This window comes from Tenrec ecaudatus, chromosome 5, assembly GCF_050624435.1.
Source record: "Tenrec ecaudatus isolate mTenEca1 chromosome 5, mTenEca1.hap1, whole genome shotgun sequence".
In the NCBI taxonomy this organism is placed as follows: Eukaryota; Metazoa; Chordata; class Mammalia; order Afrosoricida; family Tenrecidae; genus Tenrec; species Tenrec ecaudatus.
Genome location: NC_134534.1, coordinates 44224439 through 44296527, shown reverse-complemented (window position 1 = coordinate 44296527; position 72089 = coordinate 44224439). Strand labels below are relative to the sequence as shown.

At 42.2% G+C, this 72089-nt stretch overlaps 1 protein-coding gene and 1 non-coding gene across 4 annotated transcripts; both read left to right on the top strand.

Moving 5' to 3' along the window:
* Positions 1–34876: 34876 nt before the first annotated feature.
* On the top strand, positions 34877–34984 carry LOC142449486 (U6 spliceosomal RNA). The gene has a single exon (XR_012784646.1). It is a non-coding gene; the product is annotated as a U6 spliceosomal RNA (small nuclear RNA).
* Positions 34985–41156: 6172 nt separating this feature from the next.
* On the top strand, positions 41157–49749 carry PDP1 (pyruvate dehydrogenase phosphatase catalytic subunit 1). Of its 3 annotated transcripts, XM_075549487.1 has the most exons (3): positions 41281–41296; positions 42064–42098; positions 45726–49749. In XM_075549487.1, the coding sequence occupies exons 2-3, from the start codon at positions 42068–42070 to the stop codon at positions 47384–47386; spliced, it is 1692 nt and encodes a 563-aa protein (XP_075405602.1). In that variant the 5' UTR covers positions 41281–41296; positions 42064–42067; the 3' UTR covers positions 47387–49749. The 3 variants fall into 3 exon arrangements, with proteins under 3 accessions (XP_075405603.1, XP_075405602.1, XP_075405601.1); XM_075549488.1 differs by lacking the exon at positions 42064–42098 and having other exon boundaries at positions 41157–41296; positions 45726–49748; XM_075549486.1 differs by lacking the exon at positions 41281–41296 and having other exon boundaries at positions 41946–42098.
* The last annotated feature ends 22340 nt before the right edge of the window (positions 49750–72089 follow it).

The following is a 72089-nucleotide window of genomic DNA, read 5'->3' as shown; positions in this document are numbered from 1 at the left end:
TCCACGCTGGAGACCACTGATAGAGGAGTCTGGCTGATACAGATGGCTTGTGCATTGGGCTTCTACTCTAAAGACCGGAGTATTCAGAGCTGCCTCAAAAGAAATTCCTGGGCATCTACTTCTTAAAAACAGCCACTGCAACATCTAAGCTCCGTTCTGTTCTGACCCCCATGGTATCACCATGAATTGGAATCAACTCCGCAGCAACTCAATCGAAGAGAAAGTATTTCCTGACACCTCCATCCTCCACCATCAGAAAGCACAAGTCCTCATCTCCCTTCTGCTAGGAGTCTTCTGTGACTACTTCTGCTGTAGTGCATAGTTTCACAATTATCCCTGTTAGTGTTCAGCTAGTAACCTGAGCACAAATTCTTAAAGACATAGCGATTATGCCATTCATTTTCCCACATCAAGAATGTAGCACAAATTTGCACCACCAAGACTGTTTAGCAAAGGAATCTTTAGCACACATAAATCCAATCTAAATAGAAGGCTCTCTCCATAGGGGGAAAAAATGGATCCCCTTATTTGCAAACTGGCATGCCACAAAATGCCCTGGAGGGAAGACCTAGGAAAGTAGAGAAAGAGTTGTGAGAATATTAACTTCAACAGGCACGCAGCAAGGACTTGCAGATTTACATGGAAATTGAAATAATTAGTAAAGTCCATTGTTCAGAAAAATGGTTTCAGCTGAAAAATTGGTTTGCAGTTTAAACACAGACCATGGCATTGATTTATGCTCATTCCGAATAGAAATGAAATTCTCAGATACAAAAGAAAATAAGAATCATCAAAAGACAGGGCAAGAGCCAGCAGCAAGTGAGAACATGTGTGTTCATTTCCCCAGCTCGGCTACTGGAGGCTCGTGAATCTGTGGTCTGAGTACTGAACACTAAGCCTGTCAGCAGTTCCCTGAAACCCGGACAACAACATGCCCTCATTTATTTCCCTGGCAAAATCTGGCCCCAGTTCAGCAAAGCAGTACAAATATGTTCCGTAAACATAGCCTTATGGATTTTCTCATTAGATTGATAATGTTTTGTAGGAGGGGTAATGTCACCCCAAACTGTACCTGTCCATTTCCCATAAAGCAAAGAACAGACAAAGTACAAGGAATTAAAATGACAATCCAGAGTCTCTTAAGCTATCAAATTCAGAGAATGTAAGCATATAGTAACGTTATGCTAGCTAGCTGCTGGTTAACTCCTTGGGCAGTAACAAAAGTGAAATTCCTTAGCGTTGGCTTTAGGTTCAAAGTTACACGTAGCTTTAGGAGTGATTAAGGAGAGTTGGGAGACTACAGAAATCTTTTGTGCATGAAATTCTGGCAGCCTTGGGATCAGGGAGGAAAACTGTAAATTCAATCACCACCTCTGGCTGGTATCCATTTCTCTAGTTTCAAAATGAAAATTGTGCATGTTTTAAGCCAATGGCTCCCTGGCTTAAAATGGTGGCACAATGGTTAAGTGCTTGGCTGCTAACCCAAAGGTCAAGGGTTCAAACCTGTTCAGCTGCTCTGTGGAAGAAAAGACCTAGTGACCTGCTCCTGTGAAGAGCACAGGCTAGGAAACCGCACAAGGCGGTGTTACCATGTCTTATACGGTCACGGTGAATCGGGCTCTCTTCGACAGTGCAGAACAACTGGACCTATCTGAGTGATTCCATGTTTTTGTAGACACCATAATGCAGGCTCAGCCCCAGAGCTTACTGAGGTCACCGGCCTCTAAGGAGCTCCCATAAGGAGTCACACTTTGTGGAACTCTTTCCCAAATCTAACCAGGTTGATTTGTGTGCCCAAAGCAATATGGCAGACGTGATGGTTTATCATTTCTGTGATTAGGTTATATAAGACATGGCAGCTACCATCTTGGTTTCTCCACTTCCCTCTCTTGCTCTCAGATCATTCACTTTGGGCAAAGTCAGCAACCATAAGCTAAGCAGTCCTACAGAGAGCTCTACCTGCTGAGGGGCTGCTGTCTCCTTCCAATAGTCCAAGTGTGTGAACTGGAAGAAGATTCTCCAGAGCCACAGCCTAACCTCAGATGCCTTGAGCTACAACCACCCAGTTGAGCTGTTTCCAAATTCCTGACCCTTAGAAACTGTGAAATAATAAATATTTGTTGTTTTAAGTTGTTAATTTGGGGGTGTGACTTTTACCCAATAATAGCTAAGACACCTACTGTTATTTTGGGCTTATTGGGCATTTCCATTGAGCCTCTGTCTTCTCATCTATATTGTTGGTGGTGTTTTAGGTGCTCTGGAGTTGTTTTTGATTCTTATTGACCTCATGTGAGTAGAATTTCTCTATAAGGTTTTCTGCTTCTTGATCCATGTACTCGTTCCAAATGAGCACAATGAAGTGTTTTAGAATTCCCATTATTCTCAAGGTCATCCACAGTTTATTATGGTCCACTCAGTCTAATGTCTTGGTATAGTCAACAAAACACAGGCAAACATCTTTCTAGTATTCTCTGTTTTGAGCTAAGATCCATCTGATATCAGCAGTGATATCCCTTGTGCCACGACCTCTTCTGAATCCAGGCTGAACTTCTGGCAGTTCCCTGTCAGTGTACTGCTGCAACCATGGTTGGATGATCACTGACATCATTCTGTAGTTTGAGGATTCTGTTGGGTCATTTTCCTTGGAATGGGCACAAATATGGATCTCTTCCAGGCTGTTGGCATAGGTGAGAAAGTGCTTCCAGTGCTTCTTCAGCTTTCTGAAACATTTCAATGACTATTCCATCAATTCCTGGAGTCTTGGTTTTTGGCTAGTGCATTCAGTGCAGTTTGAATTTTCTCCTTCAGCACCTTTGGTTCTTGCTCATCTGCTACCTCCTGAAATGGGGGATTGTCAACTAATTCTGGTACAATGGCTGTGTAGTCTTTCCATCTTCTTTTGATGCGTTCTGAGTCATTTAATATTGTGTCTATAGAATTTTCAAAATTATAATTTGAGGCTTAATATTTTCCATTTTATTGGGAGCTCTACAGATATTATAATAATCCATATATTATTAGCTCAATCACGATTTTACAACCGATGCCACCATCATTTTAAAAACATTTTCTTTCTTCTTACATTTTGGTATCAGTTCCCCTTTGTCCCTGCCCTCCCCCACACCACCCCCAAAAACCCTTGTTACTGTACAATATAATTATTATTATTCCTTTTTTCCCTGTATCTTACACTATGCAATGTATCTGTGCACCTGCCCCTTCCCACCCCACCCCTCTTTCTGTATCCTCAGGGAATCATTACTCTGACACAATTCCTGAAGGGTTTATCTGTCTTGGATTTCATGCATCAAATGATCTTAAATCTACACATGAACATACACAAGTCTAACAGGATTAATGAGGTAAACCTAAGACGATAATAATGGGGGGAAGAATTTTAAAGAACTAGAGGAAAGTTATGTGTTACAATAGTGCTATATTACACTGTGGATATATTATCCCTTCCGTGTAGCACTTCTGTGGGGACTGTCCCATTATCTTACAGGTGGCTTTGAGGTCTCCACTTTGTCTATGCTCCTTTATGTCGATTTGTTTTTGAAATTCTGATACCTAGTCCCATCGACATAAGGCTTAAATTTGTTCTCTTGATTTCTTTCAATTTCAGATATGCTCAGTGTGATTCTTCCCTTTTGTTTTTCTAATTCCAGGCCCTTTCACATTTCTTTATAATATTTGGTGTTGTCTTCTCAACCTGCCCTTTGAAATTCTCTATTCAGCTTTTGACTTCATCCTTTCTTCCATTTGCCTTAGCTACTCTATGATTAATAGCAAATTTCAGTCTTTTCTGAATCCACGTAGAGCTTTTCCTCCCTTCCCGTCTTTTGATGGCATCCTGCTGCTTTCTTCATGAATGAAGATCTTGATGTTCTCTCACAGCACATCAGGTCTTCTGTCATTTGCGTTCAGTCAAATCTGCTCTTGAGAAGTTCTCAAAATTCTAGTGGGGGTAGATTTAAGGCTGAATCTTGTGGACCTGCTTTAGTTTTCTCTAGCTTTGTTCTGAACTATGAGCAATTGATGGTCTCTTCCTCAGACAATGCCGGACTTGGTTTAGCTGCTGATCTTGACTTTCACCATCATGCTGTCTTCCCACAGATTCTGTCAACTTTATTTCTGTGTATTCCATCTGGGAAGTCCATGTGGATAGCCACCTTTTTTGTTGTAACAAAAGCTATTTTCTATGAACAGATCTTTGGTTTTGCAAAATTATTTTTTTAATCGTTTTATTAGGGACTCATACAACTCATCACAATCCATACATACATCAGTTATGTAAAGCACATTTGTACATTCATTGCCCTCATCATTCTCAAAACATTTGCTCTCCACCTAAGCCCCTGACATCAGCTCCTCATTTTTCCCCTCCCTCCCTGCTCTCCCCTCCATCACGAACTCTTGATCATTTATAAATTATTATTTGTCATATCTTGCACTGTCCGATGTCTCCCTTCACCCACTTCTCTGTTGTCCATCCCTCAGGGAGGAGGTCACATGTACATCCTTGTAATAGGTTCCCCCTTTTCAACCCACCCTCGCTCCATCCTCCCAGTATTACCACTCACACCACTGGTCCTGAAGGAATCATCCACCTTGGATTCCCTGTGTTTACTGTTCCTTTCTGTACCAGTGCACATCCTCTGGTCTAGCCAGATTTGTAAGGTAGAATTGGGATCATGATAATGGGGGGAGGAAGCCTTTAGGAACTAGAGGAAAGTTGTATGTTTCATCATTGCTACATCTCACCCTGATTGGTTCATCTCCTCCACAAGACCCTTCTGTAAGGGGACGTACAGTGACCTACAAATGGGCTTTGGGTCTCCACTCCACACTAGCCCCCCTCATTCACTATGATTTTTTGTTCTGATGATGCCTGATACCTGATCCCTTCAACACCTCATGATTGCACAGGCTGATGTGCTTCTCCCATGTGGACTTTTTTTGCTTCTGAGCTAGATGGCTGCTTGTTTACCTTCAAGCCTTTAAGACCCCATAGGCTATATCTTTTGATACCCAGGCACCATCAGCTTTCTTCGCCACATTTGCTTATGCACCCATTGTCTTCAGTGATTGTATCAGGGAGGTGAGCGAGCATGTAATGATATGATTGTTTGTTCTTTGATGCCTGACAACTGATCCCTTCGGCACCTTGTGATCACACAGGCTGGTGTGCTTCTCCCATGTGGGCTTTGTTGCTTCTGAGCTAGATGGCCGCTTGTTTACCTTCAAGCCTTTAAGACCCCAGACGCTGTATCTTTTGATAGCCAAGTGCCATCAGCTTTCTTTGCCACATTTGCTTATGCACCCATTTGTCTTCAGTGATTGTATCAGGGAGGTAAGCATACAATATGATTTTTTGTTCTTTGATGCTTATTCCCCTGCTTTGTCTTCAGTGGTTTTGTCGGGAAGGTGAGCATCATGGAATGCCAGTTTAATAGAACAAAGTATTCTTGCATTGAGGGAGTACTTGAGTGGAGGCCCAATGTCCATCTGCTACCTTAATATTAAACCTATAAATATATGCACATAGATCTATTTCCATATCCTCATATATAAATATATTTATATAAATACATACCTGTATTTAGACATCTATAAATGCCCTTTACCTCCTAGCTCTTTCCTCTATTTCCTTTTACTTTCCTCTTGTCCCACTCTCATGCTCAGCCTTCATTTGGGTAAAAGTAATTCTTCTCGGTTACATTACCCTTGGTCAAGCCCTACTAGTCCTGCTACACCTTCCTCACCACGGATTTGGATCACTTGTTGTTCCCTTGTCCCTGGGTTTGTTAACACCACTACCTTTCCATGCACCTCCCCCTCTCCCATGTCCCCCCGGAACTGTCAGTTCCCACTGTTTTCTCCTCCAGATTCTTCATCCATCCTATCTTATTTAGACACACCTGCAGGGATAATAACATGCACAAAAACAAGACAGAGCAAAACCAAGCAACAAAATAAAACAAAACAACACCAACAAGCCAATGACCAAATCCAAAACAAAACATAACAACAAGAAAGAAACGCTTGTAGTTAGTTCAAGGACGTTTGTTGGCCTTTAGGTGTGTTTTCCAGTGGAGTCTGTTGGGGCACCAAGCCCTGGCACCAATGTCTATTTTTGGTATTCTCTGGGGACTTCATTGTTCTGTTTCCCTTGCTGTTCTGTTCCACACCCTTAGTGTTTTGCCTTAGTGTGGTGGGATCAGATCGGGTGGAATTCCCACACAGTTTCTCTAGTGTTGTCCCCTGAGTCAGTGAGGGATGTCATGTCTCATAGTGGGGCCGGCCATATGGTCCTCTCTGTGGATTGGCTGCTCTGAGCCGGAATATAGTCCTCAAGGGTTGGTGGGCTAGGATGTGCTCTACTCTCTCTTCCTCCCCCTTCATTTGCTCCCGTGTGCTATGATCAGACATGTCCCTCTCCTGGAACTGCCTCTGAAAGAAATTCTTCTTGGGGGAGGGGCAGGTGTCCACGTAGTTGGGATTGGGGTCGGCTCCTTATTAATGCATCTTGAGTGCATGTTTGAACAATTTCTGACTGAAGTTATTGGTAGAATTCTTCAAATGTGCTCATTCGGAACTTGTACATGGATCAAGAGGCAGTTGTGTGAACAGAACAAAGGAATGCTGCAGGGTTTACAATCAGGAGAGGAGTGCGTCAGGGTTGTACCCTCTCACAATACTTGCTCAACCTATTTGCTGAGAAAATCATCAGAGAAGCTGGTTTCTATGAAGAAGGGTGCGGCATCAGTACTGGACAAAGGCTTATTAACAACCTGTGGTATGCACATGTCACAACCTTGCTTGTTAAAAGTGAGGAATACTTGAAGCACTTTCTGATGGAGATCAAGTATAGTAGCCTTCAGTAAGGATTAAGACTCAACGTGAGGAAGACCAAAATCCTCACACCTGGACCAATAGGTAACATCATGATCAATGGAGAAAAGGTTTAATTTGTCAAGGATTTTGTCTACTTGGAATCACAATCAATGCTCATGGAAGCAACAGTCAAAAGATCAAAGATGTACTGCATTAGGTAAATCTACATCACAAGACCTCTTTACAGTATTGAAGAACAAAAGTGTTATTTTGAGGTCTAAGGTGCCGCCTTACCCAAGTCTTGGTATTCTCCATTGGATCATAGGCATGTGAATTTGGACACTGAATAAGAAAGACTGTAGAAGAACAGATGTGTTTGAATTGTGGTGCTGGAGAAGAATATTCAGTGTTGAAGACTGCCAAAAGAACAAACCAATGTGTGTTGGAAGAAGTAAGGCCATAGTGCTCTGAGGCAAGGATGGTAAAATTTTAACTTACATGCTTTGGACATATTATCAGCAGAGACTAGTCCCTGGAGAAGGACATCATGTTTTGTAAAGTGGAGGGGTAGTATTTAAAAAAAAAGGTCTTCGTGGAGAAGGATTGACCCAGTGGCTGCACCAATGGGCTCGGGCATTGGAACAATTGTGAGGATGGTGTAGAACTGTGCAGTGTTCTGTTGTTCTGTTGTGTCATCTTGATGGCACCTAACAGTAACTGCACAGGGTTTTATAGGTTGAATTCTGTAGAGACTTTAGCCAGAAGTTCTGCTTTGTCTCATGAGGTCACTTTGAGTAAAAATCATTCAGAGGCACTCAACACTAATAGCAGCAGTCTTTATGGGAGATTTCCAGGATTTTCTCCCAAATAGTCACTGGGTGGATTCAAACTACCAGCCTTTTAGTTTGTAACCACATACTAAATACTCTTGTGCCACAAGCACTCTGTGGTAATTACATAATTTCATGTCAACGTGATAAATAAGTGTAGGGTGGAGACTAGCCTGTCAATCAGGTCCCAGCCTGGTGGTACCCCCTTGCATGGCCTTCTCATGAGGATTCTGGGAACTTCCTTTCTCACTGCCTTCATCTTCCTGTTGAAGAGCCACACTGGAGAGCTGGACAAGCCACAGGGAGACTTGCTGAGCCCTGTGAGAGCCTCTCTTTCTCTCTCTTTCTGCTTCACCTTCATGTGGTCGAGTCACTCGGAGAGCTGCCGGAGCCACACTGAGACCTGCAAGAGCCCTGGAGATACTTCCACCGCCACTGGATCCACAAGACTTTACACCCACTGGTTTGTGATCTTCCTGCATTACGTATCATTGCACATGCTATGTGAATCTGAAGAGGAATTTATGGACTAATATAGGACCTATTGGGCTCATATCGGATTTATGGACTTGATCTGGACTGGGCTGGGATATTTTCTTAATATACAATTGTTCTTTGATATAAAACTCATTCTTATACATATGTGTGTGTCCCTGGATTTGTTTCTGTAGCTAACCTGGCCTAACATAGGCTCCATCCTCATCATGTAAAAACACCAAAAACCTAACTCACTGCCATCTACTTGATTTCAACTCCTAATGACCTTTCAGGACAGAGTAGAACTCGCTATCTGATTTCTCAGCCTGTCAATCTTCATAGAAGCAGACTGCTAAATCTTTTTCCTGAGGAGCAGCTGGGGAGTTTGAACCCTGGGCCTTTCTGCTAGGAGCAAGTGCTTAATCACTGTGCCTTTGGGGTCCTCTCATTTACACACTGGAGAGTAACATAAAGAGAAAGCACTTTTCTTCCCTCCTTCGTTTCAGAATGAACGAATGACTATATGTTATAAACTATAACAAAGCATAAATTTAAAATGAGAGGGAGAACAGAAAAATAAAGCTGAGGGTATAAAATGGAAACAGGAAAGAAGCTGAAAATAAATGTATGCATTGTGTAACTGTGCCACACTCTGGTTCTGAAATGTTCAACAATCTTTCCCGTCTGACACGGAGATGCATGCCAGGTCATTATTCCACTCAGAGTTCAAAACATTTTTTAAATTACTTAAGAGACATAATTACTCTTGGTACTAACATGGATGGTAATTTTTTCTGGGTGCTGCTGTACAGCAGACTCTGTGTGGAGTACAAGCTAATGCTTCTGTACGCTGACATCATTTCACGAAATGGGATCATCCGAACCAAGTGTTTCATTTTGTGCAGGCACATAATGGCTTTCAGGAAAGCAATGCTTGCTAGTCCGACTGTGTCATGTAAGGTTTTACAACTATGTGTTGCTGCTCCCCTCGGAAAGACATTTGCCTTTCATGGGCTAGTACTCATGCGTTTCCATGCTCATAAATGTTGAAAATAGCCCACTGTCAGCTATGAACTTAATGGAAACAATTTTGGAAAGTCCCAAGTGTATTTTGCCCATGTTTCTTTCAGTCAGTAAGAAAAAGGCAAAACGCAGTGAATGACCATCTTCCTGATTGCCCACGTGTAAAGCACTGAGACTCTTTAGCCCTTTCCTCCTTCATTGCCACCATGTTCTGCCTTCTTCTCATATGTGTGGAAGTACAAAATGCATTGCCTATCCAATAAGCATGGGGGTAATAACAATGACCCAAGTTGTTCGCCAATGTATAATGAAAATGTAAAACTTTCTTTAGCATTCGCAAAGTTATGATTAGTTGAATATGAATTCTGACTCGTCTTTTAGAATGAAAAGCAGCTCATTCATTTATGTGTGAAACATTCTCAAAGCACTCAACTCTTGCAACCTGTCACTTTCTTTTTCCTTCCATGTGAACTGAGCTTCGGCATTCATTGTTGAGCACCTGTTGTGCGTAGTGGTCACTAGCCCTATAGCGTGGAGCGTGACGTTTTCATAACATTTAATTAAAATGTATATATATATATATATTGATAGCTGTGAAAGTAAAGAATAAAAACAAAAACTTTTTTCCCCTGAAATTAAAATTTCAGGTGTTATAGGGCTAGAGCACAGCACCGGGATGGTTCTACCACTTCCTCTTTAATGACTCTGGGGAAAATTTACTTCTTTGTGACTCAATCTCGCCCCCCCCCACTTTAAATGGTTATAATGAAAACAAACCAAATACCCAAAGCCCTTTTGATGTCAAGGAGATTCTGACTCACGTCCACCTGATGGAACAGAGTAGAATTGCCACCATCAGGTTTCCAAGGCTGAACTTTTCCTGAAACAGCTGTATTGGCATATAATTCACCTATCACACAATTCTATCGCTCAATCACATCAAGAAAGGTGGTACAGGAAGTGGGGGTGATCTGGCTGCAACATCTGTCACCCCATTGAATTGAATTGGGTTGAACTGGCCGATCTGACTGGGTAGGTGGGTGTCCCCTTCCCCCCTCACTGCTTCATGTGCATCGGTTGAATAGGACGACTTTTCCCAGAAGCAGGAGGACCATCCGTCAGTCAAGTTATACAGCTATGGCTTTTCCCCGCTAGACCCTCCAAACAAGCTGTCAAGAAGAGTTTAACAATCGTCACCACAGTCAGTTTTAGAACATTTTCTTCATTCTTGGATCACTGTTATTAGCTCCCTATTTTACCCCAACCTCCTCTGCCAGACCCCCAAGGAATGACTCATCCAGTTGCAGTCTTTATAGGCTTTTTTAAATACTGGATTTCATGTACAGAAAAACATTAAGAAGAAAAAAAGCTAACAACGATAACAAAATAAAATAGATAAACGTGCCAATTGACGAGAAAGCAGAAAATATTAAAAAGTTGAACAAGTATAAATGGATCATAAGGGAGATGGAATGATAGGGTGCTAAAGGTTAACCTAACCACATCTGCAACAATCCCCTTTCCAATGCATTCTGCATGTTAGCCAGGCTGTTCACATCCCTGGCTCACGGTCAGAGGGGCGTCACCAAGGGCTTACCCCACATGCATTTCCCTTTCACTCATTTAAGAAAATCATTTTTGGGGGGCTCTTATAACATTCTATACAGCAATTGTATCAAGCTTATTTGTACATATGTTGCCATCATCATTTTCTAAACATTTATTTTTTATTTGAGCCCTTGGCATCAATTCCTTTTATCCCTCTCCCCACCCCCATGCTCATGGCCCTCATGATAAATTATAAATTATTATTGCTTTCATATCTTACACGAACTGCTGTCTCCCTTCACCCACGTTTCTGTTGTTCATGCCTCTGGGTGGTGGGGGTGGGGATTATGCATTGATCATTGCAATAGGTTCCCCCTTCCTCCCCTCCTCCCCACACCTTCCCCCTGCCCTCTTGGCATTGCTACTCCCATTTCTGTTCCTGAGAGGTCACTCTTTCTTTTTTCTTCAAATGGGAACAGGTTTAAAAGAAGTCAAGCAGGAAATCATGATATTACATTTGACCTAACCATGTCTGCCATAATCGACTTTACAGTGCTCTCTGCCTGAGAACAGGGCTACTCATACCCCTCAACTATAAACTATAATCAGAGGAGATTCACCAGAAGCTTAATCCCTGTGTGAACCTGGTTAATGGACAATGGGCTTCCACTGTCATCTAGAGCCTTCTGCAAAGCAGGTGTTTATGATTGAAGCATTGATGCCATTCCCTTCTTTAAAGTTGGATTAAATTATTTACAATCCTTGGGTCACACAGACTGGTGTACTGCTTTCATGTGGACTTAGTTGATACCTCACTTAGATGGCTGCTCGTTTAAAAACAAGCCTTTAAGACCCCAGATGGCATTCTTTCTGATAGCCAGGCACCATCTAGTTTCTCCACCACAATTTGCTATAAGGGCTTCCCTCTCGGGGGAACCAGATTGCCATACCTTTCTTTCACAGCGTAGCAGCCGAGCGCTTCTCTGTGCACTGCTCCACGGGGCCATGATGCTAACACCCACCTCGCATGGGTGGTAAGAAGAGTCGATGAGAGAATGGCTTAGAACAGAGGCGCTACACTCTGTTTGGGTTTCCATTAAGGAATACCACAGCTTGAGTTTGCTAGGTAAAAGCACCAAACCATTCATGTGGAGAGAAGGCTCTATCTATGAGGGGTCTCCAAAAATTTCATGGAGAATTTTTTATTATCTTTCAGTTACATTTTCCATTTTTTGAAGCCCCCTCCTACAGAGAGATAAAGGAAAGAGAAGGGGTTTAATACTTGATTGCTGACGTAAAACCTAACAATTACAATTGTAGACATGATCAGCTTCAGCTTTAAGTCCTTTGAAATGCAAGGTCCAACACCTGCCGAGGAAAGGCGTTACCACGTAGGTGTGTGGCGCCAGCTGCATTGTATGTGATTGCATCCATTATACATGATTGTAGTCACGAACATATTTTTTTTTCCCCAGGAGTAAATCATTTATATCTTGACACATTCTTTTCTGGTTTATAACCTGACCTTTTATTTCCTGGCAATGCAGCTTGGCTCCACCATTCTTTTCCTTTTAAATTTGTTATTGTGAAATAGGTGAAGGGTTATAGAGCAGTTTTACATCAATGATTCATATACATTCTCATTCAACTTATCCATTGCAATCCCCTCAACATATCATTGCTTACCCTGTGTATCTCCCTGTGTTTCCATTTCTCCCTCCTTCCCAATTCTCTGAACCCTGTCCTTGGATACATGTTGTCCTTTGAATTTCAATGGTTAATTCTTCTAGCACGTCTGGTGAGTTTGGTTCTAGTTCTGAAGTAGTCTTGAGTGTCCCCCCCCCCCCTCTCTCCAACCAGGAAGCCTGGTCTCTGTTATGATTTTGAGTTCTGTCCACGTTTTCTCCTCCTCCACCAGGGACCTCCGAATGTGGTCCTTCTCAGAGCGATCCATCAGTAAACCACCTAGTTCTGATCTAAGGGTCATGGAGGCTGATGTCTGCATACTCCGTTAGTACCTTGGGCTAATTTTTTCATGTGCCTTTTATTTTCCATCGCTCTTCGTTTCTCTGAGCAGGAAGAAACCAATAGTTAGTTGTACCTTAGATGGCTGCTTACAAGTTTTTAATACTACAGTCACATGTACCAAATTAAGATATAGAACGTTGTCTTTGTGAACGGTTCTTCCAATTGCCCTTGGTGTCCCCTGAGACTATGATCTTAATCCCTCATGCCCAGCGGCTGATTCCCTCACAGTGTTGGTTTATTTCTGTCCAAGAAGTCTGCATACCTTTGCACCCTGTATGCTCCAGCACATTCATGGATATATTTGCAGCAAAAGTAACTATACTTATGCAACGATCTCTATTAAAACCTATGCATATTCATGGTATACTCCCACTTCCCCTCTTCCATCTGTTCAGCGGGGTCTGCCTAAGCATCTACTTTGTCGATCCCCACTGTTGCAAGATTTATATATAAGAATGCTGCCCCTGTTGCCTTTGAGGCTTGCTAACTTCTCAGGAGTTTCCCCTGCTGGCATCATTTTCCCCCTAAACTTAGGTGCTGCCTTCCCATTTACCCAAAGTATTCGTCTAACCTCTAGCCCATAGATTGCCAAACTTATTTGGCCTACTGCCCCATTTCAGAAATAAGTTTTTCAGTGTCTTGCTGACAATGAAAAACTTGTGTATGACAGTCCGTAACCCAGGATAAAGTGTTGGTAACTTCTTTTGAAGTCCACCTGGATCATTCCAGAGAGCTCCACTTTGGGAAACACTGCTTTAGTCTGTGACTTTTCCTCTTTCCCATCTCCCACCCTGGTAGAGATCAGAGCCGTCCTTTTAGTGTGAAAATCTGTTCCGGACACTTGGTCATGGTGGTCGCCGACAGTATTTGTCCTTCGGTGATTGGCTCATCTCACCCAGCACAGTAGCCTCTAGGTTCGTCCAGAGTGTGCGGTGTTTCACGGAGCCATCATAATCCCGTAATGCTGTGTAACATTCCATTGTGCGCACCTGACAGTTTATCTGTGCGTTCTTTCGCTGATGGGCTTTTAAGTTATTTCCATCTTTTGTTATTGTGAATAGTGCTGTGATGAATGTGGGTGTGCACACATCTATTTATGTTGTGGTCCTTATTTTTCTAAGACATCAGTTCCTAAACTTACTTAACCTACTACTCCTTTTCAGGAAAAAAAACCCAAAAACTATTCTGTGCCCTCAGGGGGCTGTATTGCCACTTTGGGAAACACTACTGTAGGGTATATAGTAAGGAGGGGGCTGGCTGGGTCCTATGGGGCGTCTATTCTCAATTTTTGAGGAAGAACCATACTGCTTCCCACAGTCCTTTAGTCATTTCACAGACCCACCAGCAGTGTACGAGGGTTCCAGTCTCTGCACTCTTGCCAGCATTTGCTAGTAGTCCCATACCAGCATCTTAAAAAAAATCTTTCTCTTAATGTTGGGGTAAAGTTATTTCCCATAGTTTTGATTTGCATCTCTTGAATGACTAATGATCTCAGGCATGCGCCATTCCCGGCCTGCTTTCCTCCTCTTGCTCTGCTCCTACTTCTGCACTCTCAGGCACTACTTGATATTCATGCTCGTTCTTTGGCCTCTGCCAACAGCATCACCAGCAGCAGCAGTGGCAATCGTAGTGACAAGGATGACTGAACGTGGGCTCCCGTAGGATTTTAATATGGCATTCATACAGCATTTTAATCACACACCATTCTATTTCCTATGTGTGGCTGTGTGACAAATACCTGTAATCTCAGTTCAGGAAGGAAGAGAATCATGATGAGGGGAGACTACATGCCTCCTATTAATATTGCATGTAATATAAGCACTTTTGTCAGAAACAGAGCAATCAGATTTTATTATGGCACAGGTATCTCCTTAGGCTGAAGTGAGAATGTCTAGGGCCATTCTATTTTCGAGAACTAATTCTTTCATTGTTACTATATTGGTAGTGATCTCTGGAAGCCCATAGGTACTGTCATTTAGAGCAATTTGTGCACATTTAGCTAATCCATTCATATCTTTGCATCCTGTCTGAGGTGCAAATGCTACAGCTAAATGATCAAGCAATTAAACACCTATTGAGACCAATCAGCTCTTAATACAGGTACATTAACTTGTAAAGGTAGTTCAGTTATAATATGTCCTTCAATTCAGCTCTGGCCCAGAGTGCATCTTCCAATTCAGGGCTCAAGGTTGGTTCCACGTGCCCAAAAGGTACCACAAGGGTCTACCCAATAGATACGCAAATGTCAGTTGGTGGCAAACCAATTAGTAGCTTGTAAGGTTATAACCAATGGTGGGATTCAATCAGTTAGCCAGGCCTGTTGGGTCTGGTGAACTGGTTGTTAAAATGACATTAATCATGGTTCTCTCTAAGGCCACCCAATGTAGAAATCGCAAATTTACATTCCTTATGGTTTAAAATGTTCATCTGTGCAACAGCGTATTCTAAGCACCTGGAATAATGTTCATTCTATCCATAGGTATAAAAACTTAGATGAAACTATGTTTGCAATATTTATCTCATCGTTTTATAAAACCTGTTATACTTTTGATGAAATAGTACATTTTCTCCTCTTGCATTTGTTACTTCAGCAAACAAACATGTAACATAAAGAGGTAAAGTGCCAAACAACCAGAGGGGGACAGGCTTGTCATTCAGGTTAGCTTTGTGTTACACCCCAAATTCCTGTGAAATGTCAGAAGTGAATTATGCAGTTCCTGGAAGTGTTCAAAGAACTAAAATATTGTCGGAATAATTGCTGTAAGTTCAGCGGAAACAGAAAGGGGCTTTTCAAAGATGAACATAGTATGTCTGGAGAAGAGAAGCCACCTGTTTCTAATATTTCAAACACAATGACTATTGTTTAATTGGCCTATTTATAAAATAATGGGATCCTACTCCTGCAGTGAAAAGATGGCTAAGGATAAATCACACAGCTGATGAGGCCTTGGAACTATTGCAAGTGGGGATGCAATCAAGAAGCATTTTGGAAATAGCTTAACAGTTTTACTATGTTTTGTCAAGTACTAATATTTTGCATGAATATTCAAAAACTCTTTCTGATAATATATTCTAGTTTTGTGGACCTCTTTTACTGGTCTTATTTAAGTGTTAATTGTATGATATATTAAACTACCTTTTGGTATGTCTTTTTTTATACTTAAAGTGGTCATCAGGGCAGTGACCCAGTGGTTAAATTATTAGCATCCCACCGCAGGTAAGCTGATGCACACCCAGAACCGGAAGCCATGCTGAGCTATTCATTAGATGGGATTAGATTGTTCCAGAAGAGAGGAACAACCCCACAACTTCCTCAATTGAGGAGTTAGCCGAGTGAATTCTTTCCACAGCTGTTGATATGTACCTACAATATCAATAAAAACGGTTTTGCTTTTTGTCTGTTCGTTATAGGCTTTATCTCAGAGGTGTTATTTTGTTGGGGTCATCCTCTTGAAGTTATGCGTGTTTTTCTGTATATGAAACCCAGGATTGGTGAACCTACAGGGACAGCAAGTCGAATAAGGGTTTGGGGCAGCGGGTGGGGAAGTACAGTGGGGGGGGGGCGTAAAAGGGAAGTGATGTCAGGGGATCCAGAAAGGAAAAGAACATTTGGATACTGACTGTGGTAGTAATTGTACAATCCTGCTTGATGTGATTGAACTATTGAATAATATGCTATGTCTTAACTGATACATACACCGATTAACATGAACTGTTAAATAATACGTATATGTAATTAGTAATACTAAACTGTGGAAGATTTTTTAAGTAGCTCTGCTTGGACAACCCTAGTTAGTAAAGTAAAGGTGTGCTGAGACTAAAGGCTAACTCAAGGCCTAGGTCTTTTTAAGGTTTGAAAAGAGGCCGTCTATCAATAATGCAGTAATGGTGATTTCCTATAATGAAGAGCCATTCCTCTGAGTTCTTGTATCCATAGACAAAGAACAACTCAATCAGATCCCTGTAGTGGAGAGGCCCACCAGGGAAAGGCAGACCAACTTGTGATTGGGAGGGTATCACCTATCCAACAATTACACCTCTTACGATATGGTCATAACCATCTGCTTGATCTGTTTTCCAGGAACTCTTTGAAGTCCTGTTGTGCAAATTAGAATATTGAGCCCTGTGATGGTTGGTAGAAGCCACGTAAGGAAGGATCTCGGGTCTCCTAGTAACTCATTCATTGAGGGAAGTGTGTGACCTCCAATGGTGTGGACCTCTGATTTAAAAGAATAAGAAAAATATCTTAAGCCCAGATAAAGGCAACATTTCACCAAGCTTTGGTATTGTCTTTATTCTTCTAGCAGTGCTCTCTACTAGACAAGAAGGTAAAAGGTACTAGTGATAGTGTAGCCTTTGATAAATGGGGAAAAGCTCACCAGTGTTCTTGGACGACTTGACCAGTGAAATGAGTTCTTCCGTCACTAGGAAGTGTTGTGGGTGGTCCCCAGGTGGGGAAGATGTTTTCCAGAAGTGTCTTTGCTACAAAGGCTACCATAGCACAATGGCAGGGGAAGGCTTCTGCCCACTGTTAAAATCTGCAAGTCATTACTCATACACATTTATGACGATTTGAGGGTGGAAGCTGAATAAAATCTAGCTGCCGTTCAAGCACAGGATGGAAAGTAAAGGTTGTCATCTAGGTGCAGGACCTTACGGTGTTTCCAGGACTGCACTGGGTAGGTCAATGCCTGCGGCATGATCAGCAGCCTCAGAACATTCCCCAGCAATATTTTTTTAAGTCTCAATCATTGTATCTCATTCTAGGCGAGGCTCTTCATGTGAGTCTTGCATCAGAGGAACATACAAGAAAGACAATTTTCTTATTAGACCCAGTTCACAATTTATCGGCAGGACTTTGGTAACATCCTGGTACTACTATTATTATTTTTTTTTTTAGTCTCAGCATTTTCAGGGGGAGAGCAATAGAGCATACACAAACATTAACTACTGAGTCTTCTTTTTTGGTGTGTGTGTAGCCTTTATGGGAGAAGCTAAAAATCCTCCCATAACATGTCAAAAATCATGTACAATTTTAAAACAATATTTACTGTTAATAAAAATATTAATAGATTTTTCTGAAACAAGTCTACAAACACCAGTGAGGGCAATTAATTGGGCTGAAATGGATGCAGCGAGAGGCTGATTTTCAAGGGCTTAAAAAGAAATGGTCAGTATATTCAGCTTGATAGCAAAGATTGGTAGGATTTGATTTTAAATAGGAATTGTCCATAAGTAAAACTCAATCGGGATTAGTTGAAAGGGCCTCTTTAAAAGTCTTTCTGGTGGTGGGGTGAAGGGGTGATGAGGTCAAGGGGTCCATATAGAAAAACAATGTGAACTGATTGTGGTAGCAAATGTACAATTCTGCTGGATGTGATTACAATATGGGAATGATTTAATATATGTATTAATCCCAATGGATAATAATAAAATAGTCTTTCTGGGGACTTGAAAGTTTCTCAGTCAAATCTAGACAATGGTGTGTATGTAGTTGTTCTCATTCGGGAGAAGAGTAGCTGGATTTAACCAGGCTCAGAAAGTGGTCTAATGTTAGATGTACCCAGGATGCACTTCATAGGAAGTTGCCTTGCTGGCAAAAAGAGAACTAAGTAAGGCAGACAAAGTGTAGGGCACTAAGTCGATGTCAGCTCATAGCTACCTGACAGTTCAGGGTAGAACTGCCCATGCTTCCAAGGCTGTAACTCTTTATGGGAGTGAAAGCATTGTCTTTCCCCCATGAAGCAGCCGGAGGGTTCGAATTGCTGACCTTCCAGGTAGCAGCCCAACACGTAAGCACTACACCACTAGGGCTCTTTTATATAGGTCACATGGACATTTAAAATTTTCCCACCATCACATTGTGGTTTCCGCTTGGTTGGCAATAGCAACCACCACCTCCAGACTGGGAGTTTATTCCTGGGCTACTGGGTCAAGCTTCAGGCTACACTCACCTATGGTCTTTGTCTCCTCTGTGCTTTGGGGTTGGTGTTTCAGGTACTTTACGTACAAATGGGGGGGGGATGTGGTAATTAGGAAAACTTAGAGCAGATATGTTCGGTAAAGTCCCCTTTCGTGGAACTATGGTTTCTCAGCCTCCTGCACAATTCAAGTGAATTCAACTCAGAGGGTTATAAATAATCCTACAGACCTAACTCAGAGATATTGTGGATTTTGTTCTAGAGCATTGCAATAAAGAAAGTCACATGTTTGTGGGGTTTTTTTTGCTTTCTCGGTGCATATAAAAGTACTACTTACAGTATATTATAGTCTATTAAGCATGCATTTATGAAAAATAAAACAGAATATTGTGAGAATTATAAAAATGTGACAAAGAATTATCAAATGTGATAAATAAACACATGCTGTTGGACGAAAGGGCTTTCTACTCCTGTAAACAGTTATAGTCTTGGAACCCCACAAGGGCAATTCTACTCTGTCTGATACAGTCACGATGTGCTGACATTGAGTGGATGGCAGTGAGTTTTTGAGAGTTAGAAAAATGGTGACAATAAACTTACTCAACACAGAGATACTACTAGCCTTCAATTTGCAAGAAATATATCTATGTGAAGATCAATAAAATAATCACAATAAAATGAGGTTTATCTGTAAAAATATTAAAGTTTGCACCAACAAAGAAAAATTGTGAATCCAGGTCCAATAATAGCTGAAAAGTTCTATCAAACCCCATAGCTGTTTCTGTTTTAGGTATAAGAAAGACAGGAATAGTTTCTTTCCATGTAGAATCAATAGAAATGCCTTCTGTAGAAGTTATGTGTCCCAACTATTTAAGAGAAAGCCGAATTAATTCTAATTTTTCTTTTGGAATCATGTCCATCACCAGCTAGATGTTTTAATAAAGCTACACTCTATTCAAAACAGGTTTGCTGGGAGGTTGAGCAAACTAGCAAATCATTACTATATTACAGCAATGTAGACTTGCTTGCCAACCATAAGGCTTCAAAGCAGCATGCAGAATTTGACAAAAAAGTTAGGTGGGACAATCAGTAAATCTATGAGGCATTACAATCCAAGTTAATTGTTGATTTTTCCAGGGAAAGGCCTACAAATAAGGATTTTCAAAATGTACAGGAATACTAAGCAACAACAACAAACAACCACTACAAAGTTCCACAGTCACAAAATGAGTTGCATCTGAAGGTATATTGTGGGGAAAAAAACATGAGAATTAAAGGGACTTCTGGGAATCTGGGAATAACACATCTTAATCAAATCTTCAGGTTCTATTATTATTATTATTTTAAATACTAGAACAAGAGTATCACAAGGGCTAGGCTAGAAATAACTAAACCTTTAGGGAAAAAGTATTTCAGTCTGTGTGATCATGAGGTGTCAATGGGAAGAGGTATCAGAAGTTCAAGGACAAGACATCAAATCTATGTGAAGGGGTGTGGACATAGCAGAGACCCCAAACCCACCTGTAAGATAATGGATACTGGGGGATGGACAACAGAAAAGTGGGTAAAGGGAGACATCAAACAGGGAAAGATATGACAAAATAATAACTTATATGTTATCCAGTGTTCATGAGGGAGGGGGAAGTGGGGAGAGAGGGGAAAAATGTGGAACTGATGCCAGAGGTTTAGGTGGAGAGCAAATGTTTTAAGAATGATGAGGGCAATGAATGTGCAAATGTGCTTTACACAATTGATGTATGTATGGATTGTGATAAGAGTTGTATCAGGCCCTAATAAAAGGATAAAAAAAAGAAAAGAAAAATCCAGGGTACAGTATAGCACTAATGAACTACATAACTATCATCTGGTTCTTTAATATTTTCTCCTTTTCTTAACCATTGAAAAACATGATGTTTATGATCCTCTCTTACTATTGTTTTTAATTTGTTTTACCTCATTAATCATGTTAGATTTGTATATATTCATTTGTATATTTAAGATCTTTTGATACATGAAAAGCCAAGATAGATAACTCTTCAGAAACAGTAACAGGAGTAAGGGTTCCATGGGGGTACGGGAAGAGAAGTGAGGTGGAAGGGGGAAATAGGTAGTTGATAGCATTGATGACTGTATAACCCTACTTGATGGAATTGAACAATAGAATGGTATGTGAATAGATATATTGGATTGTGTAAGATATGGCACACACACAAATTAATATAGGGGGAAAAAATTAAGGGTTCCAGGGGGATAGGGTGGGGAAGGGAGAGGATAATGGGGAGCTAATATCAAGGAGTTCAAGAAGAAAGAAAACTGATTTTGAAACTGATTGAGATAGCAATTGTACAATACTACTTGATATTATTGAACTATGGAATGTTATGTCTTTAAGAGTGCCCAATAAAATGTTTAAAAGTTTAAAAAAAGAAAGATAGAAAATGTTATATGATGGAAGCTAGTTCATCTCTAGTTTCTCATTTGAGGGAACACTGGGGAATTTTTGCTAGAGGATTATAGAAATTGATTTGAATTTTAATGAGCTACATTGACAAAATCAACCTACATTTTTAGATCTGGTGGTCCATAACATTTGGGGAGCTAAGGAAAAGATATCAGAAGGGAGAAGTCTAGACTGTGTTAAATTTTGGAGAGGTATGGGAAGTACTTGCATAGAGCAAATGGCTTCTTCTTCCTGAATATTGTCTCATTTAGAGCCTATCTGTTGATTTATGGACATCAGTCAGATTAGATAATTTCTGGCTTTTTCATTAATTATAATCAGTATTTCATTTGGATAGAAATATCTGCCCACAAGACTGACAGGGGTATCTGAACTGAGCCCAAAAGGGTGTAATTTTTGAATAGAACAAATTTTTAAAAATCATTTTATTAGGGGCTCATACAACTCTTATCACAATCCATCCATACATTAATAGTATAAAGCACATTTGCATATTCGTTGCCTTCATCATTCTCAAAACATTTGCTCTCCACTTAAACCCCTGACATCAGCTCCTCATTCCCCCCTCTGCCCCCTCACTCATGAACCCTTGATAATTTATAAATTATTATTTTGTCATATCTTGCCCTGTTTGATGTCTCCCTTCACCCACTTTTCTGTTGTCCATCCCCCAGAGAGGAGGTCACATGTACATCCTTGTAATAGGTTCCCCCTTTTCAACCCACCCTCCCTCCACTCTCCCAGTATTACCACTCACAACACTGGTCCTGAAGGGATCATCCACCCTGGATTCCCTGTATTTCCAGTTCCTATCTGTACCAGTGTACATCCTTTGGTCTAGCTAGATTTGTAAGGTAGAATTGGGATCATGATACTGGGGGAGGAGGAAGCATTTAGGAACTAGAGGAAAGTTGTATGTCTCATCATTGTTACATCACACCTGGTTGGCTCGTATCCTTCACGAGACCCTTCTGTAAGGGGATGTCAAGTGGTCTCCATCCACTCTGCACTCTCCCCCTCATTCACCATGACATGATTTTTTGTTCTGATGATGCCTGATACCTGATCCCTTCAACACCTCATGATTGCACAGGCTGATGTGCTTCTTCCATGTGAGCTTTGTTGCTTCTGAGCTAGAAGGCCACTTGTTTACCTTCAAGCCTTTAAGACCCTAGATGCTATATCTTTTGATAGCTGGGCACCAACAGCTTTCTTTGCCACATTTGCTTAAGTACCCATTTGTCTTCAACGATCGTATCATGGAGGTGAGCACACAATGATATGGGGTTTTGTTTTTTTTTGTTCTTTGATGCTTGACAACTGATACCTTCAGCACCTCATGATCACACAGGCTGGTGTGCTTCTTCCTTGTGGGCTTTGTTGCTTCTGAATTAGATGGCCGCTTGTTTACCTTCAAGCCTTTAAGACCCCAGACACTATATCTTTTTTTTTTTTCAGACACTATATCTTTTGATAGCCGGGCACCATCAGCTTTCTTCGTCACATTTGCTTATTCACCTGCTTTGTCTTCCATGGTTGTGTCGGGAAGGTGAGCATCATAGAATGCCAATTTAATAGAAGAAAGTATTCTTGCATTGAGGGAGTACTTCAGTGGAGGCCAAATGTTCTTCTGCTACCTTAATACTAAACCTATAGATAAATGCACATAGATCTATTTCCCCTTCCTTATATATAAATATATTTGCATATGTACATGTCTTTATTTAGACCTCTGTAAATGCCCTTTGACTCCTAGCTCTTTCCTCTATTTCCTTTGACTTTCCTCTTGTCCCACTATCATGCTCAGTCTTCATTTGGGTTTCAGGAATTCCTCTTGGTTACATTACCTTTTATCACACTCTACCAGACTTCCTACACCCTCCTCACCACCGATTTGGATCACTTGTTGTTCCCTTGTCTCTGGGTTTGTTATCACCACTACCTTTCCCCACACCTCCCCCTCTCCCATGTCCCCACGGAACTGTCATCCCACTGTTTTCTCCTCCAGATTGTTCATCCAGACTATTTTATTTAGACAGACCTGGGGAGATAATAACATGCACAAAAACAAGACAAAGCAAAACCAAGCAACAATATACAACAAAACAACAACAAACCACTGACAACAAAACAAAATAAAGCACAACAATAAAGAATAGCTTTTAGTTAGGTCAAGGATTATATATTGGCCTTTAGGAGTGTTTTCTAGTCCAATCTGTTGGGGCATCACGACCTGGCCCCAAAGTCCACCTTCAGCATTCCCTGGACACCTCACTGCTCCATTCCCTTGCTATTCTGTTGCACCCCCTTAGTGTTTTGCCTTGGTGTGGTGGGATCAGATCAGGTTCAATTCCCACACTGTGTCTCTGGTGTTGTCCCCTGTAGGGCTATGGGTCAGTCAGGGGCATCATGTCTCATAGTGGGTCTGGCCATATGGTCCTCTCTGGATTGGCTGTTCTAATTGGGAACTTCGACCTCAAGGCCTGGTGGGCCATGATGTGCCCCACTCTCTCCTCCTCCCCCTTCATCTGCTCCCGTGTGCTCCGATCAGATATATTCCTCTCCTGGAGATGCAGGTTCATTGCTGTCCTCTGAAATAAATTTTTCTGGAGGGCAGGTGTCTACATAGTTGGGATTTGGGCCAGCCCCTCAGACCTCTCCCCTGGTTCCCTACTTGATGTTGGCATGTTGCATTCACATCTTGGAGCACTGGGTTAAAGTCTGGTCCCTCTTTCCCTGTGGAGATATGAACAATACCCTCCCCTTGGGTGGGTTAGTGCCCCAACAGAACAGATTAAGAATGAATCAACATTTGTTCTTATATAACTCCTACTTCTTTTGGGGTGTTAGTACTCGGGGGCAGGGGCATTTGTTAATAGGGTTATTAACAGAGTTATTTTAGTGTCGCTTAACATTTGGCAAGGCGCTCCATTAAGAAATAGTTTCTCCTTCTGTAATAAGGGTTATCCTGGGGGTTGGGGGGAATCCATTTTTTTTCCTACAGACTCCTTTATTCTGAATCAGAAGGTAAGATTTGTTTTAAAGGGTGAGCTATGCCAGTTTTGTTTAATTTTAAATTTATAGCATTCAAATTTTTTCCTAATGGTCAGGAGTTTTACAATAATGACAACTAGCTGCCATTGGAAGGCTTAGCATTTTTCTTTTGATTGAGAGGTGGTAGTTATTGTACCTGAAGGGTCATTAATTTGTTCGCTTTAGACATTCTTTTGGCTTCAGATGTCTGGAAATGTTTGTATGCTAAGTCTGTTAGCTTCCAATAGGAGTCACCTCTCAGCCTAATCACTGTCACTTTGTTAGGGCTGAAATCTCAGACTTATGACTAGATATGAAAACAAAACTGAAAGAGACACAGGCACTAGGCATAGATAAATTGGGTTCAGAAAACTTCTAGACCAGCTGAATTTGCTGATCTGAAACAGTTTAATCTTTACTAGAGCTTCTGCCCAAACCATCAAGGGAGCAATGGCCTTTGGAAAAGGCTCCAGCGATGTTTTACTCGTGGCCAAGACTCGTCCCGCAGCTTGGTGGGCATTTTACTGGTAGTTAAGACTAAACTGTCCTTCCATTCTGTCTGCTCCAGCCATAGTTGATCATCCCCTATGCCAGCGATCATGTGAAAGTCATGGATTCCAGACTGGCAGGCTTGGACAAAGATGGTAAATCAGAAAATTTGAGGAGAATCTTTCCCAATGCTATTTAATCCGGAATGTGTACTCAGGCAAACACGATACAATGAACATCTTCATCTCCACTGCTAGGGTAAATTGAAAGGGTAAGAGTTTGTTCAGGAGAGAGTTTATTTTTTGTTTTCTTAGGGGAAAGGGCAAGTTCAGATAAAGTGTTCTTAGAGGAGCTGCTATTGTTTTTGTTAAAAACAACTCACTGCCCTCAAGTGGATTCCAACTCATAGTGACTTTACAGGGCAGGGCAGAACTGTCGCTGTGTGTTTCCAAGACTGTTAATCGTCACGAAAGCAGGAAGTCTCATCTTTCTCTAGCAGCAGGGCTGGTGGTTTTGAACTGCTTGACCTTCTGGTTAGCAAGCCAACATGAAAACTACTGTGCCACCAGGACTCCAATCGTGGTTGTTAGGGGCCATCAAGTCTGCTTCCCCTCACGGTGACCATGTACCAGAGAACCAGAACACCACCCGGTCCTGCGGCAGCCTTCCTATTGCTGTGCGTGACCCGTTGTTGCAGCCGGTGTACTAATGCAGCTCCTTGGGGGCCTTCCTCTTTTCCTGACTGACCCACCTCCTTTACATGGTGCCCTTTTCCAGGGATTAGTCTCTCCGGATAACATGTCCAAAGTAGGTGAGTCAAATTCACTCCAAAGAAAGGAGTTCTTCGGGCAGCCCAGGGTACATTCAATATTCTTTGCCGGCACCATTTTAAAAGTAGTCTTTTTCATTTATTGTCCAGCTTTCCCATGCACATGAGGCAATTGAAAATACATGATTTAGGCAGGGTACGCTGTGGTCGTCAAGGTTACATCTTTGCTCTCTAATACTTTAAAAGGGTTTTTTGCCCCTCCAGATTGCTCAATGCAACATGCCATTTGATTTCTTAACAGCTGCCTCCAAGAAGTGCTGATTGTGGAAGCAAGTAAAATGCAACCCTTGACAACGTCTGCTTATCTCCATTGATCACAATGTTGTCTACGGGTCCAGTTGTGAGGCTATCTGCTTTCTTTACATTGCTTGAACTGCGATCCATACTGAAGACTTTATTGGTGAGTCTTCCAGTCCTCCTTAGCTTTTAGAAAACAAGGGTGTGTCATCTGCATATTGTTAACGAGACTTTCTCCAATCCTGACACTGTGTTCTCATTCGTGTAGTTCAGCTTCTCGGATTAAGTGTTCAGCACACAGATTGAATAAATGCGGTGAAGTGGTACTGTCTTGAAACATACTTTTCATGATTTCAAACCACACATAACCCCTTGTTTTGTTCCAAGGACTACTTCTTAGTCTCTGCACAGGTTCCACAGGTGCACCGTTAAATGCTGAGAATTCCCATCCTTCAGAATGTTATCCATCCTTAGTCGTGGTCCACACGGTGGAACGCCCTCGCACAGTCAATCAAGCACAAGTAGACATCGTTCTGGAATTCTCTGACTTCAGCCAAGATCCAGATGCACCCGATGTCAATAATGATATCCCTTGTCACATGTGCTCTTCTGAATTCAGCTTGACTTTTTGGCAGTGCCCCTAGATGTACTACTGTAACACTTTAAAAAATTATCTTCGACAACATCTTGCTTGAATGTAATATTAACAATATTGTTTGGTAATTTCTCCATTCTGTTGCATCACCTATCATTGCAATGGTCACACACATAAATCCCCTCCAGTCAATTGGCGATAAAATGGCCTGGCGGGATGCATATCTGACATCTGTCTTCGTTGCCCTGTGAGACAGGGATCAGGCAGGCCTATACTCCATCCTTCTTTACCTCTTACAGCCAACTGTTCCTCCTATACCACTACAGCTCTGCTAGGATTGCTGATTGTCCTGACGGCCACGCAGGACTCACAGCCAACATGCAAGACTAAGGAGGTTCATTAAGGGAGAGATTAAACACAAGTCAGCATCAGTAAACATTAAGGATAGTTATTGGTCCAACAACACCACCTCTCCTCAGCCAATGGCCAGTTTTCTCTCTCTATTACTCAGCCTCTCAGTTTCCACTATGGTCCCCGGGCTTCTGGTTCGTGGCCCAGGAAGCCTACCCATCTCTCTGCTTCCCAGTCCCATAGTCTTATTGCTACTCCTCTGTTCTGTCTCATGGTTTCCTTGCCTTGGTCTCTGGCCTCAGCCTGGTTCCTTTAGGCTGTCCCATCATCACCATGCCACAGTCTGGTGCCTCAGGTCTCGGCCTGTGCCACTTCAGATAGAGCTCAAACACGCTATTCTTCTGGTCGTCCGGGATTTCTCCCTGTGTCCGAGATAACTCTTACACACATTAGAATGACTTTGAGGTACGGCTTTTGCTTTTCAGTAGACCATAGTTCCAAGGAAACAAAGGATGTCATTTGGTTCACACCCTTCCTTTATTGACATGGAGGTTTAATCCTAACTGGACCTCAATCCTGCACTCCCTCCAACATGGGATTATAGCCACAGGCATAGCATCCAGAATTTGCAATACCTTGCATAAAGAGTTATGGTTAAAGGGCCATGTTAGTTGACTACATCTCAGGTGGCTAGGTAACTGTCTTCCAACAATAAACTTCATTCATTCTTGACATAGCCGAGTAAGTGCTTCTAGCTCTGCATCAGTTTGTTGAAATCTTACAATTGGTATTCCGTCGTCTCCTGAAGCTTGAACTTCGATGAAGCTTGAACTTCAACAAAGCTTGAACCTCTCCTTTCAGTACCATCGGTTCTTGGTCGTATACCACCTCTTGAAAAGTTGCTTGTCAATCAGTTTGGGTACAGTGACTCTGTGTACTCCTCTATGCTCTTTTGATGTTGTCCACATCGTTCAATATTTTGCTGCTAGATTTCCGAAATACTACAACGCAAGACTTGAATATTTTTCCTTCAGTTCTTTCAACTTGTGATATGCTGAGCATGCTCTTCCCTTTTGGCTTTCTAACACGGGGTCTTTGCACATTTCATCCACTTTGGACTTTTCTTTCTTTCCTGTCTTCTAAATGGCTGTTTGCTTTCTTCATGATTGTTGCTCTAGATTGCACCAGCTAACTCTTCTGTTATAAGGTCATTAGTGTTCAATATGTCAAATCTGTTCTTTAAAAAATTTTTTTTAATTAAAGATCATTTTATTGGGGGATCTTACAGCTCTTTGTTCTTAACATGGTCTCTAAATTTGTGTAGGTTATACTCAATGTTACTTTTAGACTCTTTGGATGTGTTTTAATTTTTTTAAACTTCAATCTGAACTTACATGTGGGCAATTGATGGTCTGTTCCACCATTGGACCTTAGACTTGTTCTGACAGATGATATTGTGCTGTTCCATAGTCTATCCCCAGAAATGTAGTTTATTTGATTCCTGTATATTCTATTTTCAGACTTCCCTGTGCATCATTTCCTTCATTTTGTTGACAAAAGGTATCTGCAATGAAGACGTTATTTGTCTTGCAAATTTTTTTCATGTGATCTCAAGCTTCGTTTTTGTCACTATTGCCGTCATTTCCAAGTGCTGATCCTTTTCTTTGTTTTAAATTTTGTGTTCTAATCACTAGGAATCACATACAAGTAGGGTAGATATTATCCTATTACATTAGCATTACATTTCAAGATCGGTATTTAATCGTTCTTTTTTATAATAAATGCCACACCATTTCTTGAATTTGCCTTGCCTGGCATAGCTAAGCATATGATTATCTGACTCAAAATGGTCGATACCAATCCATTTCAGCTCCCAATGCCTGAGATATTAATCCTTATGATTTGTTTCATTTTTGACAACTTTTGGTTTTCCTAGATTCATATTTCATACACTCCACATTTTGATTATTGATGGATGTTGCAAGTGTTCCTTTTTCTTCTAAACTTGTGCCCTATCAACACTGCTTTAGGAGGCAGCTACTTTTTGAAATACTCCCATTGCTTCCAAAATCCAAGCAACACGCAAGCCACTGTTACAGTACTCGAGGAGTAGGTGGGCAGAAACGGTATAAAGATGCAGCAACCAGCGGGGAAGCGCAAAGGCAGCAGTCACTGAAATTTGACATCAAATTCTTTATTTTGCTTAATTAAGAGAATGTCCAGCAGGGAAATAATTATACTGTCTTAATGACTTTTATAGGCATCACCATTCCAATCAAACAAAGCATCCCACTGGGGCCGCTTAATGTGGGAGCCTTGGTTTTAATTTACTTCATAGAAAGGTTAACTCAGACCTTCAAAGTGGTCACTGATTTTCCAAATGGTGTTTTTAAAAAAATCATTTTATTGGGGGCTCATAGAACTCTTATCACAATCCATCCATCCATCCATCCATCGTGTCAAGCACATCTGTACATTTGTTGCCCTCATCATTCTCAAAACATTTACTTTCTACTTGAGCCCTTGGTATCAGCTCCTCATATTTCCCCTCCTTCTCTGCTTCCCACTCCCTAATGAAGCATTGATAATTTATAAATTATTATTATTTTGTCATATCTTGAACTGTCTGAAGTCTCCCTTCACCCACTTTTCTGTTTTTCGTCCCCCAGGGAGGTGGCCACATGTAGATCCTTGTAATCGGTTCCCTCCAAACTGTTTAAAGCAAGGCTCTGCCAGACAGAGAAGAATATAATGTGGTTCATATAGGGAACAAGAGTCCCATAAGGTAATAAACAGGATTCCTAGAAGGCGACTCCATATCTTCTTTAGACACAGTATAAAAGTCTCCTTTGATAATGATAGTTACAACAAACTAATTTTCACTTACAAGAACCAAAACAAATGCACAATAAAACTTGCAGAGTTATGAACATGGGCAGTGGAGCTTAGATTTGAGAGTTAAAAATAAAAAACAACTTAAAGATTCCTGACAATTCATCTAAGTAGAGAGTTCAAATTGGCTTAGCATGCACTGTCATGTCCTTACTACCTTGGGGATCATGGAATGCAATGCACCTTTGAAGTCTCACTTCTGACACCAGCAATGTCAAAGGAGAAAATCTCCTACTCTGTTAGGAGTGAAAGTTAGTGAGGAGTGGGGAGGAAGCATTTAAGAACTAGAGGAAAATTGTATATTTCATTATTGCTACACTGCACTCTGGCTGGCTGTCTCCTCCCCGCAGTACTTCTGCAAGGGAATTTCCAGTTTCACACAGATGGGCCCTGGGTCCCCACTGCACACTCCCCTTCTTTCATAATGCTATGAATTTTTTGATTTTTGGTCTTTGATGTCTGATAGCTGGTCCCTTCAACACCATGTGATCTCACAGGTTGGTGTGCTTCTTCCATGTGTACTTTGTTGTTTCTCAGTTAGATGGCCCCTTGTTTATCTTCCAGCCTACAGGCCCCCAGATTCTGTATCTTTTGACAGCTGGGAATCATCAGCTTTGTTCGCAACTTTTGCTTATGCACCCACTTTGTCCTCAGCGATCGAGTTGGGACAGGCTGGTGTGCTTCTTCCATGTGGGTTTTGTTTTCTCTCAGCTAAATGTCTGCTTGTTTATTTTCAGGTCTTTAAGACTTCAGGTGCTATATCTTTTGGTAGCTGGGCACCATCAGCTTTCTTCACCACATTTGCTTGTGCACCCATTGTCTTCAGTGATCGTGCCAGGAAGGTGAGCATCTCAGACTGCTGAATTGTTAGAACAAAGTATTCTTGTGCTCAGGGAGTACTTGTGCAGGGGCCCACTGTCCATCTTTTTTCTTAATACTCAACCTATAAATATATGTACATAGATCTATTTCCCCATCATTGTATATAAATATATTTACATCTTTATAAGCCTGTACTTAAATCTCTATGACTACCCTTTACCTCCTACTTCTTTCCTCTATTTCTTTGTAATTTCCTCTTGTCCCACTATCATGTTCTGCCTTCATTTGGGTTTTAGGACTTCCTCTCGGTTACATTGCTCTTGATCCAGCTCTGCCAGACCTCCTACACCCTCCTTGACACTCATTTTGGATCACTTGTTGTTCCCTTGTCCCTGGGTTTGTTAACACCCTCTTACTGAAAGGAGTTTTTATTGAAGAATATTAGAGTTTAAGCTGGGCAGCACTAAGTAATCATTCAAAGAATACAGAGAGCACATAGAAAAGATAGTGGTTTAATGCACATAGAGTTCAAAGAAAAGGTAGTGGTTTACTGCTTGATTGTAGATAAGATCAGCTGCAGCTTAAAGTCCTCTGGAAGGTAGGGGCTGGTTATTTGGATAGAAAGGAGGGGAGTCATCTCTTCAGTCAGTGGTACTTGCTGGTTTCACTATACATGATTGTAGTAGGTTAGACATGATTGTAGTCATGAACACATGTTTGGGGAAACAAATTGTTTACATCTTAGCACATTCTCCCCACATGATTGATATTCTGACATTTCATTTCCTTGGAATTGATGCTGAGCTCAGCATTCACACATTTGACATGAATACATACATTCCAGGTTGAAATTTTACATGTACACACTCTAGCTTTTGCTATTTGTAAACAAAACAAAAAAAACCTTGTGTTTGTAATAGTGAATATGAGACACGGTCCCTTCCCCTGAAATGGCTATATGAAGGTGGATGTATAGCTCTTAAGTATACAAGTCAACTGTGCTCTTGAGTTCACGGCTTTGGAACTTGGTGGAAGTCTGCAAATTGGCAAGGCCTGCCTGCTTCTGAAGCACCCATGACCTAGCACTTCTTATGAAAATGGCTTTATAGTCTCCCTGTTGTCCCAGCTCCTCTGTAGCCCTTCTCCTCGATTTCACGTCTGTATTTTGCACACTTAATTTGCAGATTTATGCTAAATAAAAAACGAATGCTGACTCCCTCCCCTCTCATGAGCACCCTTCTCGATAGTTGAGGAAAGCCCATGAATAGGGATTTTTCAGGGTGTCTCAGACTCTGATCCATAGACCTGCAGTCTTCTTGCAAGAAGCACCAAAACCTTTCCTCAAAAAAATCTTCATATTCTTTGTCATGCTAAGTTGATGCACTGAAACTTCCTGCCTACTAGCTGGAAGACTTTTGTCCACTAATTTTGCATGAGAATGAAGCTTCATTTATTTGCCTTAACCATTTTGTTGTCCCATGAATTCCCAGGAAACTTTCTTTTCACTACCTGGCTGTGGTAAAATAGATGGAACAAAGCATTTCCATACATTTTTAACATGTACAGTTCAGTGACACTAACCTTCCTGTGTTATCTATCACCGCTCTCTGCAAAGTCTCTGTCAGTAACAGAAACTCAATGCCCTTCAGCAAGACGTCTCCTCCCCCTGCCCCTGGCCCCTGGGAACCACTAATAAGCTATGTCATCTATGCTCTTCTTCTTTCATGTAAGTAGAATCATACAGTATTTGTCCTTTTGTGACTGATTTATTTTACTCAGCCTAATGTGTTCAATGTTCAAGAACTAAGTATTTTAAAAGTATAAAACGAGACCAATATGAAAGCACCTGGCAGTCTTTGGCCCAAAGGAGACGTGGTACAATGCATAGTCTCTTTTTTCTTTTAAAAATGTTTTTCTGCTTTATTATGATAAAATATATCAGGACAACATTGTAGTAACTTTTAAGTGCACACCCAGGGTCGTAAATGACATTTACCGTGTTGGGCTCCCATACTTACTACTCATTTCCCAAAGTTGTATCTCACCTCAATCTGTATCTTTTCTTACAAGCCATTTCTTGATCTCTGTAGCTCTAAGTAACCCAATTTCAGAGAAGCAGTAGCAGAATTCCAAACCAAACCAACAGCACGGCCATCAATCGATTCCGACTCACAGCAATGCTGGGGGCCCACCGGAACTGTTCATGAGTTTCTGCGCCTGTAATGTTTTATGGCCCCAAAAGCCTCATCTTTCTCCCTCAGAGTGGCTGGAGGGTTGAAGAGCCGACTTCAGTCAGCAGTCCAGTGTCTACCAGACAGTGCCACACTAAGGTGGTGATGCAGTCTGTACAGGCACATCTCATTTTATTATGCTTTCTAGCTATTGTGTTAAAAAAGAAAAAAGCAAACAAATGGAAAGTTTGTGGCAACTTGTGTCTCTCAGAGCTCTTTTCCCAAGAGCATATGCCCCCTTTGGTAATTCTCACAGTCGTCCAAATGTTTTCATAACGCTATCAAACACTTAATAGACAACAGTATACTGTAAACGTGGTTATATGCACCAGGAGCCCCCTAAATAATGTGGCTTGCTCTATTGAGACATTAGCTGTTTTGTGGAACTGAACCCACACTCTCTGAGGTATGTCTGAATCCACTGCTTTGGTACTTGGTAATAAGAGATGTCCTACCCAATACCTGTAGCGAGGCAGGAACTAAGAGAAAAGCTAAGAGTCAGCCTCTCTGCCCTCTGATTGCTTTTGGCAAAGGCTATGGTGAGCCAGTAGCCATCACGCTATGCCACCCCAGACCCACATGCAGATCTACCTTATGCTTCCTGGCCGGCGCTATGGGACTCTGCTGAACTCTCTCCAGGGCATCCGATACCTGCAAAGATCGCATCACCTTCCCATGAGACCGCCAGGCCACCTGGTCACAAATTGCTCATGTTCTGGTTTATTCCAGGGCAAGAAAATGACGTCAGTGTTAGCAGTCACAAGGACTTGTCTTTGAGTTGGGGTATCAGTAAGAATTTGTATAGACAAAACAGAATTTTTTTGTACAGAGCTTTCTTTAGACTGTGTTAGTTTGGAGGCTCCTTCTTCTTGCTTTTTTGGACCCTCTCCACCAGAATCCCAGGTTGTTTTAGTGCCGCTTTCAACACTTCCCAATGTCTAAATGTCATCAGGTGTTCTGGTGGATAAGATAGTCTGTGGGGTCAGTGCAGCATGGCCAAGGACTAGCCCGGGCCCTGGCCAGATGGCCATGTGCTATCAAACAGCACTTCTGAAATCACCTTATTGGGTGGCCAAATGGAAGCCTGGGCTAGCTACAGGAAGAAAGCCAGGCCAGAGGAAAGTCTAAGGGACAGCCACCCGTGGCTGAGCAGGACTGTGATTTTATACTATCTGTATGACCGAATCTTAAAACTTTGCAACCAGAGATTAGAACTCATACCCTTAAATGACTGCTTATTTCCACCATATTGGGGAGCCTGAATTTTGATTCCAGAAATACCTTGGCTTGCCTTCAACATTTATGACAAATTTTGGACTATATTTAGTGGTGGCAAATATCAGCTATTTTAAGAAATAGCCAAGTCATTCAGAGCTAAGGAGAATAAGATGGGGAGTCAATGGCAGAAAATGAGGAGGGTGGATGTAAAGTGGAGTTTCCTCTGCAGCTCCAAAAGCCATTTGAGAAAGGAATTGTAAGCTTTCTAAACAGAAAACAGATAGGGTGGAAGACATGGGGAGTTTGGACTTCTCCACTGCTGAGGAGGTTGCAGAATGGCACAAACTCTATAGAAAAGGGTGTGGTGTTTTCTTTAAAAAGCTAGAAATAGAGATGCCACATGATCCAGCAATCCCGTCCCTGGGTGGAGATCTAATAACAATAGGCGAGCACACCTACGTTCAGGGAAGCATCATCCACAATAGCAAAAAGATAACAACCATCTAAGTGCCCATCAACGGATGAGTGGATAACAAGGCGGTGTGTACATACACCTATAAAGATTGGTGATGAGTCCCTGGAGCATCTTAAATGGATGGATCTGGAAGACAGTGTGCTGAATGACGTAATTCAAGCATCGATGGACAAATATTGCATGATGCCATTTTAAAAGGGTTTATATATACAGAAATCAGGAACCCTCCTGGTGTCGTGGGTTACATGTTGGGCTGCTAACCAGGAAGTTTGCCGTTCAAAACCATCAGGAATTCCATGGGGGAAAGATGAGGTTTTCTCCTTTCATAAAGAGTTGCAGTCTCTGAAACTAGCAGGGGCAGTTCTACCCTTTCCTTTATGGTCGCCATGAGTCAGAATTCACTCAATGGCAATGAGTTTGGTTTGGTAGCATGAAATCAACATTTGTTCATAGTTATTAGAGGTGGGAATTATCTTTAGAAAGTAGACTCAGTATTTGGGGGGATAAGGCAATATCAAGTGTGAATGAAGTATGTGTAATTTAACCAAGGTAAAGGATGACAATAAGAAATATGAACTGGTGCTCGCTTCGGCAGCACATGTACTAAAATTGGAACGATACAGAGAAGATTAGAATGGGCCCCTGCGCAAGGATGATACGCAAATTCGTGAAGCGTTCCATATTTAAAAAAAAAGAAGAAATATGAACTGGGCAGGGTGCAGTGTCGCAATGATGAAACATACACCTTTTCTCTAGTCCTTTAATGCTTCCCCCCACCCCCCACTACCATGATCCCAAATCTAACTTAAAAATCTGGCTAGACAAGAGAATGTACACTGGTACATATAGGAACTGGAAACACAGGGAATCCAGGACAGATGAACCCCTCAAGATGAGTGGTGATACCAGGAGGGTGGAGGGAAGGTGGATTAGAAAGGGGGAACCGATTACCAGAATCTACATATAAACTCCTTCCTGGGGATGGCCAACAGAAAAGTGGGTGAAGGGAGACGTCAGACAGTGTAAGACATGATAAAATAAAAATAATTTAAAAACAAGTTATTAAACAAAAACATCAAAATGTTAAGCTATGCTTGTTTATATATCCTCCATCTAAGTCTATACATTTCTAATGGCAGTATATCCATCTGTCTAATGCTTTCCCAAAGAATGTCAGTCTCTTCCAATTACATCACCATGTCAAAGCAGCAGTTTTGACATCTTCAAGTGATTCAAATCATGCTTCTTTTCAATGTTTGCTAAGGTCAGGGACCAAACATAGCTGAAGGGTAGATGGGTTCAGGTTTCTCAATGAAATTTTCATAGGAAAGCTCTTGCTAGCCTGGAAGAATAAGTAGGTCCATGGTTGTGATGGAAAGAAAAGTTCCTCTGTGAAACTTTCCTGGACTTTCTGTTGGTTTGTGCAATGTTCAACTTTCTCAAAACTTCTACAGAACAAGTTCTTGTAATTTCCCTGTGACTTTAGAGAAAATCTCTCAAGATGACCCCTTTGGGAAGTCCCCAAACACTTGCCATGCCTTCTGAGCTGACTGCTTGCCTTGAATTGAGCTGGGGTAGCAGATGCCCTCGGAGCCGGTTTTTATGGGATCTTTATGAAGGGACTTAATGACAGTAAGACTGGTGTTTTACCAAAAGAACTTCTTTAGCCACCCATTGACTGCAGAGGCATGCTTACACATGCTCTGTTTGGAATTAATCGGGGCATGGAAACATTGGAACTCTAGTAACAATACTTTGGACTGACCCCTGTGTACAATAAAGCCCAAAGGGGACATCGTCATGGTTACCTTCCAGACATAACGAAACATCTTTCGGGATTGGTTTCTGGGATTTGAAGGTTTAGGATCACAGACTTGTAGGATAATTCAGTCAATTGGTACCACATAATGTATAAAGTTTATGTTCTACATCTTAGTCTGGGAAGTAGTATCAGTGATCTGAGAAGCTTGGAAGCAGTCCTGGTTTGGGTCAGAACTGACTTGGCAGCACCTCTTGATGGCAGTGCGTTTTGGTTCACAATAACAACAATAACACTTGGTTAGACAAAGGAAAGAGGAAACAGCATATTCAAAGAAGAATCTAATCTACAAAACTAACTGCCTATATTAATCATAGCCTCGCCTATCTAGACACCAGAAGAACTAGGTGATGCCTGGCTACCATTAATAGGAGTTCTCATCAGATACACAATAGACAGTTCCACAGAGAGCGAATTGGAGAGCAAAACTCTGATTCTTATTTTTCACAAAGGTCAGGCTTACTATGCTAGTAGAAACTAGAAGAACCTTAAGACGATTACCCTAATATGCCTGTTAGACTCTGAACTGTAACTATCCCCAGAGGTCACTTTTTAGTTAAATGACAGATTGGCTCATAAAATAAACCTATGAGTCCTGTGAACTTTGAAAAATCATTTACCTTAAAGCATAGATGAGGAGGTTGGGGTGGAATGAGTGTGGGAAGGGAAGCTGGGGTAGTGGAAGGATAATAACCAGACAGAAATACGGAGCTTGTTGACATGACGTGGACAATGGAACCAACGTCACTGAACACTATATACAGAAATTGCTATATGCTTAAAGTTTATGGAAAACTATGTATATATATGGAAAATATTGGTCTCCTTTGTGCTTTATTACACACACGGGTAATTAAAAATATCGTTAATAGCATTCCAATTCATACATTCACTGGTTTAAAACTGCAATGTGATATCTCTGAAGGTTATTGATATGCATGTGTAAATTCTAAATGCTAGAGTATTATTTGTCTACCTTCACAACCAATAGGAAAAAAGTTTATATAGACACTAGAGTTACCTAGTCTAAATTTCATTCCTAGGCCCCTGGCAGAGTTGTAAAATAAAAATCCACTCAGGCTCAGTTAACTAGGGTAGCTCTCCATTCATGGAAAGTAGAATGACAAACGAGTTTTACGTAGTTGTGAAGTTCACACATCTTTAATTCTATGCAGAGAGGAGTCACAGTCAATGGCAGTTTTGTGTAAGGCTCAAAATCTTACTTAGGCTTCCTATCAGTTTTTTAAAAATTTTAATAAATCATTTTATTGGGGCTCATAGAACTCTTAAAACAATCCATACATCCATTGTGTCAAGCACATTTCTACATATGATGCCATCATCCTTTTCAAAACATTTTCTATTGGAGCCCTTGGTATCAGCTCCTCACTTTTTCCTTCCCTCCCCTACCCTTCCACCTTCATGATTCCTTGATAAATTATTATTTTTATATCTTACACCATCCACTGTCTACCTTCACCCATGTTGTTGTTCATCACCCTGTGTGTATGTGTAGTATTATATGCTGAGCATTGTGATCAGTTCCCCTCCCTCCCCCTGCCCCCACCCCACCTTTCCCTGGTCTGCAGGATTTGGGTCATCATAGCAGGTGGGGGAGGAAAGGGGGTGAGGAAGTGTCAAGGAACCAGAGGAATATTATGTTTCACTGGTGCTATACTTCACCCTGGTTGACTCATCCCTTCCTTGCAACCCTTCTGTAAGGGGATGTCCAATTGTCTACAGATGGGTTTTGGGTATCTGCTCCAACGCCCCCTTGTTCTCAACAATATGTTTTTTTGTTTGCTTGTTTTGGGTCTTCTGATGCTGATACCATCAACTCCTCATGATCACACAGTCTGGTGTGCTTCTTCCATGTAGGCTTGTTGCTGGCCACTTGTTTAACTTAAAGTCTTTAAAATCTCAGATGCTATATCTTTTGATAACTTGACACCATTAGCTTTCTTCACGACATTTGCTTGTGCACCCATTTTGTCTTTAGTGATCATGCTGAGAGGGTGATCATCACAGAATGCCAGGTGCTAGAACAAAGTTTTCTTGGGTTGAGGTAGGGCTTGAGCAGAGGACCCAAATCCATCAACTTCCTGAATGTATTGCTATATAAATATATGTACCTATGCCACTACCTCTATTTTTATGAATATATTTATATAAGTGAATACCTATGTTTATATCTCTAGCCAGTCTTGCTTCCTAGATCGTCCCTGTTTCGCCTTCCTCCTTTCCCACCATCACATTCATCCAATGGCATAGAATTTAAAGTACTGTTGATATGAGTTTATGGGAGTAAAGTCCAACTCTGAGTTGTTGTTTTGTACAGATTGATTTCTTAATTGATTGAGCTCTATTTACATTGGGCATGGGGGTTGGTGCTAAGAGAAAATTTCCTGTATTATTTCTTACAAGGGCAGACCCTTGCCTCTTAAAGCCTGTCATATTAATACTAGGGGAACACCGAGGTACTAAATATATGGTAGTTCCGGGTCTCCTTTCATTGGACCTCCACCAAGCTAGGGGGCCCACCGACTGCCATGTCCACAGTCTTGGGGTAACCATTCTTTGCTTTCTCTCCCATCAGGGTATTTCAGTCCCAACTTCAAGGGTACAGGTAATTTTTGCATAGGTCCTAGTTCATTCACGCAGACTTCCATGTCCAGTCCTTCTGGTGTGGTCTTTGTGGGGGAGGGGGCATGCCATGTTCCCTGTAAGGCCAGCATGATGTGGTTCATCGAGAGTTAGGTAGAAAAATATTTGAAGCATCTACCCAGGACCATAAAACCAGGTTTCTTCTCCCTACAATGATTGTTTCACATCCCTTTCCAACGTGAGGTTGCGCCTCCCCATTTACCCACTATACCTACCAATAAAAATACCAACGCCTCCTCTAAAATGTAGATGCTCCCCTCCCCTGCTCTTGATTTCCTCTGCAGCCCTCTTATGGAGGGCTTGTTGATCTGTCACAGCCTTGTCTCAGTGTTGTATAGCATCAAGTGGGTGATCTTCTCTTTTTTCCCCTTCTTGAAGTACTGATCCTAGCCAATGTAAGGTCTCTTTCTAGGTGGTTCTTACGAAGTGCACAGAGGGGAGATGTATGGTTCATGGCCGGTAGGCAGACATTGTACTCCTTTTTGGGGGGAACTGGTCTCTAAGGTTTGTTTAATTAGTAATTCTCCTTATAGATGTGAATTTATACAATATGTGTCCTCTTTTTGTGATTGATTGACTACACTCAGAATAATGGTTTCCTGGAAGGAATCCATTCCTTCCATGTAATAGGGTGTTTCATGCTTTTATCGCTGTTTTTGAAGGCTGCATAGTATTCCGCTGTGTGCATGTACCATAGTTTCTTTATCCATTCCCCCAGTGTTGGGCATTTGAGCTGCTTCGTTTCTTGCCATTGTGCTGCTACAAACATGGGTGAGCATACATCCACTCATGCCGTCTCTTCCTCTGGGGCATATGCCTAATAGTGGTATTGCTGGATCGTGTGGGACTTCAATTCCCAGTTGTATCAGTATCAGGCTGTTTTGACTGTGGCTATGTAGTAGGTTTTTAAGCTATTGTAACTTTTTATGTGAGCAGAAAGCCATGCCTTTCTTCCTTGGGGCAGCTGGTGGTTTTGAACTGCTGACCTTCCAATTAGCAGCCCATTACCTATCCACACCACCAAGGTTCCTATGGGTAGCCTAGAATCAGTAATACTAAAGTTTTTCAGCATTGTAGAGCCTAAAAGAGGCTTTTGTGTGTGTGATGTGTTTTTTTCTTTTATTACAGAAAAATCAGATATTACAGGATTAATGAAAACAGGAAAACTGCACACCACTACCTAGAGGACTTTGGCTAACATGTCAGTTTTTTATGAAGCTCACATCTCTTTGTTAACTTAATTGACTAGAAAGCACAGACACTTAATAAATCAAGGTAAACGCTTTAACATCAGGCAAGATGACAAGTGTCATGATCTAGCTGACATCTCCGAGCAAGTTTCTAGTAGAGACAACTCCCAATGACTCGGGAGACCTGAAGGCACTGTTGGGTCAGAGTCTATCTACTCCCATACAGCTTTACAGCCTCTAAAACCCTATAGCTAGACGCGGGAACGGACTATGTGGCAGTAGGTTTCAATGACGCTGCTTCCGTAAGGAAGATGGGGTCAGTTTCCATACGTGGATGGAGCTCAGAATCCTTTAAGTCTTTGGTTTGGAGACTCAGGATGCAAGGGCCCTCAACCTATCCTCATCTAGAACTTGCAGAGATTCAGACTCACCGAGGAGACTGTCTTACTGGGGGCTCATTTGGAAGGAGGTCGTCTGATGCCAAGCCCAGAGCTTTTCCCATTTCTGCAGGCTGCACCCGACCCGCGTCCCTTTATAGCCATTCAAGGGAAATCAGAGAACGCTTTACACTAAAGCGGAAAGAATTCCTTCATCACACCTTCCTGCTTCTGCTGGTTGCTGTCTCTCGGGGAACTACGAGGCGTCCAGAAAATGAGCACGTTAGCAGAAGCAACAGGCTGTTTGGCATGCTTTACAATCCAGGCTGGGGGTCTGGTTGCCTGCTGGGCTGGGAGTCGCCCCGAAGCCTGGCCTCGGAGGCAGGGGGCCCGGCGGCGAGGGGCGCGGCAGGTTCCTCACGGAGGCCCGCCTGCCCCCTGCGAAGGTGCCGGCGATTCTCGGAAACTCGCTCGGCGGGGGAGCAAGCCTCCCCCGGGCGCCACGCGCGCCTGGAGATGCTGGAGCTGGCGCAGGCGGTGCCCTCCTCCCGGGCCCGCAGCCAAGGGCAGCAGCCCCACCTTCCACGGGGCGACCCGCACCGTCACGTGAAGCGGCCCCGTCGCGCCAATGAGCGGCTCCCGCCGAATGGAAGGGATTGTCTGACCCCCATGACGTCACAGAGCTGGCGCGGAGCGCGCGCTCCTTCCGCCCCCGCCCTCCCGGCCGCGGCCCGCCCCTCTGCTCCCCGCCCACCCGCCATCGCGCAGCCAATCAGGAAGCGGGAAGTGTTCCGGCCCGAACGTGCGGGCGGGGCAGGGTGGCGGCCCGGCGGGCTCGCGGTGCGGAGTGGGCTGGCCTGGGGCGAGGGGGCGAGTGCGCGGGGCTCGCGTGGGGCCGCGCGGAAGCAGGGCCTGGTGTGAAGCGGCGCCTCGTTCCCTGCCGAGCCCGGTGCGTATTCCCCGTTCGGGGCACTGAGCCAGCCTCCCTGTCGGGAATCCCCTTGCACCCGCGGAAAGTTCTGAGGCGGCGCGGGGAGCGGCGCGGCGGGCGTGAGCAGAGGGCGGGGCGGCCGCGCCGGGGCGGGGGAGGCTCGAGCGGGAAGCCCAGGTGTGCGCGGGGGCTGAGGGGTGTGCGCGGGGGCTGGGGGGCGGGCGTGGGGGCCGCCGCGCCCGCTGTCACCCCCCGGGCCCGCAGTGGATGGGTGGGTGGGGACCCGCGGGGGGCAGCTCCGGCGGGCTGCGGCGCTCCAGGTGCGGGGTCTTGGCCCGTGGGTGCGGTGGAAGCCCGCGGGCGGCGCGCTGATACCTGGAGTGAAGCCCGCGCCGCGTGGGGCCGGGCGGAGTGGGTAGCGGATGCGGCGCGCCCTGGGCTGGGCGCCCGGGCTGGATGGAGGGCCGGCTCGGGGCACGCCTCTGCCCTCGCCAGGGCCCCCGCAGCCTCGCGCTGGGGTCTGGGCTGCGCCTCCCCGGCAGGGTGGGTCTGTTTGCCCTCCCCACCCCTCTCCGCCGCCCGCACCCTCTTCCCCGACCGGCCCCATTCGCCGGGCTGGAGCGAGCCCTCGCCCCTCCTCCGCTCCCCCCGCCGCTCCCTCCTCCCCCGCCGCCGCCGCCGCCTCTAATGAGCATCTCTCGCTTGCTTTCAATGGGCCGGTGCTGCTGTCGCTGCTGCTGTCCGCGCGGGTTGTGGATGTTGTCGGCTCCGTGTTGTGATGACAGGAGAATGTGTGTGTGTCCCGGGCCCAGACGAATTGGTAGGTATTCACCTAACTACCTGCGTGGGATACCCGGAAAGGATGCTGGCCGGCTTCGTTTGGGGTTCGTCTAGGTGCTTTGGCGCGGGGTGAGGCAGAGAGGAAGAGGAGACAAAGGCAGGGGTAGCATGCATGGTTCTGGGGGTGCAGTTTTTTTTCTGGTGGGGACAAAGGAAACGAATCAAACAAGTGCTGGCTTGGTGCTGCTTGTCCTGCGAAAGAAACCCCTTCTTTTCATATCGCGTTCCCAGGAGCTATGCGTGAAGCGCTCGAAAATGCTGAAAATACAGAGAATCTCAATGCCGGGTGTTTAATGCAAGCGGATTATATAAACGGGAGTTCTTACACGTTTAAGGCCAAGTATAACATCGTTTTGGTTTACCCCCAAAGCTGTGCAGAACTAAGGAGCGCCAGCATAGGTGCCGTGACTGCATTTTCTAATTAATTTGGCCCGCGGATTTATTGATGAAGTGAAGGCATTTCTTGGCACGGGCTCCGCGGAGGCCCATCACCAAGGAAGGATGAGTTCGCCTCCCTGTTTCTGGTCGCCGCGCATCTTCATTAGTCATTTGGCAAAATCTGCCTCGGTCCAAGATGCTGCATCCGATGTGGCTGCGCTCAGGCTTGGGTAGTAACTTCTCACAGAAATAACTTGGGAGGGGGGAGGAATTGACACTGCACCAGTTTGCGAATAACTGTTCCTTGTTGCTGTTTAATTGCCGATTCGGGAGCCTTCTACTTCATTAATTTAACAAGTTTGTGTCAGCAAAAGTTTGGTTTCACAGGGTGGTTTTGGTTGTAGAATCGCAGGATAGTCAGAAAGATCGTCAGGTTTTGAAGGCTCACTGTTGATGAAAGCATTTGATAAGACTGGCTTCTAAGGATCTCCGGCCTGGTGGAGTGAAGATGATATGGCTTGGACCGGGGATGATGATTCTCATTAATCACAGAGCAGGATTTCCATGGATCCCAGCTTCTCTAAGAGTGTGTCATTTGAAGGCATGTTGGGTGTTGGAGGACTGGGATAGAGTATCAGTCCAGCTGCTGGGCCTCTGAGAAACGGAAAGATGAGTGCATCAAATTTACACTTCACTTTCTTTGTTGTTTTTAATCTTGAGAATTTTTGCCTTGAAGGAAAAATGTAATTTATTATTTGAATTGTTTGCTGTTTGAATGTAAATATTATTCAAAGCACTGGCTGCTCAAATCATTCATTCTTTTGCCAGATTTCATTCATTTTGTAGTTAACTACACAAGTTTTAAAAAAATCATTAAAACATGAATTTCAGGAAAGTGCAGGTTTCCTGGATTTGTTACACCTCAATTAGGCTGTCATATAATCAACTCCTACATGTGTTTTTTGAATCATACTTCCTCTCAAAATACACGCACGCACACCTTTGGTACAGTCTGTATTTCACATGTACAGGCAGAAATGCTTTGTTTCCTGTAAGTTAAGTTGGGAAGTCAAGACAAATGCAAACATCTATAGTTGGGAAGGAAATGTTATTTTTCGTCAGTCTAGTGCGTTTACATTTTTGACTATACAACAGCTTTGGACAAAGCATAGAGTGAGTTGATAAGCTTTCAACTTGCTGACCTGAGAAGTGATGTGGTTTCTATCTGGAAGGCAGTGTCACGCGGCTCCACATTGGAACACATCCCCTGGCTCAGGCGCGTACACTTACTTCTCCTTTGGATGACTTTAGTTTGGAGTGCTTTTATTTAGGTGGATCTTATTGACAGATTCCTGTTTCTCTGGAATTTCTGTTTTGCAAAAGGAAATACTTCAGGTTGATTTTAGTTAGGATTCTTATTTACAGAAACCTAGCCATCACCTTTTATTGTCGAATCTTCTTTTCCTGCTAAAGTCAGAAGAACTCTGCCCTTGAAAAGGGTGATGGCTGACTGGCTTAGTGCTTATGTCAGAAACCAACAAGATCAGTGACCAGCCAGTGTTTGGTTTTCTCTGCTCCCACCCCCACCCACTCACCATTCTGTTTTGATTTCCTCTTCAAAAAAAGGATAGGTAGCTAATGCTAATACATAGCTAACACTTGATACAGGGTGGTTATTTTCCCCTAACTGGATTGTATTTTGAGAAGGATTAATTGGTCTTAAATGATTTAATTTCCTTTTCATTTGCTGCATTTGTTTTCTTATTTAATGTACCTCTAAACCATTCTCTATAGACCAACAGGATACTTTGAGGCAATACCTTGAAGATTCAGGGAAAATATGTTATTGAGGAATATGGGATTTGTGTGTGTGTGTGTGTGAGAAATTTACCAGGATTACTGATGAAAATTCTTCAAATGTTCATTATTGCCCAGAAAAATATTTGCAGTATTACATCCTGAATGATAATCAGTTTTAAAAATTCATGATTAAGGTGCATTTTAAAAATCTAATGTTAGACTATTATTCTGTTATTCATTTATTTTCAGGGACAAATATCGTTTTATTTTAATGTAAAATATTTTTCTAGAAGAGTTATACTTATGATCTATAGCAAGTGAAAATATTCCTATAGTTTTTCCAATGCTAGGAAGTAAATGAAATCCCAGAACTGATACTATATACAAGTATTTTGTTTTTAAATCACGGAGGACACAGTAAAATTACAGTGAATAAATGAATCCTGCATTTGAGTTTGAGACACACAAAACCAAAACATATAAAATATACAATATTAGAAGCAGCACTGGATGGCATCTACTCTGATGGATTCACTTAAATTTAGGAAGCTGAAGTTCAAAGAGGTGACAGGCTCTCCTGGATTATTTGGTGAGTTGGTAGCAGACCTGACTCGCTTGGTGGGCCAGTTTGGTGCAGTGGTGGAGGAGAGCAGGGTTTGCAAGGCCAGCCACAGGCATGTAGGGAGGGAGTCATTGGACTTTCTGTTGCTGTTTCATGATCTAAAATGTGTTTGTTTGTTTTTTCTGTTTGTGTTCTGAACACAGTAGGGTATGTATGTTATTCACAAATAAACACATGCTAGAGCTGCATCTTGACACTTCCATGGATTTCCTAAGAGCCACGTCCATTCAGATGCTAATGCTGGACCTAGGCTCTAGAAACAGGATCTTGACACATGGGAGAGTGCCTTGTGTAATATGGAGATCCAAGGCCTCTTCGAAGGGCAGGGAGAAGGAAGATTGGCCAGGTAGACTGCTGTTTCAAAGTGTTACATAACCTTCATCGCCTCTCCTTTCCCTGGCCACATTTACTGTACATGTTCTCACAGCTTGTACTGCACGAAGAAATACGAAGAACAAGGAAAAGTGCTGCTAGATCACTGTTCAGGACTGGCTCCCTCAAAGATTGAGAATTGTACTTAGCGGAACACTGTACCTACTCGAGTATAAGCTGACCCGAGGCACCCAGTTTCACCACAAAAACTGCATTACAAATGTGCTGAAAAACTCGGCTTATACACGAGTGTACACGGTATATTTTGTAGAAATGGCACATGGATAAATACAGTGCCTCCTAACCGGATGTAGGTTACCTGGTAAATATGTATGTAGGTTTACACCTGGTAAATGTTTTTCAAAACCCGGGATAAATGACATGATCTCAGTGGTAACTATTTCTTTGTGTGTATCTGTCTAATTTGCTGTCTAGGAATCCCAGTTAGAAGTTCCAGTCTGCCACCGTTTGCTGATGCAATGCCAGCACCAACTCAACTGTTTTTCCCCCTGATCCGGAACTGTGAACTGAGCAGGATCTACGGCACGGTGTGTTACTGCCACCACAAGCACTTCTGCTGCTCATCGCCCCATGTTCCTCAGAGTCGCCTGAGATACACACCCCACCCAGCGTATGCCACCTTTTGCAGGCCAAAGGAGAACTGGTGGCAGTACACCCAAGGGAGGAAATACGCTTCCACGCCGCAGAAATTTTACCTCACGCCTCCACAGGTGAACAGCATCCTTAAAGCTAATGAATACAGCTTCAAAGTGCCAGAATTTGATGGCAAAAACGTTAGTTCTATCCTTGGGTTTGACAGCAACCAGCTACCTGCAAATGCTCCCATCGAAGACCGGAGAAGTGCAGCAACCTGCCTGCAGACCAGAGGGATGCTTTTGGGGGTTTTTGATGGCCATGCGGGCTGCGCTTGTTCCCAGGCAGTCAGTGAAAGACTCTTTTATTATATCGCCGTCTCTTTGTTGCCCTATGAGACCTTGCTGGAGATTGAAAATGCCGTGGAGAGTGGACGAGCGCTGCTGCCCATCCTCCAGTGGCACAAGCACCCTAATGATTACTTCAGCAAAGAGGCCTCTAAGTTGTACTTCAACAGCCTTAGGACTTACTGGCAAGAGCTTATAGACCTTAACACGGGGGAGTCCGCTGATATTGATGTTAAGGAGGCTTTAATTAATGCCTTCAAGAGGCTTGATAATGACATCTCCTTGGAGGCCCAAGTCGGGGATCCCAATTCTTTCCTCAACTACCTGGTGCTTCGAGTGGCCTTTTCGGGCGCTACTGCTTGTGTGGCCCATGTGGATGGCGTTGACCTTCATGTGGCTAATACAGGTGATAGCAGAGCCATGCTGGGTGTGCAGGAAGAAGACGGGTCTTGGTCAGCAGTCACACTCTCTCATGACCACAATGCTCAGAATCAAAGTGAACTGGAACGACTGAAATTGGAACACCCGAAGAACGAGGCCAAGAGTGTGGTGAAACAGGATCGGTTGCTGGGCTTGCTGATGCCGTTTAGAGCTTTTGGAGACGTCAAGTTCAAATGGAGCATTGACCTTCAAAAGAGAGTGATAGAATCTGGCCCAGACCAGATGAATGACAATGAATATACCAAGTTTATCCCTCCTAATTATTACACACCTCCGTATCTCACTGCTGAGCCGGAGGTAACTTACCATCGCTTGAGGCCACAGGATAAGTTTCTGGTGTTGGCTACTGATGGGTTGTGGGAGACGATGCATAGGCAGGATGTGGTTAGAATTGTGGGTGAGTACCTAACTGGCATGCATCACCAACAGCCCATAGCTGTTGGTGGCTATAAAGTGACTCTAGGACAGATGCATGGCCTTTTAACAGAAAGGCGAGCCAAGATGTCCTCCATGTTCGAGGATCAGAATGCAGCCACCCACCTCATTCGCCACGCTGTGGGCAACAATGAGTTTGGAACAGTAGATCACGAACGTCTCTCCAAAATGCTTAGTCTTCCTGAAGAGCTTGCTCGGATGTATAGAGATGACATTACAATCATCATTGTTCAGTTCAATTCTCATGTTGTGGGGGCATGTCAAAATCCAGAACAGTGAGTGGGCCTGACCCTGGCGTGTCTCAAATTGCACTTAAAAGAGGGCAGAGAGGTTGAAAGAGGTGATCATAAACATTATCAGTGGGTCTTTCTAAGCATTTGTCCATTTGCTACTGTAGCTTTGTCAGGTCCTCCAAATTGACTTCGCAGCAGGGGGGCAAGATCAAAAGGATCTGATTCTGCCTAGCTCAGACCTCCCAGCACCTGTTTATGAGTATACTGAGTTTGTGAACATGGTGCTCATTGTGGTGTCTCCAAACATTGGGGTTTACCAAGTCCGAGAAAGTCAGGATGACCGGGCAAGTTGGATTTGGAATAGGTCAAAAGCAGATGTCTTACTGAACATAAATTCTCATGGTAAAAGGGAAGAAACTATTCACACTTGCACTCCCCTTTCTTCACGAAGAGTGGGATGTACACAGTAACATTTATTTATTGCATGACTTCCTAGATACATAATCTATGCATTAACCATCTGAATTTGTTTTAGCCTGAAATGGTTTTCTAATCCAATATTTAAGCCATAAATGACCAAGAACCAAGCAGTCTGGATGTGTTAAGTTTTTGTGGTGATCTCACTAAAGTACTTCTTACTTGGAAGAACAAACTCTTCTTCCCGTCCTCACCCCTAGGTTCCTAATGTATGTAAACATTTTCTATGCCACACACTTGAAAACAAAGATTTAAAATTTTATCTACTTTTATTCATGCTAAATAAAAAGCAATTTTTTGTTTGTACTAATGAATAGCTTTATTTGGTTTGAAATTAAAAGATGTAGAGTAAAAAGAGACTATTGATATGTTCCATTTAGGCTATCGGTAGCCATCAACGTATCTATCTCTCTTACCATGTAATTCCCAATGGCTTTGCGTATTGTGCAATTGGGGTAGCTAGACGGCTGTTGGAAAACATATTCTAATTTATTAGTGATAACAATTTTTGCCCTTTTTTTGAATTTTAAGGATGATACACAACACTAACTTTAAATATCAACTGAAGGTTTAAGATTTAATATTACCATTGATTATTGAGAAGCGGGGAGGAAGTTTTTATTTTTACCCCTAGGTCAATTAAAGTATTTGGTTTAAAAATTACTAAGTGCTTTAACCATATTGTAGCTTATAAGTAGAATACAAGATAATTTGTGAGAAAATTAAAAAGGTAACTTGTGCATGCCTGCTGCTTAAATAGAACACGTAATAGCGTCATGTAGAGTCTACAGCAGTCTCCCTAATTATATGCAATCTTTTCTAGATGCTGTGTCAAAAAGTACATGAAAATAAATATTCAAATTGTTTTGGGGGGAGCTTATTTGATATGCACCAAATGGCATTTTGTTCCTGTGTTGAATGGGGATCTGTGTACAGCTGTGCATATATTTTCTTAGTTTATTCTAACATCACGTTTTAAGAAACTGATACTCATAGATTTTAATTAAAAAAATCAGCTTTCCGTGGTATAATTAATGAGGGGATGCTTAAAAATCCCTTCATATTTTGGGTAGAATCTGAGTTCAAGGGCTCCCTCTGGGCTGTCGATATTGAAGGCAGTGCATTATTGACTGCTGAATTTGACCCAACTGAAAATAGACTCAGGAAGATTGCAGCTCAGAACATCATATAATGTTTGTTTACTGAGTTTTCTCTTTATTTTTTTAAGTCAGCTTGGGACTTTTTTTCCAGGCAATATTTTAAAAGGGAAAGGTTATACTATATATTTACCTTTAGATGTTTTGACAACCTTCATCTTTTAACAAAATTATATGGACTGCAGTAGCGATGAAAACCTCTTTCAAGCTACTATTTGAATTGCTCCTGAACTGAAGACCTCTATATTCTCAATAAGATCTCATCTGTATGACAGTATGTATACATTTGGTGTCTTGGCATGATCAAGATAATTCTTAATATTAAAAAGGAAACTTGCTGTTTAGTCTGAAAGCTGGTCCACTCCATAAGAATGACAGTGCAGAGTGTGGATGTTGTCATTGTGAAAATGGGCATAACTGGGGCCGAGAAATCCCCAAATACTATCATCTAAAAGCAATTGTGATTTTTTTATGTAAATGGTTGTCACTGTGATGTAAGAACTAGATTTAAAGAATTCATGTAAACTTTCATGGTGGCTAGTCAATTTTTTTTGTTTAACTTTGTAGCTTATGCATTTGATTTTTGTATTTATATTTAGTCAATGATTCGTGGTATTTATAATACTCCCAAAACTTGTTAAACCTGGAATATTGCTAAGGTACACAGTATTTAGTAGGAAAACTGTCTTATAAAAGATGTGTTTGTATGTAGGCACTTATGTATGTATATAATAAAGAGAATGGCCATAGAAATGCCCACAGTGAATTAAAGCTTTCTTAACTATCTGCTTTCTGAGTGCCTGTGTTTGTTTTCCATGATAAATTAAGATGATTTCTCGAGTAGTATATTTAACTTAAGGATCCAGTAGGTAAGCAGTGAAAAAGGTTTTTCTTTTGTTTGTTTAATCTGAGTATTACATTCAACAAAATATAGAAGTTTTTAGTGTTAAATTTTAGTAACCACTATTATAAAAATATTAATTCTATTCCAGGAAATTCTTTTATGCCCCTTTCTACTAAATCTCTCTTAACTTTTTCTGTCACAGAGCAATGAATTGTTCTAATAGACCTTCATATAAATGGAATCGTAGATACTTTTGTGTCTGGTATTTGCTCAGGTGTGTTTTGAGATGCCATCATGTTTATGTACATAGCCTGGTCTTTCTAGGTAGCATTCCATTGTATGAATATTTCACAATTTCGCTACTTTCTGTGGAGGAACCTTATTAAGCCTCCTTTTAAAAAAGGTTAAGAATTCTCAAGAATGCTATTCAGTTGAGGTGTATATTTAACTAAATCTATGTACAGGTTAATTTTAGTGATGGGACTATTTTTTTTAATTGCCTTAAATCAAACATTTTCATGGTGAAAAAAATGTCAGTTACAGAATGGTCCTTTACTATTCTCTGTATCTATCCCACTGACAATTTTGTAGTTTACTAAGATTAAAATGGTTGCTGTTTTGAAGAAAAAGGCAACCTATAGGCTAGTTTCTTCTGCTCTTGGCTTACACTGTATTGGCTATTGTAATGAGATGAGGAAAGAAGTAGGTATTTAGATACTAACTGTTAAATCAGGACAGGGATGGGTGACTTGGCTATTTCTGCTTTTATGAAATAAGGAAAACATAGTCTCGAATGAACTTCCCAGCTCAGTTTACTGCAGACAGGGGCTATTGTTAGCTCTGTCCTTGGGTACAGCAACAGTCCCGGCCACTTTTCCTTAGTTTTTACGTCGCATGCCTTAATTTACATCATTTTTATAAATAATAAAGCGGTTTTTCACTTACTGAGAAGCTGAACCTTGCTAAAATTGGTGCCACAGTGCCACAACGGCTTTCTGGGCAAGCCGAGTAAATGAAGACGTCTCCAGAGGCACCTGAATTGACTTGTTACAATGCGTGTGAAGGTCATTTTCTGTGTTCCTTTCTGAATTTAAAAGCCAAGTTAATCCTATTAAATCCTATCTAACCGGATTCTTGTGACACTTAAATTTATACCCTGGATTGAATTATAAAATCCACTGCATTATTCCAATAGCTCTCAAATTACAAATCAGAGTGTATATATGAAAACTGATGAAATCTATGTATTTCATGCGGCATTAATGATTATGCAGTGCACATATTTTAAGAACCACCATGTTAATCTCAGTTATTTGGCTAATACTTAGATCGACAAAAATTCATGATCTTAATAGTTTTTGAACATATCATTTATCCATCAAGATCTTCAATCCTTTAAGGACTGTCAGTAGTGCCCCTTGGTTTTGTTTCTCTTTGTGCTAGCACAAAGGTTAATTAAAAATACAAAGTGTAGGAAAGAACTTTTAGAATATACTCAATTACTGACATGGTTAGGCAACAAAGAACAGGTCAGTATGTGAAAATGGAGTGATCACATTAAATCACAAAACGGAGGATGAAGACCTCTTTGGGCAACTGACCAATGGCATCATGTAACTGCCAAGCCACTGAGCATAACGACCTGGCCAAGTTGACACATAGTCCTAAGCATCACAGCCAGCATTACTGTTGGGTAGCACTTAAACATTCATTACTGAGAGATGTATGTCATTAATGTGCAAAGTACTCATATAATAGATTTTTCACTAATGAAAATGTGAACTGCAAACTAGAGGCTGGTATTGCCTACTTCGGGAAACAGTGGTGTACATCCTACATTTGTCAGAAGTTAACATCTCAATTCAGATACCAAGAAATGTATTCCTGTTTGTAGTTTCATTTTATAGTTAGGTTAAATGAACTTGATAGGTGCCACTGAGATAATCCTGATTCAGTGACCTGTGTACAACAGAAAGAAGGATGGCCCTATGCCATGCTCACAAACACTACTCTCTCGAGTCCATTGTTACAGATACCTATTGTGTATCTTGTTGAGGGCCTTTCTCTTTTTTTTTTAACTGGTGGAAAATATGTTTATTTATTTATTTTTAAACGTTTTATTAGGGGCTCATACAACTCTTATCACAGTCCATACATATACATACATCAATTGTGTAAAGCACATCTGTACATTCTTTGCCCTAATCATTTTCTTTCTTTTTTTTTTTCCTTTTTTTTACATTTTATTAGGGACTCATACAACTCTTATCACAACTCTTTTGCTGACTCCTTATTTTACTAAGCATGAGATTCCTCTTTACTAAGCGAGGACTGCTCCCTTCTAGTAACGTGGCCAAAGTACTTGCCCTATTGCTGTGATGCTGCAACCATTTTGGAAATACTTCAAATTTTTAACTCGTGTGATACTAGTGATAATTTCTGTATTTTGTTGCATCTGTGTTTTTAAGCCATAACCAATCTACTGGCTTTGCTCTCTGCCTGCAGCACTTGTTAACCCAATTGCACAATTTTTGCTACAGGGCAAAGATTAAGGGACCACACATAGCCTTCCAGAAACCCCAGGCCTGGGCAACGCCGCAAGTGTCCAGGAAGAATCAGAGGTTATCACCGTTAAGCAGTCTGTCTCTTGGAAGGGCAATTTGGTTGGCTGGCCGTGTTGACTGAGAGGCCAGCTTCCTAGCATGCAGGCTGAGAAGATTGGGGAGAATGGACAGGAGATCTAGGAGAGGGAGAAGGAGAAGACAGAACCTTGTCAGCCATCATGACTGTAATGTAGTGATTACAGGCCATCCGGGAGGCAGGAGTGTCGATCCTGCTGCGCCGTGGCTCAGTGACAGGGAAGAAAGCAAAGCAGAAGCAAACCCGCAGAGAGCTGAAGAGTGGCGAGGCAGAGGATGAAAAACAAAGCAAAATGTTTCCAGCCCTGGAGAAATTGCATATTTTCTGGGAAGGCGGCAGCAGCAGTTGGAGGGAAAGACAGTTCTCATTCGCATGATCTGTTTGTGCCTGCCCATGAGAGAGAAGAGGAAGAAGTGGCGTCTCTGAAACTTACCATATGGAAGAGGGATGTGATGGACGGTTTTCTCAAGAGAACTTTGCCCAGAAGTTATTTCTTGCTCCAAACCTGGGAACAGGTTAAGTGCCCTGAGTCAGCCTAATGAAAACCATGAGGGGTGATTTGGAGCCACCGTGTCGGGAGATACCGAGCTGTGGGTGACCAGAGGGAGCATTACTGCCATTGCCAAGCCTGCTGTCTGGGATGTTAGGCTCTTGGGCTGTTGCTTAGAAGCACGAGATGGTATGAGGGAGAACCAGAAAGCTCACTGATCTTGTTGTCATAGTAATAAAAACTCACCACAGTGCTGTTTCTTGAGCACTTCCTAAACCCAGGTCCTGCAAAAAGTACATGCATTTTGTCACGTACTCCTGTGCTGGCTGTTTGGTCCATTCTCTAGCCCTCTCTGTCTGAAGCAGAACACAGTGGGTGGCATTTCTCAGGGCTCTCTGGCCTCTGATTGCCATTTGGGTTCAACCAATGAAGAACACTGGTCAGAAACTGGCGGGTGGGATGAGAGAGATGCTGGGGAATTTCTTCCTTGTTCTGTCCATGCTTCAGGTTACCTCTCTAGCTGTGTCCCTTCAGCGGTTCTCAACTACTGGGTCACAACCCCTTTGGGGTTTGAATGATCCTTTCAGAGGGGTCACTCAATTCATAACAGTAGCAAAATTACAGTTATGAAGTAGCATTGAAAATAATTTTATGGTTGGGGGTCACCACAACACGAGGAACTGTATAAAAGGGTCACGGTATTGGGGCGGTTGAGAACCACTGCTCTACACTAGTTCCACTGAGGCACCCCCTCTTCCAGGATATCAGGTCTCAGTGGGTTCAAGTAACACTACATCCTCCCTTTGTCCTTTTGGTCTTAGCAACGGTAATGGCTTCCTACTGTTGGTAGTTTCTGGGTGCTATACCAACCATTGTTTTGTTCCTTCCAGCATGCTCACACCTCTGTACAGAGTCCATTTCTTTGAAGCATCTGGGTTGAAATGAGCTTCATGCCAGGACCTGACCGATAGAATTCTCAAAGCAAACTATAATTTCTCCTATTATACCTAGCACATACAGGAGCGGTAACTCACTCAGCACCACACAGTAAACAAAACCATATCCACACATGATGGCCTTCAGTTAGTTCATGGAACAATTCCATCTCCCCACCCGCCCCATGAACCATTGTATTTCAAAATCTGCATGTCTAATTCTGACACTATACTTCCCAGTCTCTCCATGTAGCTAGAATGAGTCCTTAGAAATCAAGATAACTGGCAAGTAGCCACCAAGCAAGTGATATCTTGGGAAGGAGGAGAGGAGATCTTCACAAGCAGGAGCAGAGATTGATTCAGAGACACTGGGAATGGTAACTCCCACCAGTGGATGGACACGGCCTGAACACATGAAGATCATGGTTTCCTAGGCTAGTAGCAGGCATCTCTCAGCAGGTCAATGCAGTGTAGCAGTGGCCCTCCAGTTGTTTCTGACTCATGGCAACCCCCACCTGTGCCTGAGTAGAACTGTGCATGTGGGGCTTTCAGTGACCAATGTTTCAGAAGATTGCCAGGCCTTTCTTCCAAGACACCTCTGGGTGCACTATAAGCTCCCACCTTTTGGTTAACAGCTGAGCATGTTACCCATTTGCACCACTACAGGTATGTCATTTGTATTTGTTTACTGAAGTATTTATTGAATATTATGATCTAGGACATAGAATTCCAAAACAAGGGATTTACCACCCCCTTTACAGCAAAAAATCCTACTCAATAACCGCCCCAGCAATGAAAATCTTTTGTGTAATAGCTCATAATCCCGGATAAAATGTAGGTATCTGCATTTGAAGCCACACCTGATCATTACAGTGGCCCCAAGGGGCAGTCATGTCCAACTTGAGAATCACTGGTCTAAGATCTGAGGATAGGTTTTGGGGAGGGTCGTGTCAAAGGTGGATACAAGGGAGAGTTGGTCTTGAAAAAACTTCCAATGTATTAGGGGAAAAAAAGTAATTAAAAACAGCAGTCAAGAGATCAAAAGACAAGTTGCATTAGTTAAATCTGCTGTGCAAGTTCTCTTTAGCGCAGCAGTTCTCAACCTGTGGGTGGTGACCCCTTTGGGGGGTTGACTGACCCTTTCACAGGGGTCACCTAAGACCCCTGATGGTCTTAGGACCACTCCTCTCTGTCTCTAGGCAGGTCCGCCACATGCAGATATGCCCACCTAAGAGTACCTGGTGTGAATAATGTTACAAAATTTCATTTATTTGTAATTAGAAACTACAGTTATAAAGTAGCAACGAAAATAATTGTATGGTTGGGCATCACCACAACATGAGGAACTGTATTAAAGGGTCGTGGCATTAGGAAGGTTGAGAACTACTGCTTTAGAGCATTGAAAAGAAGCAAGGATGTTACTTTGAGGACTAAGGTGTGCCCAACCCAAGCCATGCTATTTTCTTTTATTTATTTTTAATCATTTTATTGGGAGCTCTTACAGATATCATAACAATCCATAATTCAGTTAGGTCAAGCACAATTGTTAAATTGCTGTCACCATCATTTTCAAAACATTTTCTTCTTGAACTCTTTGATATCAGCTCCCCTTTACCCCTCCTTCCTTACCCTCCCCCCAGGAACCCTTATTATTGTTAAAATTATTTTTTGCCATATATTACACCAACCAATGTTTCCATTCACCTACAATTCTGTTATTCATTCCTTATTTTCTGTGGTTTCATATGCACGTGAAAGTTGGGCATTGAAGAGGGAAGACCATAGATGAATTGATACCTTTGAATTGTGGTCTGGAGAAGAATATTGAAAGTATCATGGAATGCTAACAGGACAAACTGATCCATCCTGGAAGAAGGAGGGCCAGGGTGCTCCTTAGAGGTAAGGATGGTGAGACTTCATCTCCTGCTTTTCGGACATGTTGTCAGGAGAGACCAGTTCCTAGAGAAGGACCTCATGCTTGGTCAAGTAAAGGGGCAGCAAAAAGGAGGAAAGCTCTCAATGAGATGGACTGACGACAGCGGCTGCAACCACGGGCTCAAGCGTAGGAAGAATGGTGAGGACGGCGCAGGACCGGGCAGTGTTTTATTCTGTTGTGCATGGAGTTGTTATGGGCCCGCCTGAACTCAATGGCATCTGACAACAACAACAACAACACAATACAAAACAGCTCAAAGACTAAAAAGCACAAATTCCAACAATAACCTAGAAAAGCAGAAAAGAGTGATTAGCTCTGTATGGAGAGCCAGAGGAATGTCATTACAAGGAACAATGCTTGAGCAGAGCTTTGAAAGGTGAAAATGAATTTACAGGAATAAACGCAGGAAGGACATTCTTGGCAGAAGGCACAGACACAGAACAATCCCGTATGGCTCAGACTCTCAATATCTCCGTGTGACTGAAGCATGCTGGGAGGGGGACCAGGTTGGGAAGGGGGTTGGAAGGTCGGGTACAGCATAATAAATCCTTAGGGGAAGACATAGAGACTGGGGGGCATCCTTGCAAGCTGCCTTCCCTTAAGAGATGTCCCTAACTGAGAAGCTAACCGTAGCCAAGACATGTATGGAACTCGAGCTGGTAGAAGAGTGTGTGGAGGAGGAAGCACAAAGTAAGGTCAGCCAGGGCCCAACGAGGAAGGAGCATGGCCAAGCAGAACGTCTGTGTGGTTTATATATTGTCATCGGTCGTTCACGTGTCTACAGTCAGCATGTAGTAGTGTTTAATGCGGTTCGAAGGAGCCGTTGTAGCACAGTGACTAAGAGCTCGGCTGTTATCTGAGAAGGTGGGCAGCTTGAACTCACCAGCCACTTTGCACAAGGACGTGGCAATCTTCTTGGCAACCCGAAGGGCTATTCCACCCTCAGAGTTGCTAGGAACCAAAAGTGACGTGATGGCAGTGGGTTTTTGTTGTTGCTCCGTTTAGTTCAAATGCCATAGCTAGGCATTCAGCTGCTACCTGTAAGGTCAGGGAGTTAAAACGTATCAGCTGATCCGAGGACGAAGGCCCTGTCAGTAAGCCCCCATAAAGATTACCGCCTCGGAGATGGCATGGAGCAGTTCCACTCCATCACATAAGGTTGCGGTGAGTCAGCATCACCTCCATGGCATCGACAACAGTTTGATGTATGTGTGTCCCTACTTGATTTTCTCCCAATTCCTTGATTACTGGTGTTAACTTGAGACTATTCAGAGTGAAGGGGTGGAGTTCAGCCTGTCAATCAGATCACTGCTTGATGACCTCATTTGGAGGTGCTACAGAGATAAATAGCTCACTGAAGGCCAGACCCACACTTTCTGGTTGATCTTCCTGCTGACAACCACAGGGAGCTACGCTGATGAAGCCAGAGCCCTGGAGCTGGAGGAGGCACATGCTGAGATGCTTCCACTGCCACTGGATCCACAAGACTTTCCACCCACTGCCTGTGATCTTCCTGCATTCGGCATCATTGCATGGCTGCATGAGCATGAAGAGGAATTTATAGAATGGTATTGGACATATGGGCTAATATTGGACTTAGGAACTTTATCTGGACTGGGCTGGGATGTTTTTTCTTTCTTTTTTTTTAACATTTTATTAGGGGCTCATACAACTCTTATCACAATCCATACATATACATACATCAATTGTATAAAGCACATCTGTACATTCTTTGCCCTAATCATTTTCTTTTTTTTTTCCTTTTCTTTTTTTACATTTTATTAGGGGCTCATACAACTCTTATCACAATCCATACATGTACATACATCAATTGTATAAAGCACATCCGCACATTCCCGGCCCCAATCATTCTCAAAGCATTTGCTCTCCACTTAAGCCCTTTGCATCAGGTCCTCTCCCCGCCCCTCCCTCCCCGCTCCCCCCTTCCTCATGTGCCCTTGGTAATTTATACATTGTTATTTTGTCATATCTTGCCCTATCCGGAGTCTCTCTTCCCCCCTTCTCTGCCGTCCATCTCCCAGGGAGGAGGTCACATGTGGATCCTTGTAATCAGTTCCCAGGGATGTTTTTTCAATATACAATTACTCTATTATATTGTTCTTTCTTATACACACATATGAGTATCTCTGGATTTGTTTCTCTAGTTGACTCAGGCTAACACACTGTCTTAGTTGTTTAATGCTAGTATAGAAGAAACACCATAAAAAGGTAGCTCTAACAAATAGAAGTTTGTTTTTTCAGTTTAGGAGAGTAGAAGTCTGGATTCAGAGTGCTGGCTCTAGGGGAAAGCTTTTTCACTCTATGGCTCTGGAGGAAGGTTCTTATCACTCTTTTAAGCTTCTCCTGACCGTTCTTCACATGGCTTGGCATCTCATCCCCCACCTGTGCTGCTCTTACTTGTTTAATTTCTTTCATATTTCAGAAGAGATTGATTTAGAGTAGGGGTATCGTACTGGCGGCCTGCGGGCTGCATGCGGCCCCCAAGGTAATTTTTTTGTGGCTTTCTTCATAACAATTTTTTTCTATTTTTGTTGTATATCAGAGCATCATGGGTCATAAAAAATTACCTCGGGGGCTGCATGCGGCCCATGGGCCATCACTTTGACATCCCTGATTTAGAGCATACTCTATACTAAGCTTGTTCATAAGCCTGTTCTCAAATGGACTCATAACCAACCTACGGCCACTGAATTGATTCTGACTCGTGGTGAGCTTATAGACAGAGCAGAACTACTCCTTTGGGTTTCTGAAGAAGTAAACCTCTGCAGGAGCACAAAGCTTCATCTTTCTCTATAGAGTCGTTGGTTGATTCCAACTACTGACCTTGTGATTAGCAGCCCAACATGTAACTCACCAGACTACCAGGGATAGAATGGCACAGGGGTTGAGATTTACAACCCATCCTTTGGGGAGACAATTCAATCCATAAGTTACCAGAGTACACAATTACTGAACTCCACTCAGGTACAGGCCGATTTGAAACAACTGAACTCTGGCAACATAACCCATCATCATCAAAGGCTTGCACTATTACACCTGCTTTGAATTGTTGGCCACCGGTTGGCTCAGTCCAATCTAGCAAGTGTTTATTGGGCTTCTTCATGGTTTTAGGCAATAGGGACTTGTGGTACCATGCCTGCAAGCTGGCTTTGAATGATTCTGTTTTTGAGATTCACCTATGTTGTGTATATTAGCAGTATGCTCTTTTAAAAACTGCTTTGCAGTATTACATTGTTTGCCTCTACTAAAATTCTTTTTTTTTTTTAGCTATTGACTTTTTGGTGGACATTGGGATTGTTTACAGTGTTGGCTATTTTGGATAAGATTGTTATCAGTCCTTTTGTGAAAATCTTTCTGTGGGCATATGATTTTATTGCTCTTCATTAAGGACATGTTAAATGGAGAAAAGATTGGAGTAGTCAAGGATCTGATCTTGCTTGGATCCACAATCAGCGATCATAGAAGCAGCAGTCAAGAGATTACACATGCATTGCACTGGGTAACTCTGCTGTACAAGATCTCTTCAGAGTGTTGAAAAGCAGGGAGGTTGCTTTAAGGACTAAGGTATTTTCAATGGCCTCAAATGCATGTGAAAGGTAGACCTTGAATAAGAAAGGCCAAAGAAGAATCGATGCATTTGGATTATGGTGCTAGGGAAGAATATTGAAAGTACCGTGGACTGCCAAAGAACAAACAAATCCACCTCAAAAGAAGTACAAATCTATCCCTAGAAGCACCGGATGGTGAGACTTCGTTTTACATTCGTTGGACATGTTGTCATGTCTGGTAAAGAAGAGAAGCAGAAGAAAGAGGAAGTCCTCAAGGAGATGGATGGACACAGTGGCTGCAGCTGTGGGCTCAAGCACAGGAAGGAATGTGAGGATGAAGCAGAACCGGGCGGTGGTTCGTTCTGTTGCGCATGGGGTTGCTATGGTCAGAGTCAGTGCAATGGCACCTGACAACAACAACTACTACTACATAAGTGTAATTGAAGGGTCATAGGGAAGATGCATATTTATCCTGAAAGAAATGATCAAACAATTCTCTCATGTCTGAGCCATTTACATCCCCAGCACCAGTGTATGAGAGTTCTCATGGTTCTACATTTGCACCAACATTTGGTGGTGTCGGTGTTTTGGTTTTTTATTTCACCCACGCTGGTGGGTGTAAATGAGATCTCCTCCTGCCAACACTGACCGCTTTTCCTCATGTGTCATTTTAGCTCGAAAGTATGATCTGAATCAGCAAATGTTCTCTTTTGCACGAGTGTCTTGTGCAACACGAAGACACGAAGCCTGCAAATGTTCTCTTTTGCATGAGTGTCTCCCAGGTTGTGTTCTGGCCATCTGCAGAGGGGGACCTCCCTGGTTCATGATATCCTGTGTAGAAAGCATTTAGCAACAGAATAAAACGCCTAGGGGTTGTTTCAATTCTTCTTATCCTCCAAGGTATGTTTGATTCTGCACATAGATATTTTAAATAAGATCAGATTGTACAATACATATTGATACCTGTTTTTCCACTTAATGTGAGAAGGTTTAAGAAAGTTCATGGAGAGGGGGTGAGAGTGGGGCAGAAAAAAAAAAAAGAAAGTTCATGGAAAATTCCATGACTTAAAAAAATTCTATTTTTCCCCATGAACTGATAAATGTCAGATATGGAATAGATTAATATGTAATTTATTTTAGGGATATATCACAATGTAGTTAACCAATGTTCGATGATTACTGGACATTGAAGTACTTATAATTCTTTTTACTAATAACCTGAGGTAATATTTACTGTTAAGTTTCTCTTTTATACTGAATTTCTCTATTTTCAAAATAATCACTTACGTGGCCATTCTCTGACTATTTTCCATGTCCTTTCCTTCACGTCTGACATGGTCGAGTGTGACTATGAGATTCCTTCTTTACAGCTCCTTAAGTAGGCAGGTGAATCTTCTATAAACAAACACTACCAGACTGCCTCTGATCTCTCCCAGGCCACCTCCTACCTCCCTGCTTCCTGCCCTGCCGAGGCTCCCACCCTCCTGCCTTATCCTCCTGGCCCGCTGTCTTTCTGGTCACTGGGCAGGCGAACAGCCCGAGCACCGTGCTCGTAGGCCGACACACTCCGCTTTGCTGACGCGGGTTCAGCCAGGCAGTGCTGTGACTCCAGAGTGAACGGACCACAAATCCCAGGAAGTAAGTAACCATGACCAGCAGATTCTCTCTGGCTTCCAAGTTCTCATTTACTTCACTTGAATTAGGCGTTCCCTCTGTGCTAAAATGTGAAACACACGTCTCAGAACTCTATGTCTAGAATGGCAACATGAGAAGCTCCACAGACCAACTCCCCAGTGAAACAGCTGGGGAAAATTACTTTTCAAACAAACCAACCTTGTAAAGACTCTTGGGAAACCTTTATTCAGGAAAATCTAGCTTTCTGGAACAGCGAGAGTCTGAGGTACTTGAGCCAGAGCTTGCTCTCCACCCCACTCCCAGCTCAGTGTAACAAAAGCTCCAATTCAGGTTGAGGTGTCCGAGGAGGAAGTGGGGCTGTCTCTCCCAGCCCCCTCCCAGCTCCCAGTCAAGCGCTTTGGTATCTTCCTGGCAGAGTGGACCACCACCACTTCTCACCCCTCTCAGATCTGCGTGGCATTGGTTAAATTCCAGTCAAATGAGCTGAGGGGGCTGTGGCTCCTTTCCTTTGCCCAGCTCCCACTTCTAGGGCAGAGGCGCATTGGGAATCGAAGGCTCTAGTTTTCCTGGCCCCAGCAGGCTCCACACTGGGAGGGGCAAGCAGAGAAGACCCGAAGCTATTGCTCCCCGCACAGCATGCTGCCTCTGAGCAGGGATGACCCTCTGAGAGGCAGGCCGCTGGACCCACCCCGGCTGTGAAGCAGTGTCGGAGATGGTTCCGCATAGAGCAACACAGTGCATAAGAACAGAAAATGTCACGCTTTCCCCAAAGGAACTGATCTTATTTACAAGAGAGGTGGATGCATTGAAGCCTGAGGGTGTTCTTGAAAACCTTAGAGACTGGGGTGATGAGCAATTAGAGGAAGCCGAGAGTTCCATCAGAGCAACAAAATAAAGCATTCCCCAACTAATTTACCAGGGACACCGAGAATAGTTCTCATAAGATCAGAGAGGATACATTTGAAGTAGATGCTGATAAGGTATCTATGGTAATCCCTTGGGCAAGGACTCTGAAAATGACTAAGAAATAAATAGTGAAAAAATCACCACAAGAATTAAAATGTTATGTTGGAAAATATTCTCTCAACACAAAAGAAAGCGGTAAAGGAATAATGATAGTCATGAACCATTACCATCGAGTGGATTCCAACCCATAGAGGGACCTGTCAACAAGAACAACAACTGAACCAAACCCACAGCTGTCATTGTTGCCAGGAGCCTAGGTTGGAAAGGGTTCTCTAGAGAAACAGAACCAGAACACTAATAATTTTGTATTTATGTATAAAGATAGACTTATAACATAAGAAATAAAGAATCTATAAAGCAGTACAAATGGCTCAGTGCAATTTACTCCCGTGAGATAGCTGTGAGACACTGGCAGTCCTTCAAGTCTTGAGGGCCGCCGGGTAGTCCTCTGTAGAGCAATTCAGGCTATCCAGGCAAAGGCAGCAAACAGCAAGGCAGGTCACCAACAGTCAGCCAGATGGCAGGGTCCGATAGTCCTCAGCTCAACAGAGGTAAGTTCCAATGGTGTGGTGAAGCAGGTCTTGAAGGAACCTCAAATTAGAGCGACACAGTCCATGGGTTAGGTGTCCCACAGGTAGTGTAGTTTGCAAATTGAGGCACAGAACAAGCAAGGCAACCACACACTGGTCCCATGATCAAAGAGCGAGAGACAAGAAAGGTGAGGCTCATCGAGCCATTATCTCTCCGCCCTTCAATTAATCCCATATGTGTTTATTGGCCAGGTTGGCACAATAAACGTTAACTATTCCTATGCCATCGAATTGGTTGTGGGCCTTATCGACCTCTATACACCAGAAGGACCCTCTGCCAGGTCCTGCATCATCCTCACAATTGTTCCTGTTCTTGAGCCTGTTGCTGCAGCCATGGTGTCAATCCCTCTCCTTGAGGGCCTTCTCCTCCTTCACTGCCCCTCCTGTACCATACACGATGTCCTTCTCCAGAGATGGGGCTCACCAACCAACAAGTCCAAAGTATGTAATACAAAAGCTTGCTACCCTTGCCTCTCAGGAGCACTCTGAAAACCTTACGCATAGCTTCAAAATGCTGTAGCATTGACACTAACTCATGATGACAACTCATAAAGGACACAGTAGATCCGCCTCCTAGGATTTCCTAGGCTGTACGTCTTTATGGAAGCAGGCTGTCATGGGTTTTTCTTGTGGAGTGAGTGGTAGATTTGAACTGTCAAACTTTGGGCTAGCAGCCCAATGCTTAACCACTATTCCATCAGGGCTTTGCTAAAGGGGGAATAAACCAAAACTCAAAAATAGAGGAATACAAAAGTGATGAGATATATAGAAACAAAAAAGTGAAGTGGGAGCTATAAATATGGGTTATACCAATAATATTAAATGTAAATTGATTAAACACTTCAGTAGAAAGGCAAAGATTATTAGACTGGATTAAAACAAGACAAAAAAGTAAACAAACAAAAAAACCAATTATATGTTGTTTAGGAGACCTGGTGGCATAGTGGTTATACATTGGGGTGTAATGCACAAGGACCAAAGCTTGAAACCACCAGCCACTCCTACTGCTATTAAGAGTTACAGCCTCAGAAATTCACAGGGACAGTCAGCCTCAACTAGATGGAAGTCAAGTGTTTTTTGTTTTTAATATATATGTCTAGAGGAAACACATTTTAAATTCCATAATAAAAATAGATCAAGAATAGAATGATGGAAAAATATATATCGAGCAACAACAACCATAGAAAGATGGAGTAGCTATAATAATGATAGACAAAATAGACCTTAAAACAATAATATTGCTAGACATAAGGAGGAATAATTTGTAATGATAGCTCATCAGGAAGATATAGCAATTATAAATGGATGTACACACATAGACACACAAGGATAAGTAAAAAGTACTGTTACTGTGTCTTAGTTTACACACGCACATACATATTTAAAGCAAACCATGTTGAAACATCTCTGCACTCTGAGTAGTTGCAGACAAAGTTATCTCAGCAACACATTCGTCTTAGTCTCCTTAGGGAGGCTTCAAAAACAGAGTTCAGTAATGGCTTCTGAGGGGATCTGCTGGGCCAGTTTACTTCAAGATAGAGAGGTCAGCTCAGAAGGATATGGAGACTGTTTCAGGGGATTTCAAAAGGGTAATCTTGATACATTTTCTGAAAGGATAAAAGACAATCTCCCCCACATGATCTCTGAAGACAAAGTGGGTGCATAAGCAAATGTGGTGAAGAAAGCTGATGGTGCCTGGCTATCAAAAGATATAGTGTCTGGGGTCTTGAAAATAAACAAGCGGCCATCTAGCTGAGAAGCAACCAAGACCACATGGGAGAAGCACTCCAGCCTGTGTGATCATGAGGTGTCAATAGGATCAGGTATCAGACATCAAAGAACAAAAAATCGTATCATTGTGAATAAGGGGAGTGTGGAGTGGAGACCCAAAGCCCATCTTTGGGCAGTTGGACATCCCCTTACAGAAAGGTTACGGGGAGGATATGAGCCAGTCAGGGTGCAATATAGCACCAATGAAACATACAACTTTCCTCTAGTTCTTTAATGCTTCCTCACCTCCACTATCATGATCCCAATTCTACCTTACAAATCCGGCTAGACCAGAGCATGTACACTGGGACAGATAAGAGCTGCAAACACAGGGACTCCAGGACAGATAAACACCCCAGAACCAATAATGAGAGTAGTGATACTAGTAGGGTAAGGGAAAGATCGGGGGGAAAGGGGACCCTATCACAATGTTCTACATATAACCCCCACCCCGGGGTATGGGCAACAGAAAAGTGGGTGAAGGGACATATTTGTCAGTGTAAGACATGACATAATAATTTATAAATTATCAAGTGTTTGTGAGGGAGGGCGGGGGAGGGATTGAAAAAACAAACAAAACAACCAGCTTATACCAAGGGCCCAAGTAGAAAGACAATGTTTTGAGAATGATGATGGCAACAAATGTACAAATGTGCTTGACACAATGGATGGATGTATGGGTTGTGATAAGAGTTGTATGAGTCCCCAATAAAATGATTTAAAAAACCAACTTATTTCGAAGAAGTTTTAAGACACTTAAAAACTACATTAGTGAGAAATCGATGATGAAAGTTGCATGCAGTTTTTTTTCTATTACGACAAAGTATCTGCTCATACTTCCAGAGTCCCAAGAGCTTTACACAAGAATTCCACCGGAAAGGCTTGCCACGTCCACTCTCAGCCCTGCTCTTGAATTTGATGTAATTAAACTGAAGAGTGCAGAATTCTTTAGGAAAGGATTAGAGAGCGGGGACACTGCCTTCAGGAGTGTTTAGATCTAGAAGAAGCATATGTCATGAATCAGTGTCTTCATATTTTTATCATAAAGGTTTCTGTGATTTCACAGCAGTGCATTTTGATTTACTCTGGTACATATAAAACTAAAAACAGAACCCAAAATCCATGAAGCAAAATGGACAGAATTAAAGCGAGAAATAGATCATTATAGTTTACAACAGAGAACTGAGTAGTAAATTAGATCAAATCAAAAACAGAAAGATCGGAGCAGAAATAGAGAATTGAAAAATAGATAAAATCAACAAAACCAAAAGTGAGTTCTTTGAAAAGAAGTCAGCCAAGTCGACAAAACTTTGGCTACACTGTCCAAGTAGAAATAAAGGCTCCAAATGATTAAACTCAGGGTAAAGCTGGCACAGTCACTGCCGATTTTAAACCCCCAAACTGTCATCTACTCATCCCTGACTCACTGCGACTCTGCGGACAGAGTAGAATTGCCACGCAGCATTCCCGTGGCCGTCATCTGCATGGAAAGAGATGCTGCCCCGTGTTTCTCTCGAACACTGCTGGGTTCAAACAGGTCAACAGCCAGATATCTAACTACCATGCCGCCAGACACCCTCAGTATTGATTTCAGAGCAATAAAATTACTTATAGGTGAGTAATATGAAGACACACACTCTCACAGATTAGATATCAAATTACAGACAAATTAGAAATGGAAAAATTCTTAGAAAAAAATCACAGGCTACAGAAAGTGTCTTAAAAGATCATAGAAAATTTGAAGAGTTATGACAAGCAGAGATTAAATTACTAATTTTCAAACTCCCCACAAAGAAAATCCCATCCCAGATCACTTCTCATTGTTGTTTTGATTTGCATCTTTCAAATGGCTAATGATTTCGAGCAATTTTTCATATGTTTTTTGGCCACCTGGATGTTTTCTTGGGTGAAGCATCTGTCCATGTGCTCTGTCCATCTTAAAATTGGATTGTCTCTTTCCTGCTGAGGTGTTGAAGTTTTATATAACATTTATAGATAAGTCCCTTGTTTATTTTGTCATTGCCAAAAGTTTTTATCCCCAGTTTGCAAGTTCTCTTTTTACTCAAAACTTCAAAACAAACTCACTGCCATTCAGCCAATTCTCACTCACAGTGACCCTGTGAGTTTCTGAGATGGTAACTCTTTATGGGAGCAGAGATGCCCATCTTTCTCCCGCTGAGCAGTAGCTGGTGGTTTCAAATTGCTGGCTTTGTAATTAGCAGCAGGCCAATACATAATCACCTGCCGCCAGGGCTTTTATTAGTTTTGATGCACGTGTCTAATTTTTAGGAGGTCCTACTTACTTATTTTGTCTTCAGCTGTTTGTGTGTTTTTCATGATCTTTGATGGCATATATGTGCCATATACTGGGACCCCCTATTATTCACTGATTATAGCTCTAGGATTTACATTTATGTCTGTGATCTACCTTCAGTTTGTTTTTGAGTGTGGTGTGGGACACAGCGACTGTTGTTCTTCTGCAAATGGATAGCCAGTTTTGCTGACATCATTTGTGAGACAATCTCTTCCCTATTGAGTGTGTTTCAGGCCTTTGTCACAGATGTCTACTAGTGATGAGTGTACTTCTGGGCTTTCAGTTCTGTTCCAATTGTCTATGTATGCACTGTACCCCTAGCAGGCGGTTTGACCACGATGGCTGTATAGTCGGTTTTGTGACTGGGAAGTGAAAAGCTCCAATTTTCGTTAGTAATGCTTTGCTTGTCTAGATTCACTTTCACTTTCCACATAAAGTTGGTGACTATCTTTTCCATCTCTTTAAAGCAGTGGTTCTCAACCTTCTTCATGCCACGACCCTCTAAACCAGTTCCTCGTGTTGTGGGGGCCCCCCAACCACAAAATTATTTTTGTTGCTACTTCATAACTGTAATTTTGCTGCTGTTATAAATCTGGCGACCCCTGTGAAAGGAGTTGTTTGACCCCATGACCCACAGGTTGAGAACCATTTCTTTAAAGAATTATATTGGATTCTGGATCAGACTTGCATAATATCTGTAAATTGCTGTCGGTAGCATTGGAATTTTCAATGTTAAGTCTTCTTATCCATGAGCATGGTAGACACTTCTATGTATGTAGGTTTTTGTTTCTTGTTATGTTTTGTGGTTTTCTTTGTACAAGGCTCTTGTTTCTCTGGTTATATTTATCCCTAAGCATTTCATCTTTTGGGTGGTGTGAAAAGATGAAATGGGCTAAATATGTCTATAACGCCCACCAAATCATTGAAGGGACCATGCAAATAACATGTAGAGGACTCTAACTCAAGGATTATGGGTTTTGCCATTCTGCATAAGAGAGCCATCTCAGAAGCAGGAACAGAGAGAATATTGAGACCATCAGGAATGAGCAGGCACCAGTGAAACTTGTCTATGCGAGATTCCTATCTGAAGTGTCAGAAGCAGCAGGAACCAGACACAAAGACCATGGTACTAAGAAAAGGAGCCACTCCAAGACAGAGTGGAGAAGCTGCACTGATGAAATCAGGAGAAAGTGAGGCAGAGCGGCCAATGGGCTTACTGGCCTATAGAGGCCGAGGCTGAGAGACTGAGTAACTACAAAGCTAGGTATAGACAGATACTTGCTGCTGGCTGGGAAAAAAGTGCTACAATGCTAAAAGAGACCAATGACTGCATTTTTAATTTTTTTAAATCCTGGTTTGTGGTAACCTGTTGACTTCCCTAAAAAAAACCAAACCAAAACCAAACAACCCAACCCTATAATCATGTGTATTGTCTGTGAGTTCTGAGTGATTGTTGCAATGGATTATCAAATCCAACAGTGAAGTACAGTGTCTTGGAAGAAATGGCTGTGTCAGAAGAGGGTGAAGAAGGACGGAGGGTAGGAGCAAGTCTGACTTCTGCCTGGTGTCAATCAGTCTTGGGCCAGTGAGGAGTTGCAGTCACCTTTTCCTTTGCTTAGAGGAGAGTCAACGTGGCCTCCACACTTGAACTCAGGTCACTATTATTCTCCCAATTTCCTCCGGGTAGATCTTGTTAGAATAAAGGAATTCAATTGATTTTTGTATGTTGATCATGCACTCTGTCACTTTTCTGAATCAATTCCAACAATTCTATTTCTGAGTCATTGGGGTTTTTAATTTATAGACTATAATTTTTATTTATTTAAAAAATCATTTTATTGGGGGCTCATACAGCTCTTACCACAATCCATACAGACACCCATTGTGTCAAACACGTTTAAACATTTGTTGCCATTATCATTTTCAAAACATTTTCTTTCTTAGAATATAATTTTTAAATAGAGTTTTAATTCTTGTTTGCCAGTTTGGATGTCATTAACTTCTGTTTCTTGCCTGATAGCTCTAAGACTGCCAGCACAATGCAGAACAGAAGTGGTGAGAAAGGGCACTTCCGGCTTCCCTTTTGCAAGGGGAAGGCTTTCAGTTTCTCTTTCATGAGGTTTTGTATATATGGCCTCTATTACGTTAAGGAATTTCCCTTCTAGTCCTACTTTTTTTTTCAGTGTTTTTATCGAGAATGGGTGTTAGATTTTGTCAAATGTCTTTTCTCTGTCAAGTGATAGGATCGTATTGTTCTTTTCCTTTGCTGTATTTATGACATGGATTGCATATGTTTTTCTAATGTTGAATATATCCTTGCATACTTGGTGTGAATCCCACCTGGCCATGATGTATGATTTTCCCCCCCATATATTGATGAATTCCAATCAGTAGGATTTTATTGAGAATGTTTGTGTCTGTATTCACGAGAAGTATTGGTCTAGAATTTTCTTTTTTAGTGATATTTCTGCCAGGTTTTGGTGTCGGGGCTATGCTCACCTCGTAAAATGAATTTGGAAGTTTCCCATCCTTTTCTATACCCTGGGATAGCTTGAGTAGAATTAGTGCCCGCTCTTTTCTGAATGTTTGGTAGAATTCATCAGTGAGGCTGTCTGACTTTGGACTTTCTTGTAGGGAGTTTTTTGATGGCCTGATCAATTTCTTATTTCGGGACAGGTTTGTTCAGTTTGCCCCATCAGTCTGTTAGTGCAGGGAGACAGTGTGTTCCAGACTCTGTCCATTTCTAGTTTTCCATCGTGCTGAAGTACAATTCTTCATTGTATTCTGTTACTTCCCTTTTCATTTCAGTTGATTCTGTTGTGAAATTATCTATTTCATCTCTTATTTGTATCTAGTTTTCGTTCTCCTTTGTTAAGCCCATCATGGTTTGTCAATTTTATTAGTTCCTCCAAAGAGTCCATTCTTGTCTTGTTGATTCTTTCCATCGCTTTCCTGTTCCATTTTTTTCTGCCTCAGTCTTCATACTTTTTTTTCTTCGGGTGGCTGCAGGCTTATTTTATTGCTTTTTCTAATTGTTGGAAGTTTTTGGCTCTTTCTTCTTTTTTGACGTATTTATTTTTTGCTATAAATTCCCCATGGAGTCCTGCTTTTGCTATGTTTCAAAGATTTCAGTATATGGTGCTTCATTTTCATTTGATTGAACACATTTTTCGATTTTTAAAAAAGTCTTCAGTTACCTGGTAGATTTTAAGCATAAGCAGAGTGCTACTTAATTCACATGTATTTGATTTTCCCCCTTTACCTTCCTATTGCTGATTTCTAATTTTATAGCAGGATCTAAGGAGATACTTGTTAACATCTCAATGTTTTCAAATGTCTTGAGGCTTGCTTTATAGCTTAACTCACCGTGTTTTTCTGGTCTGACCCCTGACACACTGAAATAGCCCATCAGATCTCCTTGGAACCCTCTGTTTTGATTGGACCAATTTTTTTTATGATGGCCGCCCAGTGAGACTAAGACAAGTGTATTATCAAGAGAACTTGCCTACAGCCACCCACTGACCGCAGAGACTCTTCAGCATGCTTTGTTTGGAATGAACTTGCACATCCATAAACCAGCACCATAGAAGCCTTTTTTTCACTTCGCGTATGCTCGGTCCTCATACGTAGGAATAGATTCTGTTAGATTGCAATAGTCTATGTCTCCCTGTTGTTGTTTGGTGCTGTTAAGTAGGTCCCTACTCTCAGAGACCCCTTGTACAACAGAAGGAAACACCACCTGATCCTGTGCCATCCTCGTTGTTCTTATCTGTCACCCCATTGCTGTAGTCACTGTCTAAGTCCATCATGTCCAGGTCTGGTTCTCTTTTGCTGCTTCTCTCATATACTGAGCATGATATCCTTCTCCAGGGACTTGCCTCTCCTGGCAACATGTCCAAAGTACGTGAGAAAAAATCTCACCATCCTTGCCTCTAAGGAGCATTCTGGCTGCACTCCTTCCAAGACATTCTTTTGTCAGTCCTTGGTACTTTCAATATTCTTTACCAGCACCATAATTCAAATGCATCTATTCTTCTTTGTTCTCACATGCATAGGAGCGACTGAAAATACTATGACTTGGATCAGGTGGTCCTTAGTCCTTAAAGTGACATCTTTGCCGTTCAATACGTTAAAGTGGTCCTGTGCAGCAGATTTGCCCAATGCAACGTGTCGTTTGATCTCTCGACTGATGCCTCCATAAGCATTATTGTGGATCCAAGCAAGATGAAATCCTTGACAACTTCATTCTTTTCTCCATTCATCAAGGTGTTGCTTAGTGGTCCAGTTGTGAAGATTTTGATTTTCTTTACATAGGAGTTATAATCCGTACTGAAGGCTACAATCCTTGATCTTCATCAGCAAGTGCCTCAGGTCCTCACTTTCAGCAAATAAGGCTGTGACATCTGCAGGTTGTTAATGAACCTTCCTCCTATCCTGTCCTCTTGCAGCATACTTCTTCATATAATCCCACTTCTCTGATGCTTTTCTCAGGATACAGATTGAATAAGTATGGTGAGAGGAGACAACTCTCATGCAAGTCTTTAGAAAGTTGACAGCAAGGCAAAATTGACAAAGAAATAAAATGTGCTTTATCAAAAATTTAAAACATTTGATCTTTAATAACCACCACCAGGTAACCCACAGAATGGGATAAAATTTTTGCAAACCATATATATGAGTAGCTTATATCTAGAATATATAAAGAATGTTAATAACTCAACAAGACAAAGACGACCAAACCAGTTTAAAAAAATGAGCCAAGGGTCTGAGCAGACATTTCTCCAAAGAAGACAGACAAGTGGCCACAAGCACCTGAAAAGATGCTGAGCATCATTAACCATCAGAGAAATGCAAATCAAGTCAAACATGAAATATAACTTCACACCCCTATAACCTACTAAGCTATAAGAAGAAAGAGAGATAATAAGGGACCCTAGCAAGCTTGTCAACAAATTGTAACCCTGACACATTGCTGATGTGTCGAAGCTGATACAGCCCTTTGAAAAAAATCATCTGGCAGCTACTTGAAATATTAAACATCTGACCCATCAAGTCATCACTAACCCTTCAATTCTCTCCCAAGTATATACTCAAGAGAAACCTGAATACAATTGTTAATAGCAATATTATAAATATTAGTAGGGAAATTTTTTTGAGTTAATGGATGAGCTCCAAAAAACCAAACCCAGCCCATTGCCAACGAGTTTATTCCACCCATAGTTATCCTGTAGGACAGAATAGGATCTGCTCCCCGGGGGCCACCCATGAGCAGCCCAGTGCCAACAGGCCTCCTACACAGTGGATTTCCAACTTCCTCATGCTGAAACCTTTAGTACAACTCATGCTGTGGTGACCCCCCCAACTATAAAATTACTTTCGTTGCTACTTCATCACTGTCATTTTGCTACTGTTATGAATCAGGCAAC

Coding starts and splice junctions, on each gene's coding strand:
- PDP1 (XM_075549486.1), top strand. CDS start 41,966: ATGAGCATCTCTCGCTTGCTTTCAATGGGCCGGTGCTGCTGTCGCTGC. Junction 42,099..45,725: donor TCCCGGGCCCAGACGAATTG/GTAGGTATTCAC, acceptor TTTGCTGTCTAG/GAATCCCAGTTAGAAGTTCC.